The sequence below is a fragment of the Papaver somniferum genome, chromosome 6 (genome assembly GCF_003573695.1).
Source record: "Papaver somniferum cultivar HN1 chromosome 6, ASM357369v1, whole genome shotgun sequence".
Lineage (NCBI taxonomy): Eukaryota > Viridiplantae > Streptophyta > Magnoliopsida > Ranunculales > Papaveraceae > Papaver > Papaver somniferum.
The window spans coordinates 124,540,609-124,611,888 of NC_039363.1; the positions used below are offsets into that span (position 1 = coordinate 124,540,609).

Consider the following 71,280-nt stretch of genomic DNA (forward strand, 5'->3'; position numbering starts at 1 on the left):
TTCTAGATTTGTTGATGCTGTTTCTGGATCTTCTTCTTCACAGTAAGATTTCTCAATAACATCCTTCCCATCGTTTTTAATTGATATTTTTGTTTAGATCTGTCTTTGTTTTGTTGGTTTGATAATGTGTGTGTTGATGAAAGATCGATTTTGATACTGGATTGAGATTTTTCGTTTAAGTCAACTCAGGTTGGAAATGCTTTAGGTGATGAATCTAATTAATAACTTGTTCTAGGATTTGATTTTGATCCCATCTGCGATTTCTGTATATTTTTCATGGTTAAGTGGTTTCAGTTTTGTCCGATGTATGTTAGTTGAATTGTTTGGGAATAGATCTGATTTACTATGATGATAATGATACATGTTTATGGCTTATTTTTGTAGTCAGTATAGAACATTATAGAGTGTTTAGAGTATTAAGTCCCAATAAAAGAAATGTCACTCTACACTCTACAAAGGCTTAATTAAACGTCAAGACTCAATATTTAGTGTTAAGAGTGTCAACTATCAAGCTTAATATTTGATACAGTTTAGGATAGTGTAGAGTTTCCTTAGTATCCACAAAACTGGAGTTCTCAAAAACTATCTATTTCGTGGAGTATTTATGTAGGTTAACCATGGAGTTGGTTAGGAGATGTATTTTTTCTGAGAAAGACTTCATATTTCCGGATTGCCAATCTTACCAACAGATTAATGCTTTTGTCAAGATTGGCAAAGTGTTTACTTGGTTGGAGAGGCATCAGAAATTTTCCCTTTAAGTACAAATTTAATGTTTAGAACTTTTCAGGTTGTTGGTGTAAGCTAGGGTGTTAAGAGTCACAAGTAGGATCTGTCAGTGCATCTGTTTGGAACTTCCTTATGTGAGTTTGAATCATTTAGCCCATAGCTATCTTAAACAGCTTCAACTTCCGCTGGAATATATTCTTCCTCCGTTTACAAACTAACATTTTCATGAGCACAGTACAGGATACCACTAAGATTTATAACATAAGGATTAGTATAATAACTTAATTAGGGCAAGAATGGCGATATTAATAGTACTAGTAATGTTGTTTGGAATAGTGAAATTAGTGGCATTACAAGAATTACTGTATTAGCAGGAGTACTATCACCTTATTGCAGTACTAGTAGTGGTGTTTGAAACAAGTAATAAAGCATATCGCATGCATAAAAAAAATTCGCGACGCAAAGCTGAAATGGTGTGTAGTTATGTATCTATGCTATTAACTTCAAAATATTTTTTAAATAAAACATTGCTACATCTGTGCAAATTTTTAAACAAGAATTCTTAACTCGCCGTTCTTTTTTATTTGCAGCGAATCTACCACTGCCAGTATTGTTGTGGATTAGGTTTGTTTGCATCTTGGGAAGTATGTTTCGTCATTGGAGGTAGAAAAACACACATATATCAAATTTTGTTCCACCTTACAGGCTAGAGGTGCAGCAAGCGAGTGAAAAACAAAGGAAGGAGCAGGTGGAATTTTTGATTTTCCTTTGGTTGTCATCTTTATAAGAGTCTTTTTTTTGTTGACACATATATCAAATTGTTCAAGGCTCTCTTGTTGTTCCTGTTGGAAATATAATCTCTTGTCTTTTTTGGGTACTGGAATTGTCACTTGCCTAAACTTGAGAAAGTCTTCTGTTGTCAACATTATGGTAAAATATTTTTGAGAATGTCTTTTGCTAGTCTCAGAGCTGGCCAAATGGAACATTTTTCTTTCATGGAACTATGATAGTAAGGTGGAGCAAGATTTTTATTTGAAACACTATGCATGGTATGTTTCTGTGGATCAAAGTGAGTTAGGAATGGTGGTGTTGATGTTTGTTTCAATGGGTTATGCATTTAAAAGAAAATGGAGCTAAAAGGATGCTGCAGTGGCAAGGCAAAGGAGATGGAAGTGCAAATGGGTTTGGTGTGCGTGTGACGTGCATTTAAAAGAAAATGGAGGTGTGAATAGTGATGCATAATAGGTTACGTATCTACAAAATTTGTTGCATAACTTGGTATGCATTCTCGAAATTGGTTGCACAACACGTTCTGCAGCTTTTTTTTCTTGCATAACCTGTTATGCAGTCCAGAAAACGGTTGCATAACACGTTATGCAGCTACTTTTTTCTTAGTATTGAAACCAACAAAAAATAAGGATGCATAACTTGTCATGCACCTACAATAATATCTACATAACATGTTATGCAGTCGTGAAAATGGATGCATAACATGCTATGCATCCGATAATATGACTGCATAATGCATTATGCATCTAGAAATTGTTGTACAAACTTTTATGCATCGAGAAAATGGATGCATAACCTGATATGTATCCGTAAATATGGATGCATACTGCATTATGCTTCAATTTTTTTATGTACGCACTAAAATGAACCAAAACAATGGTTACATAACTTGTTATAGATGCATAACTTTGTTATCCAAATGCATAATTTGTTATGCAGTGGAGAAAATTGTTGCATAATTCGTTATGCGTCTGCAGAATGTGTTATGCATCTTTTTTGGTGGCTGCATAATGGTTATGTATCAAGTTTTCGAAAAATTTTCCTAAATTGATGATCACCTCCGATTTTTTCGTGAAAAACAAAAATTTTATATTCTTGTTTGTACTCGTAGCGTAGCTCTCTTAAAAAGATTTCCAACGATATAAAATTTGTAAAATTCCAAGGCGCGGATTTTTAGATATGTTATATCCAAATTGTGTTGCCAATTATACCTCTGATGCATAATCCATCATGCGGATGCATAATCCGTCATGCAGACATTTTTAATAATTTCATATAATTATGGGTGTCACGGTACCTAAAATTAATTGTGGACCTGACAATGAGAATATTATTTTTTTTGGGCTTGCGCCTAATTTTCCCAACTGAAATAGGTGTTGCCAGAAGAACCACAACTGCAGATTTATCAGTGTTATTATCAGTGTTAACTAGTCTTCATCCATGCGCCAGCCAAACAATTTTTAATACGAAAGTATACAAATTTCCATTGGCAGCTTCATTCTTTACTTTGTAATTTTCCAAATACCTTTTTTTCAGGCCTGGGTAGCTAATAATCGGGCTTAGTTCCTATAACCCATATTATATGACTTGACCATGATAAGTAGAACCTGGTTAGAGAATACAGAGTAACTGTTTTCTGTTTTCTGTTTAACCTTCTGCATCCCAATTCCCATGCACCGGTAATTAATGTTTTTGATAGCAGAATTATCTTCAAAGATGAAAAACCAGCAACGGTCGTACATTGCAGGAATGTAGCATTTGGATGGAGTAAGGCAAGATTTTAAGACACCAACAGTCCCCCATGTGGGAATTTCTCAACATAGCACAGAGAGGAGTGAGAGAGAGATTGAAACACACAATAAAAATCGGAACTACATTGATAAAACTTTTCTTCTGCATTTTTCAATTAACAAAAACGTCTTTAAATAGACTTTACATCTAACATAAACACTGACCCAATCACTAATCCACTAACCATAAATTCCTAATTATAGCTATTACTCTCCACTTCACACGGGGTCCGTATCTTCTGTGCCAAAGGCTGTGAGCCATCTGTGAGCCATCTGTGCCAAGCCAATAAGGCGTTGACACCTGTCCTTATTAATCTGTAACAACAAATCCGTTGTACTTTCCTTGTTCAACTCTTCTCCGTTAGGAAACAAGATCAAATTTGGGAGAAAGAAGATAAATAAATTTATATCTAATCACCCTGATATATAGAAAATCTAGAAAATATTTGAGGATACATATATACTACATGTCTAATTTTATCTAATATGGACTTCGTTCATACTAATTCTTAGCAAATATTAAAAAAAAACATAACTATGAGAAAACATAAACAACACTTACAATATTAAAATTCTAATCACCAACTCTTTGAGCTTCATGGAGCCTGATCGGAGGTACGATTTATATGAATGCTAATCATATAGTGTAATTCATCCGATTAGAAAATATATATTGTATATTAAATCTTATACAGTACTAATTTATGGTTTTATTTATGATGTTGTAGAACTCATGCCCTGAAAATAAATTTAGAGACAAATCGAAGATTGGACTTTGGAAACTGCAATAGGCGATCAAATTGTAGTAAAGAAATAAAATAAGATATCGTAAAAACAAAAAAGAGAAAAAAAAAAAAATTTGATATCAAAAACGATACCTCTCTCCTCTCTCCAAAAAAATTCTCTCCTCCTTTCTGGTAATGGAGTAATTTTCTTAGGATAAGTTTGGGGACTCTTTAGGATCATGAGCTAGGGGAGATGGTATTGGGGATCAAATAACTTAGATGTTTGGGTAATAATATGAATCAAATCATGGTTTTTTAACCTTTTTTTTTTTTTTAAGATTTTGCTTTCTTTTTGGAGTTTTCTTTCTGTTCCTCGATCTATCTTCCTTCTTCTCTTTGGATCTGTAGAACCAGGTACTTCTTTCTCCTTTTGTATTGGCTTCTCTATAATTCTTCTGTTGGGTTGGATTATGTCTCTGCTCATGTTTCTTTTCCTATTTCTAGATCTATTTTTCTTCTAATTTTTCTGTTGAATCTGAATCTGATTCTCTTTTCTCCTGTTGTATTGAATTCTCTGTGTTTCTTCTGTTTGGTTGGATTATTATCGTCTCTCTTAAATTTCTTTTCTTCCATCTAGAACTTTTTTCTTCTAATATTTCTCTCTTCTTTGGTTGCTCTGTTTATCGGTTTAGATGTTGTTAGATCTATCTTTCTGTAACGAGTTGTGGTTTGATTTTATACTCTCTTCTTATTTTAGGTCTTGCTCTCTTTTTCTACTAATTTTTGCTGGTCTGATTTATTTCATATACTTCTCTTGGTCTTCTCCTGGAATGAGTCTAAAACAATCAACAACCACTCAAAACGGCTGAAGGAAAAATTTAATTATCTTTTCTAAAACTCTCGAATGAAAAACATTCTTCTCCGTCTTCTATGGGAGTTTCTTATATTCTAAAAATGAGTTTCAGTATGGTTTTAGATTGGAACATCATGATTGTTCTTCCTGTTTCCAGATCTACAAAACGCTCATCTTCTGGCTCTTTTTTTTCTAATTTTTGCTTTTGCTTTTGATCATTCAATTATGATTTCCTTTCTGAAATCCTTTTGTTTTTTAACAGGAAAAATGAGAAGAAAAAAAATCATGGATTTAGGTTTTCATTAATTAAATCTTGGTTTCTCTTGAAATTTAAAAAGTATTTTTAAGAATTAAATCTTTAATATGCCGGAGTGTTTTGAGGGTTTCTTAAAATTTGTTTCTCTATCTCTTCGTTCTTTCTAATTAAGGGTGTTTTTCTTTCCTTCTTAAATGGTCTTGTTTAAATTTTGGTGATATCAGGGATGGAGACTGTTTTATCTTAGCTAGTCTTCTTTATCATAAAAGGTCTTGAATCAAAAAGCTTTGTAATATCTTGTTAGGAATTGATCTAATTTTGTTGTCTTGTTTTTTCTTTAAGTATCCGGTTTTGTTGGCCTATTCATACATGTCTGTCTTCGTCTTAATATTTTTGGAATCAATCTTGTTAACTATTTCTTGATTTAATCGTATGTTTTCATTTAGTTTCTTTATGCTGGTGAGTTCTCTTTTATTTTTTCTCTATAAATCATCTTTGTGGCTTTTGAAAAATAAATAAATAAAAAATTGTTCCCCCGGACCCTGACCATAACTCCGCTGATCCTTAAACAACCCCCAGGCAAGTCATTCTTCAACTCATTATTGCTTCTATCCTTTAATCCCTTCTTACGCTCCTCATCTCTTTTCACATTAAAATCAGTTTTCCTCAAGTATCATGGCAGCTTTGTGAATCATTTTTTAGCTTAAGGGTCTAGATCTGGATTATCTGCAAGAAACAAGTGTCCAAGTCTTCAGTTGGTTTGGTTTGGCTATAAAGGGGACTTTTCTTTCACTCTTCTCTTTGATTTATTTATTTTTCACTTGTTAAACTATAGCCCTCTAATTAGTTAAGACATGATTAGTTAAGACCGATTAGCTAAGACCGATTATCTAAGACCGTATTAGTTTAGACCGGACAGTTAACTAAGCCCTTTAAGTTGCTCCCATCTTGTACAGTTTAGTCTCCCTTTTAGTTATAGATTTTTATTTAGGTTTATTTTTCCTGTTGGTGTTAGTCTTATTTATTAGCTATTTCTATTTCAGCTTGTCCTTTTTAACATGTATTGTATTTATGTAATGATAGTGTGTAATTTAACATACTTTTGTGTTTCTTCTTGGATTAGGAAATTGAAGACTCCTGTGAAACAACATGATGCTGAAATCAATATTGGCTATGTTCTATATGGTTGTATATTTTCGAAAGTGCAACTTTCACCATTTAAATCTTCGATTGCGGAAAAGACTAAACCATCGCCCTCAATCATAAAGAAGAGAACTCTTTCCTGTATAAGATGTCGTGACACTTTTATCAGACTTGCTCGTGGTAGAAGGGCTCAGGAATCCATATTGATAGTTTTATCGTAGCTAAGATCCCATTCTTCAAAACTTGATTGTGGATCAACACGTGCTGCCAGTATTAGAAGACTACTCATTGGGTACCGATGGAGAACAAATGCTTCCTAGTTTAATGAAGAATTATAAATGTTCGTGTTATCTTTGCAACTTTAGTTTTAGGATCTTCTTTAGGACCTACCGCGTTGTGCTCTTTTCCTTGGTCAAGGTTTTATCCCTTTGGTTACGGGTTTTCCTTGTCAAAATTTTTAACGAGGCAACAAATGCGTGTCCAACACCTTGCGGCGGTTTTATCTTTTACTTACTTTTATTTGTCATTTATTTTTCATCTAATATCTATAATCACTTTGTTATAACTACGGTTGTTAACGCCTTAAATTAGTCCTTTTCAATGAAATACCAATTCACAAAAACAACAAAAAAAAAAGTTTTGATCCTGTTTCCCAAAGGAAAAGAGTGAGTTGAATTAGGAAAACTACAACGGATTTGTTGTTCCAAATAAATAAGGACAGGTATCGCCGTCTTATTGGGTTGTCACCGATGGCTCACGGAGCCTGAAGATACGGACCCCATCACACGTTTAATATTCCAAAATACTAGGAACAACCTGCCCCATTTTCGCACGTCATAATTATAAGACGTTAGACATTCCTAATTTTGTTAAAGACCAAATCAATACCAAAATATATTTTAACAAAATTAACATAATCCTATATATTTTGAATTATTTCCAACACCTCACTTTGCAATCCACTCCCTAAACCTTGAGCTTATTTTGTATACAGAGTAAAATCAAGCAAGACATTTTCAAAATATTTTATAAAAAATTGAGATAGAGTCTCAAAAGAAACGAGTCTTATTAGGATCTCCACAAACTCTCTCCTTTTCAAGTATACCATGTGCCATACTTTTACTCCACTTCAAATTGCTGTAGCAGCTTTGCCCTACTACACTTTTAACCCTTTTACTTTTGATTCAAAACTAAACAGAAAACCACATATTAAGAAGATAATAATAAAGTTGAACCAACTAATTAAGTAAAAGATACATTCATAGACATATATATATATATATATGTATATATATATATATGTATATGATAAAGCAGGGAAAGCTAAAGCTAAACTTGTCTACATATCCATATCTTAATCAATGTTCTTCTCTTGTCTTTCACTTCAAATGTAGGATCACTACTAGCACTAGATCTGCTGCATGTATAAAGGACTTGCTTTCCTTTTTATTTTTACTTCATTATATTAATTATCACCCTTCTTTTCTTGATTCCAAATCTCCATCGACAACCCTCCTTTGTCAGCAGTGGCAACAAGTTAACTTTGATTCGGGGGTCCCAACCGTCCCATATTGTGAACACTCACTACAGTGTTGTCTGCAAGGTTTCTCTAGGATATTCATTCCTTTATTCTGCATGCAGCCTTAGTTGATTACTCAATTCACATTCATGGTCTAGTCATGAAAGCAACATTCAGTATCTATAGGCCAGGGTGAGTCGTTAAGTCAATCAGTCAGTGTGTGGGGAAAAAAAGTGGTGAAGAATCTCTTTGCAGTTTACCTTCCCAGACCCGTATTTTGTTCATCTTTTCTTCGCACCAGTGCAATTGCTCTTCACTTATTTCTGTCGTTCTTAAAACCCTCGACACCACTTTCAGATCTATTAGGCTCATCAATATCTCCATCTCTTCTTCTTCTTTCAACTTTCTTTTCCTAATGCATTTTCCAGCTCGCCGCAAGTCTTCAATCCTCATTTTCTTCTGTAAATGTATGCAATAAAATTGTTAATTAAGAGGCTCAAGTAAAAATGTCGCCCTATATATGAAGCAGGGTTCGTTTTTAATCTGCCAGCACAAGTAAAACCTCCCCAACTGTTAATATTGCGGCAGATTAGCAAAATGCAGTTTTAGTAAATAGTAGTGCAGCAGTTTTCCAGTTTTCCGGATTGTACACGTAAAGAAATGTCAGCTAAAAATAATAAAAGAAAATAAAACTAAGTACTTACCCTTTTGTTTGATTTTCTCATTAAATGAAGATAAGTTGGATCAACTGTTTGTTTAGTGTTTCTTTTGAAAAATGCTTTAAAGATATCACATGGTTTTTCTTTATCCTCCTTTAAGAATTTCATGAAAGTTCGAATGGCGTCTTCCATTACTCTTGAAAACTTAATTGATGACACTGTCATATTGATAAAACCTGCCTTCTTATTATTATCTTCTTCTGATTCTGCGAGATAATAACAAACCAAAAGATTTACCATATTAATGATAAGTAAAATAAAACATGATGCAAATACTTATGAATATGGCGACACGAAACGAATATTCACCTCGAAATTCAGGTACTTGAAGTAGTTTTGGTGCTGAATTCCTGATTCGAGCATAAATTTCAGGCCGTCGACCATGTTCGTATGGTTCATTCTCAATAAATCGTTGTAATAAAACTTGAAATTGCTGAAATTGTTGCGCAATCTGACCAGGACAACCGGGATCATTTTCGCTACTATATGTTGCTTTAAGACGTTGGTAATTTTTGTAATTCCAATTGAGAGCTTCCCATGTCAAACAGATTTGAGCTACATAGGCTGTCTCTAATTCTTGATACGGGTTACGTCGTCCGAACTGGTGGTATTTCGGTTTGTTCTTTGTTGTTAATTTATGCACAATTCTCTGCGAGATTGATCTTGGACATGCTTCTATTGCTCGGAGAGATTCTGAAGACATTTCGTGCACAAATCTTTAAAGAGTGACAATGAAATTTCACACATGAATATAATGAAAATACTCAAAATGCATACCTGTTTCACTTAGTTTTTGTGCACTAATCCGGTCCAAGAACAACATTTCCTCATCATATTTTCTGAAAACTGTATAAGACTCCCATGTTGGGCAACTTCTCCGAGATGAGGTTGAAAAAGGATCATCTCCTGTTCCCGAGACTCTATAATTGACAGAGCTTCTCCATTCCGAAGAGCTTTTGGACGTCGATCCTTCCGTAACTGAATCTCCAAACATGTCATTCTTTTTTGAAAATGAGTCTTCGAACATATCATCCTCGACAACATTTTTCTGAATTTTCTTGGGTTGTAAAACAAAAAACTTCCCGTCTTCCAACATTTTGGTCTCCATGGTATTCTTCACGTCCTTAGATTCTTTACCATCTCGTTCTTCTGTTTAATGAAATTTAAGCAGTTAATACTTTTTAATCTTTAACTAATAAATCAACTACTTTTTCAAGTTCGTCACATATGATACGTACCTTCTGAAGAAGTGTCATCATTAGGTACCGGCCCACTATTATTGAGATCGATTTGTACCGGAGTGATGTAACCATTTTCACTAGGATCAGTACTGATGAACACCATTGTCGTTGTTGCAGAATTAGCATCACTATCTTTTAGTAATGATAGCTCTTCGTCTTGGTGAAGAACATCCACTGCTACATCTAGTTCACTAGCTTGATCATCGGATTCTTCAGGTGGAGAAAAATAGTCTGGAGAATGTTCTTCTTCCATGATAATAATTTCCTCTTGATCATCATCACTTGTTGGGTCTTCATTATGATATGACGTAGAGTCCTCGGCGGCGACGTCTTCTTCAGTATCTTCTTTAACGGTATAATCATGAATATGATGTTCTTCAACTGCATCAGCGCCATTTTCTTTCAAAATTATTTCCTCCTGGCAGCCGATACCTTCGTAAAAAACAACTTGTTCTTTCTTGGGACTCTGGAAAGGTATAAATAAAAGGGATTCTCCACCATGCATGATATCAGCCACCAAATGATCCTCTTTCTGCTCCATGAGCAGATCAAAACTGAAGAATCCGTGACCATCTTCTCTTTTTTGGCCGGCATAATGATGATCATGTTCTTCTTCATGACGAAATGCATGATATTCAGTATCATCATCATTACATGTAGATTTTATTGGGATTACATGGTCATATATTGAGAAGAAGAAGTTAGCTAGAAGAGTGGAGGAGACATTGAAGAAGGAGAAGAGAAGATGGAAGGAGATAGGGGAATTGAAGAACAACAAAATTAAGGTTTCTTTTGAATCACCTTTCATGATAATTGTTGCTTATTGGAAATGAGCTAATCTCATCATACTCCACCCAAACAAAGCCTCACTTCCATACAAAAAGCAAAAATTAGATACCTAGACTACCCTGCTAGTTTACGACAAATTAATTTAATGTCATATATGTACTTGTTAGATATACGCCCCAACTGCCGTTTATCTTACCTGCCTTTCCCCAGCTTAATCAGCACTTTGTCATCTTTCAAAGGACTATCGATTTCCTGTGGATTTCCCAGATTACATTACTGTGTAAGTTCGAGTAGTAAATACTTCAGCAATGTATATATTTCTGCAGCCAATAAGACAAGAATCATATTACTGGGGCTTGAATGGGATTGGTTTTTAGAGGCTTAATATGATAGTTATAACCAAGATGTGGATGGGACCGAATCTATGTAAAAGTTCAAAAATATCCTCAATAAATTTAATTTATTATCTTTTTACCCTTTTATTAACTAATTATTATCTTTTTGTTTTGTTTTGTTTTATTTTATTCTTCTTCTTTTCTTGTTCTCTCTTTCTTTTCTTCTTCTTCTCTTCTTCGTTTGAGGCGATTAATCGTCGATTCAAAATAATTTCATCGTCAATTAAATTCATCGTATAAAACCATAGTGAAGACAAGGGAAAAGGAAGGATCGTCGAAACAACCTCTTCCTGAACCAGATAAATCAAGTTCTGAAAGTGAAGATGAAACTGAAAATCAAGAATTAGTGAATGAAGGAGATGAACCAGCCGCCGAGACTCCTGATATGACTGCAATAAGGTATGAATTGAAATACCCACTGTTTATTTAAGCGTTTTGATGATTATTCAGTTGGTTTCGAAAATTTTAGGTCTGAAAAAACAGTTTCTGAAACTGCTTACGGCTGGGAGTTCTTGTTTTCCCAACCGTAAATACCTGTTGCTATTGGTATCACTAAGAACTCCCATCCGTAACATAGGCGACGCTGACGGAAATTGAGAAATCCTAACCGCAAAAATTTGTTTACGGCTAGGTTATTCCTAGCCGTATCTTCTTCTGTGTTTGAAATTTAATTCAACAGTAGCATTTACGTCTAGGTTATTCTTATCCGTAATTTTATTTCCTGGCCGATATGTGTGTAACGTCTTGGTCGATTGGCCAAAGTCCCGTTCGTAATTGTCACGGCTAGGTTATTCCTAGCTGTATCATCTATTATGTTGAAGATTAATCCAGCGGGACTACTTATGGATAGGATTATCCTATCCGTAATTTGAGAAACCAAGCCGCATATTTTATTTTTTAGCCGTTATTGTTGTTACGTCTTGGTCGATTACTAAAAATCCCATCTGAAAACTTTGTTACGTCTGGGACTCTCAATTTTTCGTAGCCGTTTTTTGTGTCACGGCTGGGTTATGTCTAGATTTCCCAACCGTATTTACGTATTTTCTTTTGTTTTTTGGTCTTCGTTGTATTGATATGCAATCAACTTTTGAACAAAGGAAATGAAAAGAGGAAGAAAATATCGCAAAAAGTAACACCTTGTAATGTCCCGACTCCGCAACCTCGTCAAACAAAACCATTAGGTCCAAATGCAAGGAATGCCGTTTGTGGAGGAATGGAAGGTGGGGGATTGGAAGGTGGAGTTGACACTGATGTACGAATGAAAGGTGGAGTTGTTACTGATGGAGAAAATGAAGGTGGTCCTACTGATGGAGGAATGGAGGGTGGAGTTGCCACTTCTAGAGGAAATGAAGGTGGTGCCACTGATGGAGGAATGGAAGGTGGAGTTGCCACTGATGGAGGAAATGAAGGTGGAGGAAGTGCAAATATGGTTGTTGAACAACCAAACTTGGCCGAAACAAGCGCTGCTGATAAGGGTAAAGGTATGATAGAGGAGGAGGAGAAGAAGAAGTATCCACCAAAAGACCCAGCAAGACAAATCATTAGTGCTATGCAGTTTTTACCTCTCAAGAAGAATGGGATACCTTGGGGTGAGCCAAATGATCGATCCGTTTTGTTTGGTTACCGGTCATCATGGGCTACTAGGGTTTGTGTCACAAAGGTAATAAATTGAATTTAATGTATATTATTTTAATTTTATTTTGGATTGTTAATTGTAACAACCAAAAGTTTATTTTCTTTGTAGTTTCTCGATAAAGCGGTCCCTAAACTGAAGCACCAACAAGGAAAGTTTTGGTCGTTGGATAGGGAGTATCCAGATGTGGTAGCCTTTTATGTAAAGGTGAATATTATTTGCTTGGTTCCAAAGTATCTTAGCTTAAACCTAAAGCAACCTAGGTTTTGAAGTCTATATAAGGGGAACTCTTGGCAACTGAGATTTTTGAATCCTGGCCTACTTTTTGGTGTGTCCTAGTTGTATCTAGAGTCGTTCTCTCCGGAAACCCTTTTAGGGTTTAGCGACTACAAAGACTTCATTAGGATTCATGAAGCCAGGTCCAGTTATCTTTACCTTGATAACTCGAGTATACAAATGATTGTTTGAAGAGCCTTGATCCAATGATCAAGATAGATAGTAATCATCAAAGTTCTCTTCGTCTTAGACTTTCTTGATTCCGCAATTTTTAAACTTGTGAGGTAAATAATAATCTAGGATGCACTTCGGTTTGCATAAGTCTGGATTTTTAGGATGGCCATACTTTTGTCAAGTTGCTATCGATTTTCATCACCTGGATCTTTTGTTTGATTTGATCATCCTTTTAGATCGTAAATCAAGAAATCAATCAACTATGATTTTTGAATCCTGACACTACTTTTTGGTATGTCCTAGTTGTATCTACAGTAATCCTCTCCATAAAACTTTCTAGGGTTTAGCGACTACAAAGACTTCATTCGGATTGATGAAGCCAGGTCCAGTTATCTTTTATCTTGATAACTCGAGTATCCTGATCTTGATTGTTTGTAGATCCTTGCTCCAAAAATCAAGATAGATTGTAATCATCAAAGTTCTCTTTGTCTCAGACTTTGTTGATTCCGCAAGTTTTATACTTGTGAAGTGAATAATAATCTAGGCTTCACTTCGGGTTGCATAAGTCTGTATTTTGAGGATGGCCATACTTTTGTCAAATTGTTATCGATTTCCATTACCTGGATCTTTCGTTTGATCTGATCATCCATTTAGATCGTAAATCAAGAAATCAATCAACTAGGATTTTTGAATCCTGACACTACTTTTTGGTGTGTCCTAGTTGTATCTAGGTAATAAATTGACTTTAATGTATTTATTTTGGATTGTTAATTGTAACAACCAAAAGTTTATATTCTTTGTAGTTTCTCGATAAAGCGGTCCCTGAACTGAAGCACCAACAAGGAAAGTTTTGGTCATTTGATAGGGACTACCGGGATGTGGTAGCCTTTCATCTAAAGGTGAATATTTTTTGCTTGGTTCCAAAGTATCTTAGCTTAAACCTAAAGCAACCTAGGCTTTCAAGTGTATATAAGGGGAACTCTTGGCAACTGGAATTTTTGAATCCTGGCCTACTTTTTGGTGTGTCCTAGTTGTATCTTGAGTCATCCTCTCCGGAAACCCTTTTAGGGTTTAGAAACTACAAAGACTTCATTAGGATTCGTGAAGTCAGGTCCACTTATCTTTATCTTGATAACTCGAGTATCCAGATGTTGTTTGTAGAGCCTTTATCCAACGATCAAGATAGATAGTAATCATCAAAGTTCTCTTCATCTCAGACTTTGTTGATTCCGCAATTTTATACTTCTGAGGTGAACAATAATCTAGGTTGCACTTCGGTTTGCATAAGTCTGGATTTTGAGAATGGCCAAACTTTTGTCAAGTTGCGATTTCCATCACCTGGATCTTTCGTTTGATTTGATAATCAGTTTATATCGTTGTTGTGGGGTGATTTCGGTTTGGGGTTCTACCCGTCTTAGCTATACCAAATGACATTATACCAAGAATAGTAAGAGAGAGAGAGAGAGAGTTGCCTTTCCATTGTACCTTGTCCTTCTTTACATAGACTTTCCAAAATCCCCTTCATTTTATGACATCGTGCCATGTGTCTTAAACCTCTTTGATTACTTCTAATGCCACTTCCTTAATATAACCTCTTTCTTATTCACTAATTCCTTTCTTATCCTTCCTTTTAATGGACACTTTCTTGTTGGACTTGGGCTTAGTCCCCAAGTCCCTATGTTTCCTACTTGACATAACCACCCCTCCGGAGGCACCCCAAACCTGTTAAGGAGTATTATTTTTCATATATCAACATTAGTCCCCTGACTATTGGGTCAATTGTTAAATGACCCGGTAGTCAAATCATTATGCATTCTCAATCACCACGTGTCGCGGAAGGCGGGGCGGTTACCATATCATTTATGGTGACACTTCCCCTATATAAAGGTATAGTTCCTTCTATCCCATCATCCGTTTTCAAGCCCCCTTTTTTCCATTTTTGCCTCTTTCCGTCGGATATTTTTCTTAGATGGCTCATTCCCTTCATGGGTACATTTTAACCTTAGCGCCTATCCCTGCGCTGGTCTCAATGTTCAAGGAGGTGGAATTGGGACGCCTGTTGTTAGTGAAGGCCGAAGTTGAGACGCTTCATGAGTACATGCTAGAAAATAGGGACTCCATGCGTCCCCAATTCGCGGAACGTCATGAAGTGCATCAAGCAGCTCAAAGGGACGGAAACATAACTTCTGCCATTCAGCACGCTTTAGATGGCGCTGTCACAGCTCGGTATGCTGCTAATTCACTTCTCATGGAGTATTCATTAATGACAGCAACTATAGATCATGCCATCGTTAATTGTCGTTCATATGCCTCTAATCAGGCAACCCCGCGGATTCACGGGTACGCTTTATCTCTAGCGGCTGTCTCGACGCTCGTAAACTTGCCCTATCCCAGAGATGAACTCGTGCGTTTACTAACGTTAAGAGCAGAGGTGGAGGTACTATGGACTCTCAAGAGGACTCTCTTAAACAAAGCACGTAGGGAGTGTGATGAACATGAAGGCACTCTTGCGCTCGCTCGTAGTGCAAGAGGTAAGGGTAAAGTCATGCGAGATATCCGTAGGTTGATAAGTGAGGCCAACTGGGAATTGTCTCAAGTCGTCATTTTGTGTAATGAGGGGCGTCTGATGGCGGAATCCGTGGATACGGACATTTCCCGTTGTCACGAGTTGATAGTCGTCTAATGTTGCGTGTCGTTTTGGGGCGGATTATCTTGTTGGTTACTAGAAAGTTTATCATTGTTGTTACGCTTGCTGATTTTTCTATTTGTGCACTTGTTTTGGGACTCTGCCTCATGCGAATGTTCTTTTGATGTTAGTATTATTTATTGCTTATTGCTAGGATTTTCTTCCCTGTTGCTACTTTACCTACCCCTTTTTGTATCGTGGATTTTTCCATGCTGATCTTTAGTTCCTGAGTCCCCAGGGCTCGTTTCGATCTTTCCTTCTCTCCGAGAGCTTCCTGGGGAGCATCGTCTACCGCACTTCGTTGTTAACGTGAATCGACGCGTGTCACAACATGTAAAGGAGAGATGCGAATAGTGGGTGCATCGTGAATTACGACCTTTTCTTTTATATACAATTCTTCTTCTTAGTCTGATCACTAGTTTCTTTTTTTTAACTTCTTTTTCCCCTTCTCTTGGTCAACATATCGCCTTCATGGATAATTCTCTTCATGGATATGTGTTATCCCTGGCGCCCTTTCCTATGTTGGTCTCGCACCAATTCACAAAGGTAATAAATTGACTTTAATGTATGTTATTTTAATTTTATTTTGGATTGTTAATTGTAACAACCAAAATTTTATATTCTTTGTAGTTTTTCGATAAAGCGGTCCCTAAACTGAAGCACCAACAAGGAAAGTTTTGGTTATTTGATAGGGAGTATCGGGATGTGGTAGCCTTTCATCTAAAGGTGAATATTGTTTGCTTGGTTCCAAAGTAACTTAGCTTAAAACTAAAGCAACCTAGGCTTTCAAGTGTATATAAGGGGAACTCTAGGCAACTGGGATTTTTAAATCCTGACCTACTTTTTGGTGTGTCCTAGTTGTATCTAGAGTCGTCCTCTGCGGAAACCCTTTTAGGGTTTAGCGACTACAAAGACTTTATTAGGATTCGTGAAGCCAGGTCCAGTTATCTTTATCTTGATAACTCGAGTATCCAGATGATTGTTTGTAGAGACTTGCTCCAACGATCAAGATAGATAGTAATCATCAAAGTTCTCTTCGTCTCAGACTTTCTTGATTCCGCAATTTTTATACTTGTGAAGTAAATAATAATCTAGCCTGCACTTCGGTTTGCATAAGTCTGGATTTTTAGGATGGCCTTTGTCAAGTTGCTATCCATTTTCATCACCTGGATCTTTCGTTTGATCTGATCATCCTTTTAGATCATAAATCAAGAAATCAATCAACTGTGATTTTTGAATCCTGACACTACTTTTTGGTGTGTCCTAGTTGTATCTACAGTCATCCTCTCCATAAACCCTTTTAGGGTTTAGCGACTACAAATACTTCATTGGGATTCGTGAAGCCAGGTCCAATTATCTTTTATCTTGATAACTCGAATATCCTGATCTTGATTGTTTTTAGAGCCTTGCTCCAACAATCATGATAGATCGTAATCATCAAAGTTCTCTTCGTCTCAGACTTTGTTGATTCTGCAAGTTTTATACTTGTGAGGTGAATAATAATCTAGGCTTCACTTCGGGTTGCATAAGTCTGTATTTTGAGGATGGCCAGACTTTTGTCAAATTGCTATCGATTTCCATTACCTGGATCTTTCGTTTGATCTGATCATCCATTTAGATCGTAAATCAAGAAATCAATTTCCCAATTGAACTCCTTGTCTATGGCGCTGATGATATCCTCCCAGCTGAGATCAAGATTCCCTCTGCAAGAATCGCCGCGGCCAGTGGAGTGCAATGGGATGAAGCCGAAGTATCTAAGTCGAGGATTGCTGAGTTAGACATGCTTAAATAGAGAAGTACCAAGGTAGAAAAATATGTGTAAACCTACAAACAGAGAATTTCCAAGGCATACAACAAAATGGTAAGACCTCGAACATTTCAAGTAGGAGATTTGGTTTTGAAAACAGCAAAACATATCCAACAAGACATGTCCGCCCCCAAGTTCTCTCCTAAATGGGAAGGGCATTACGTAGTTATCAAGGAAGTATCTAGAAGATATTACAAAATCTTAGCTTTGAATGGAGGAGTCGAAGGAAACATCATCAATGGCAAGTGGCTCAAGGCGTATTATGCTTGAACGATCCTCAAAGTATTAAATTTCTAAATGTAATTTCCGTTTTCTCCAAAAGAGTATACAGTATGCTCATCCATTCAAAATTCAAAGTATTTTATGAATCTCACAAGAATCTTTCAATCATCTACTTTATTCAAAACAAAATCTCAAACCTACGTAAAAAAAATTCTCTTTCAAATGCTCACTCAGAGCAAACCATCCAACAGAGGATAATCTCTATAAAAAACCCTGTCAAGCTTCTTCCGAAAATTTTTGGTTTTCATTTTCAAGGCCTGGACCGCCTTCTCAATTCTTGCTGACTCCAAGGCAAGTGTCTTCTCCTCCTCCAATATGGCAGTGGTCGCATAAATCGCATCAGACCGCCTTATGAATTTTGATCATCTCGAGCCTATGACGAAGCCAGCCTATGTTGAACTGCAGGGTTTCACAGTTTGAAATCATATCATCCCATTTGTGTAGTTCATGATTCTTGACATCTCGCAGATGCATCCGGTTCATCTCTTCAATGATCGGTAACAACCCTGCAACTGTAGTCAAGAGGGTTGGTAGAAAGCCTTTCCATACTTCGGTCGTAGAAATATGCATGTACGTTCTCCAAATTTTGGTATACAGGGGCGCGTGACACTTAGGAATGACGAATCCACCGACCACTTCATTATTCGGGCAATTGTTGATCATGGGAGCCTCAAACGGGAGCCCAGTTGTTGGATACTCAGGAGCATGAACCCTAACCCAGTCTCCACAGAATCAGTAGAGTTTTCGTCAACGCGGTTACTGTTATCATCAACCACAACCACGGATTTCCCGTTCTTCCTTTTTCTAGCATCGACAACAACACGAACATCAACCTGCGATGAAACAAAGGAGTATTTAATTTTATTGATCATTGAGCATGGTAAAACTTCAGTCGAGAAGTTATGGAATTACTTACAGATGCTCCGGCATCAACATGAGCCGACCTGTACCGGGCAGGAGCTTTAACGGTCCGTTTGGGTCTCAAGCTACAAAAAGAATGCTGATTCTTCTGATTATCTTGCGACAGATTGTTTTCTTTTAATCAATCATACTGATTGAACAAATATAAAAGAAAATGTGTAACTCACCGAGATGGATACTTCCACAGCATGTTCGGCACGAGATTCACTTCTGGAAGAAACGCTGCTTCTGGACATGGTGATGAGAGGTAGGATGGTGATCAAAAAATCTTCTGATAATACACAAAGGCGGAAGATGGTCGACTATTTAAATAAAACCCTAAGCATTTCAAGTCAAAACGTGGATGCTTATCCCATAACGGTAACCGAGTCTGTTGCGGTTTCTACTGAAACCCTAAATCTCGAGTCAGATGTATGACGGATGGGAGAAGCGTAGCAATATTGGGGACTGACAGTTCGGGCGTAATCAACATTACGATTATGGATTAATTGTCTGGAAGGCCAAGTGTAATTGCACTCCGTGGGCAATTATCGTCTACGTGGATATTGGTCCATCGACTGGAGGTATGAGGAAGATTTGGAAAAGAGATACAACAAGGGATTATGGTTCAAAGAATAATCTCTAAAGAAACATCTCTACAACCAAGCTTCTCAAATAACCGGAAAGTATCTACTTCAACGTAAAATAAATAATCACAGAGAGATTCATGAGCAAGATTAATCGTCAGATTCGTCGGAGTTATCAGGCTTGTAAGAATTATCAGATTCATCATCATCGTCTTTCGCGGAATCCTCTTTGAGTTCTTCATCTGAATCATTATTAGGACTATTGACGAAATCTGGATGAATATCAGGATCGTTGTACATCATCTCCCAGTAATCTTCTTCTTTACGCTCAGCTTCAAGGTCAGCTTTGACCAGTTTCTCGATCTCCCTGGTACGCCGGTCTCGCTTAATCTTGCGATCCCGCGGCACCCGCACGGGTTCATCTTTCGAAGCATTAGAGTCATAGGGTACGCCGTCAGGTCGAGATAGAAGTTTCTCCTCAGCTACTAGCACTCTGTGCCGGACTCGGTCCCTTTTTCGTTGATGATCATCCAACCTGTCATCCTTGGCTTATCTCTTCATGAACTCATCATAAGTGACTCTCCGGTCATTAAGAGGCGTGCTAGGCTTTGTTCCCTCAACATGATTCGTCTTAGCTCGCGATTTGACTACGGAAGCTTTGGAAACTTCTCCAGAGGAGATGGAAGAGTAATAATAATCGTAATCACTGCTGCTGCTGAAAGTCGCCATCGTCTGAAACCAAATCAGAAGCACGAGATTACAACTATACTAATATCGATTTCATAACAAAAAATGGTAATCCTCAACTCTTACCTATTTACGATTTCACGAACTTAGTGATAACACCGTAAAACTCTGAAAAATTGCTCGTTTCTTTAAACCTGCAAAGACGAGCAAAAAGTTAAAGAGTCAACACTGACTTTTCACGAAACCATGAATGATTCATGTAACTTCCCATGTGAACGTTCGCTGATTTTTACGTGTGCATACACCATAAAATCACCAAACTCATATATACACTACGAATTCACAAATTCGTAAAATATTGTTTTACTTTCAACAATTTTTCATAAATCAATATTTGATTTCCAAAACAAAACATGAACAGATCACGTAATTTAAAAAAAAAAATCGTGAGTTAATAACTCACGTAAATTATATAAAAAAAAAGAAAAAAAAACTTTTTTGCTTGTATGAGCATTCGCCTATGAAGCGAAGGTTTTTTCTATTTTTGTAAAGGCATACATATTTCAAACAAAGTTTGGAAGTTTCACCAACAAAGTTTCATCATGAGCTACATGTCTTTTCAGAATTCCTTTAACTCTAAAGATCATTATTTATTGTTTTTTACTACGAATGAACCTATGTTCCTGAAAGTATTTGTAAAAGTTCATGCTTTGAAAATAAATTTGGGTTTTCATGAAGCCTCATAAACAAAATTTTCTCTACTGCAACTAGACCACGTCTATTCAATAATATATGTATCTCTTTCATATTAAGGATTTTTTCTCGTTTCTTAAACAATTGAACGAACGTGCATACGTATTTCAAAAACAAACAAATTTCATAAAACCTACACATACATGTACACATGAAATTTTTGTTTTATGAACAACTCATGAAAACACCAAACACACAGCAAAAAAAAAATCCGGACTTACCTGGTCGGCGACGGCCGGAATTTGGTCGACGGTGGCTGGTGACGGTCGGCGGCGACTGATTTCAGGAGGAAATCCTCTTTCCCTGCTGATACTCGCGAGAGAATGGTGAAGGGAGTGAAGTGCTTGGTCGACCGAAAAATAAAAGAATTTTAGGGCTTCCTCCCTTTTATATCAATTTTATTTCCAAAACCTAATAAAACATGGGTTTCCTTTTTTGGGCTTGGGTCCATAAATCCTAAATCGACCAAAACTGGACTTTTGACCGACCAAATCAGCGATGATTCATCTCTCCGGAATCACACTCTATCACATTTTCAGGGTCCTCACCCGAACATTTACTCGTACATGATACCATTGGAGTAAATTGAGGATTATGAGAATACCTTTGTGCAACTGAGCTCAACACTGATCTCGGCGGATGAAAATCACCATTTACACGACTGTCCCCCACTAAGCAGGGGACTTAATGTAGATGGTGGATTTTCAACAAAGGTAAAAACCGTAAAATCATGATACATGTTTCTGACACGGCTTTCAGGCATGTGACGATTCATATTTTACGAAGCCATGATGATTATGCATTTCGGAAGTCCTCCACTAGCTGAGCGTTTGATACCTCGCATTTCATCATGCCCTCTATGTAGAATAACATAATTGGGCGGTTCTCCGTAAGATTGAGAGCAATAACGCCTTCAGGACGTCGGTGACACTCAATGTTCCCTGACTACATGAGAGACACACCCCTCTACATAGAAGAACGATTGGGCGGTTCTCCATAAGGTTGAGAGCAATAACGTCTTCAGGACGTCGGTGACACTCATTGTTCCTTGACTATGTAGAGATACCGTGTATAGACCCAAGCGGTTCTCCGTAAGATTGAGAGCAATAACGTCTTCGGGACTTCGGCAAACATCCGTTGTTTCCTGACTATGCACCTCAGAATGGGATGACGCTTTAACTAGATAATATCCCTTCTGCAATAGATTAATTCTACCGTGACATTCACCACTGGGTTCCTAGATTATAATCTATCTTATCTTATTGCTCCTATTCCATGGTCAAACTCACGACTGGTTCTGTGAAATGGTAATAGATAAATGTATTGCTCCGATTTCATGATCGAATCCACGACTTGGTCTCATGAAATGGTAATAGATATTACTCTTATTTCATGGTCGAATCCACGCTGATCTCATGAAATTGTAATATCACCACCTATCTTATTACTCCGATTCTGTGGTCGAATCAACGATCCCATGGAATGGTAATATCTATTTTATTATTCTGAATTCATGATTGAATCCATGGATGATCCTATGAATTGATAATAATAAACTACTCACTTTTACTGCTCAATTTCATGAATCATTCTCCACTGAATTCCATAAATTAGTAATATATACTTAACTCGGGCATCTGGACTACCACTGAGTAAGCCCCATAAAATGGTGCAAGTGTACTCAACCATGATGCACGAACGAGCACCCAAATGCGCGAACGAGCATCCAAAATATGGAAAAATGAGGAATCCCGCACAAAACATGAGAGAGAAAATAATAACATCTAGACTACCACAGGCCGGCCGGCCATGCCTTAGCCGTGGCCGATCCCATGCTTCCTCAATTATTTTTCCTTATTTTTGTTTTTTTCATAAACTCATGGAGACTCCTCCATTCTAACAACTTTCCTTGTTTGAGCAAAACTCATGGTTTCTCCATATTTTCATGCTTTCTCCATATTTTCGTGGTTTTATGAAAAATAATAAATACAAAATTGGAAAAGGTGTTGCGGGACCGGGAAACTTAGTCGGCTGGCCATACCCTAGCTGTGGCCGGTCCCACACCTTGCAATCCCTAATCTTTCATAAATTGTTATTTCTCTCATCTCATGAAACTTCCCTGTTTCAGCAAAAATCGTGGTTTCTCCATATTTTCTCAAATATTGCGCAAACCACGAAAAGGCCCAAAGTCAACATGGTCACATGACTGACTAGGATACTCACGAAAATATATTAAAATATTATTATTTTAATATTCACAAAATATTGATCAAACGATCATACTTGCTCATTCGAGCAAAATCGAGAATTTCAGTCAAAGATCGAACTCTTCTGAAAATCCAAGATATTGCTCAAACGCACATCAAAAAATGCCGAAACTCTCAGGACTGAGGCACGGGCATTATGGTGACACGATCATGCTCCCTTGACCGACCAAGGGCGTCTCTTGCAATGAGCCGGTCCCACACGTTTTCACACTTTTGACCTAATTTGCGCAATCGCTCATATTGGGTCCAAACTCTTCACGACTAACTCGGGGTTTGTGCAAACGCCCATCAGTTGTACCACGACTACCAAGGGCCGGTCTCACGCCATCTTGGTCGATCCCTCACCTTTTCATAATTAGGTTTTATCACCTAATGATCAATCGAGCACTATTGACGAAACCGGCATTCAATCGTCATTCTTTCACCAACTGGTCGACCCAAGACCCTTATGCACGCTCACTCTAGTAATTGGGCATCACATGGACGTCCATAATTCCATGTGGTTGGTCCTCTCTCACTCAGTGACCTATTTTCAGCAATTCATCAATTAATGAACAATTGATCAAAAATTAGGGTTTCGAACAAACGCTCAACAAATCATCATTCTGAGTTCAAAACACTAATAAATTTATGTTGATCCATCAATCAACATATGGATTAATTATATAATATTCGGTAGTCTTCCAATATTTTAATTAATACTTTATTGGGTCACGCAATTGAGCAATACTTGCTCAATTGCTCGAATGTTGATCCAACTATCAATATTCAGTAATTCGCAATACTTGCTCAATTGCTCGAATATTGATCTATCAGTATTCAGCAATTTGTCGAATTGAGCAATACTTGCTCAATTTCCCAACTATCAATATTCAGTAATTCGCAATACTTGCTCAAATGCTCGAATATTGATCCAGCTATCAATATTCAATAATTCGTCAAATTGAGCAACTTGCTCAGTCGCTCAAATAATGATCAGTAACTCATCACTGAATTTACAATATTGCTAGTACGTGCAATGTCAATATCATTCAAACCAATCTTAACAGACATGTTCAATCCATGAATCGATGAACATTCATCACTCATGCTCGATTCAACAAAACCTAGACTCACTGTCTAATTAATCAACAACTGACTAATTAATACGCGTCTGTCATGCAGACTCCACGATTCGTGAGACATCAATCACGTCACATGGGGGATATCAATTAGGGTTTTGGTCCGGCGGTCTACGGCACGTGGATTCATCCACGACGAGAAACGTGAGTAAGTCGTCAATGGTTTAAGGAGTTAGCAAAGTAGTGGGTAGACGGTTAACCAAGTCTCCGCACGACCTGGAACTGGTTTCACCACGATCTTCCATTTTCCCACTCTTTCACTCAAGAAACCGTCATACTTACAGGGATCAGTGTGTTCATCATTCTGGCAATATAAATAAGTCCAAATCGAGGACAACCGAAAATTATCATCATTCGTCGACAACTCGATTAAAAACTTGTTCACAGAACTCAATTTCAGCAGTTCACCAATTTGCAGAAACCTTCAACACATCCACAATCCTTGATCATCATTGATCCCACACAATTCTCAGTTTCCCTCCTACATATCAACCCATATCCCTCTTTGTAACCGAATTGACTCTAGAACGGACATTGTCTTGGTTTAGGCGGAGTCCTACAGATTGATCTCTCGAATCTAAGCACTCCCTTTGCAATGCATCTGTGTGAGGTTCAGCAGTTTGCTCGGTTGAGGAATCTCGATCGTACGCTCGACTCTTCACTTTTCTAAAAAACCAGCAAACCGTTTTTCCCCATCCACACCTCTCTAAGAACCCTTTTAGGGTTTAGCGACTACAAAGACTTCACTGGGATTCGTGAAGCCAGGTCCAGTTATCTTTAATCTTGATAACTCGAGTATTCTGATCTTGATTATTTGTAAAGCCTTGCTCCAGCGATCAAGATAGATAGTAATCATCAAAGTTCTCTTCGTCTCTTAATTTGTTGATTCCGCAAGTTTTATACTTGTGAGGTGAATAATAAGTATGGATTTTGAGGATGGCCAGACTTTTGTCAAGTTTCTATCGATTTCCATCACCTGGATCTTTCTTTTGATCTGATCATCCATTTAGATCATAAATCAAGAAATCAATCAACTGGGATTTTTGAATCCTGACACTAATTTTTGGTGTGTCCTAGTTGTATCTAGAGTCGTCCTCTCCAGAAACCCTTTTAGGGTTTAGTGACTTCAAAGACTTAATTGGGATTCGTGAAGCCAGGGCCAGTTATCTTTTATCTTGATAACTCGAGTATCCTGATCTTGATTATTTGTAGAGCCTTGATATATAGTAATCATCAAATTTCTCTTCGTCTCATACTTTGTTGATTCCGCAAGTTTTATACTTGTGAGGTGAATAATAATTTAGGCTGCACTTCGGGTTGCATAATTCTGGATTTTGAGGATGGCTAGACTTTTGTCAAGTTGCTATCAATTTCCATCACCTGGATCGTTTATTTGATCTAATCATCCATTTAGATCGTAAATCAAGAAATCAATCAACTGGGATTTTCGAATCCTGATACTAGTTTTTGGTGTGTCCCAGTTGTATCTAGAGTCGTCCTCTCCAGAAAAAATTTTAGGGTTTAGCGACTACAAAGACTTTATTGGGATTAGTGAAGCCAGGTCCAGTTATCTTTTATCCTGATAACTCGAGTATCCTGATCTTGATTGTTGTAGAGCCTTGATCCAACAATCAAGATAGATAGTAATCATCAAATTTCTCTTCGTCTCAGACTTTGTTGATTCCGAAAGTTTAATACTTGTGAGGTGAATAATAATCTAGGCTGCACTTCGGGTTGCATAAGTCTGGATTTTGAGGATGGCCAGACTTTTGTCAAGTTGTTATGGATTTCCATCACCTGGATCTTTCGTTTGATCTGATCATTCGTTTATGTCGTAAATCAAGAAATCAATCATCGGGTTAATGTGTGGGAGGCATATTTGGTTTAAAGTCTTCAATTGAGTTGAAGCAACTGTTAGTTAGTGTGAGATCGTTTAAGGGAATCATTGCGCAGAGTCCTGCTGGGATTCAAGAGACGTAAGGAGCGCGACTGTACCTGAATCAGTGGGAGACTGAATTCGGGCTCAACTACATTACAGACCGAAGTTAATTGGTAGTAGGCTAGTGTCTATAGCGGCTTAATACAGTTTGGTGTTCAATCTGGACAAGGTCCCGGGGTTTTTCTGCATTTGCGGTTTCCTCGTTAACAAAATTTCTGGTGTCTGTGTTATTTATTTTTCTGCATTATATTGTTTATCTTTATAATTGAAATATCACAGGTTGTGTTGATCAACCACAGTAGATAGGTATGACCTTGTTTTTTGGATAAGACTTGATTGATCCTTGGATATTGGTCTTTATTACCGTCCAAGAACTCTCTTTGTAGTTAGGTTCAAGGATTCAGTTCTGTAAACGTTCTAACAACAAGAGAGATACAGATACAACTCTAGAAACTTTCTTTGATTGAGTTTTTACTCTCGGATTTTTTTTGAGTTAGTCCATACAGATTGTGAAAGACGAGGATACCCAAATATACCTAAAACTAAAAAAATTCCACCCATAAGTCCTTTCTCTAAAAGTGATTGTCTATAGACTGAGTCGAGATAATACAACAAATCGGTTCACACTTCGTGTGATCGTCTATGGATACAATATCGAGACAATACAACAACGAAGTATGTTTATTTGATAAAAGGTTCGGAATTAACCAAACACAATAGGATTACTTATCAAGTAAATAGGAATTAACGTTTGTGTAATTTACTTTAAATTATAATAACAACAATTATAATTGCGGAAAATAAAAGTAAATGACACAGCAATATTTTGTTAACGAGGAAACCGCAAATGCAGAAAAACCTCGGGACCTTGTCCAGAATTGAATACTCTTAAGATTAAGCCGCTATACAAAATCAAACCAACTTCGTATAGTTGAGACCAAGCAACTAAACCTATAGTTCACCTAGCTCCGTCTGTATTCCCACACCTCTGACCTTTAATAAGTCACGTACTTGGAACAATTCCTTTGGTTCGTATTCCAAACATTAAAAGAACAACAAATGTGTTTGGTATCAACTTTTTTCAACCAAGTGATATGAGTTCGACAAAGGCTCTTCTGTTTATCTCAATAAACTCCTTCGTCAGGTTCTTAGATATATCTTATTATCAACTACCGAAGTAATTGTTAATATTTTGCAATCAATACTTTTAATCACAAAGAATTGTATTGATGCCGATCTACACAACTAATCAATCTAATCTACCACAAGGATAAACCAATTATAGTTGGATCCTCTTTTACCGAAACAAGTATTGTGCACACCAAAGATTATGAATCCCAAATCAGAAATCTTCAAAGTCTTCTTTGTCTTCAAATCTTCTTAGATCTTCAATAAACACCTGCACAAAATCAACTTGAATCTCTTGTGATCAATCACGCACAAAACGGAGTCTGTTAACAATGGATTATCACAAGACGTTTTTAGATCTACAAACATTCTAAAGATATCCGTCGAAACTTCGATCTAGTTTGAATGAATCTTATATCAGAAGAGAAGATTCTCAAGCATAAAAAAACTAGGTGCAATCAAAGTTCAACCACCGTTAGTCAATCGAATCAATCGAAAACAAAAGATAAACCGCAATTATCTAGTTTCCCACCAGTGTTACTAATAGAGCTTCTCAATCCCAAAGAAGACTTTAAACTGAGCGGCCGTAAGAGATTTCGCCTAATTAGGTTACTCTCCTCTACGAATAGGCGGCTTCACCAATGGAAGCACAACTGAGATTGTTCTTGTTGTACGAGAATTAGTTTGCTCGAAATGCAAACTTTGATATTTATAGACCAAAGAAGTTTGCACACCAAGGAATTTCCAAAACCGAAAATATTCTCAAGATATGCAATATATTCCAGATTCGGTTTCCATAATTCCTGGAAATGCTTTGTCCAAAATAATGACCGAAAAATATCTTGGAAAATCTCCAAACTAGCAAATGCACATTACTAATTTTTATTTTCCAAAAATAAAATTAAAAACCTTAAATAAAAGATTCTCAATTTATTTTATTTGATCCGGGATTTTCTTCCTTTAGATATTAAGGAATAACTTTGAACAATTAAAGATTAGCGTTACTGCACATGTTCAAAGTATGTCGACATCTTTACTTTATAAGTCCTCCTTCATACTTACAATCTTGAAACCAATTTGTCACACTTCCAAACAAGTTTAAAATTGGTTCATCTGACTTTCAAGAACTATGTGATTGATCAAGAACACTCAATCACAAATCATCGGTTTCACGGTTCTACCAAAAAAAGTTTCGATTCTACCTCCATGTGAGTACTTTGCATAGTCACACTAGCTTCCAAAATTCGGTTGACTAGGTACTAGGATCGGTTCCCCACATATATATGGTATCTAATTTTTACTTGATGCACATGTCCATAGGATCGGTTCCCCTTTGCCTAAAAACGTGTTGCACATGTCCATAGGATCGGTTCCCCTTTCTGCTAAAAACTTGTTTCACCTCATACAAGGATCGATTATCCTTTGTGATAGGTTTCACCTCTTACTAGGATCGGTTCCCCTTTACCCAGAGTCGGTCATACCAATAACACTAAATCGATCATACCATCTCAGGTGATTACTTAAGATCGGTTTCACTAATAAAAGTCATACCAATACAAAAGTCAGGCCTTTGTGAATAGTTTTACCAAGAACATAAACAAGTCATGAGTGCTTATACTAATCACACATATTGGTAGTTCAAAATATATGCAATGAATAATAATACCAATAATGCCTGGCGATTTCTCTTTCGAATCACAAAAAAAGTTCATGAATTTACTTCCTTAAAACAAATATAAAACATTATTTCCTAGGATGAAATCTTCACCTTATACCCATACATAATCACAGTAGCATTCAAACGGTTATGTCGATGTCCTATCTACAAAGTTTAATGGTTAAGCAATAAACCTCGCATTGTATTCCTTAATATTATGTCTAACTAGAGTATAATCATTCATGTTTCGCAGTTTTGTTTTCAGTATGCACGACTTGAAAGATATGTTAGGGAATGAAACAGTTCATGTAAAATATCACTAACCTCAAGTGGAAGGATGATGTTGTCGTTGTAGCTCCTTACTTCTTCACTTCTTCAAGTCTTCACAATACTTGTAATGTCTCATATCCTAATACTTTTAAGCTAACCTATACGAAGTTGACTCTAGTACTTAATCAAGCGACTCTTTAAATGAATTTTGATTCACTAAAATATGACAACCAAACTTGACATACCAACGCTTGGTGGGTTCAACCGAGCTATGCTCTAACAGATTGCTTACAAAAAATTTGGTGGTGTATTTTGGTATCCCCAGTGTTTCAGTTATGATTTTAACTTCTAAGCTCAATTCGTCGTCATCAAAGACTTCTTGATATATCGAAAGGGATGTTATTAAAACCAACTTTGTAATGGGATCTATTAAGTATGTAACGGGTTTTACTGTGGTCTAATTAATGAAAGTATTACAACTTTTCAATCGTATTATGTATTCATGTTGAAACTCAAAATTTCTCAACTTACATATTCATTTACGAATGGGAAAATTGCCTTCTAGACATGTTAACCCAGCCGTAATACATAATCATCTGATTCTGGGAAAAATAACGACCAGAAGTTCTTCACTTCCTATCCGTTATTCATATTCATGGCTGAGAGTTTCTCAGTTTCCAACCTTTTTCGTTTTTTACGGCTGGCTCGACACATTATCCCAGCAGTAACTGGTAAAAACTCATATTTTGCACTTATCTTTAACGGATTTGAATCGATAAAATTGCTATTGGAAGTTGATTACAAGGTTTCCCCGAGTATCGTGACGAAGGGTTTCATCATTTTTCTTCAAAGTTTTTCAGAAAAACTTCACCAACATCATCCTTTTCCCTCTTCAAAATCCAAAAAAATCAAGTTTTTATTTGCAAAAGATTAACCATTTGATAGTCTAATACATTCACTAATAGTGATTAGTTAGCTTAATCATTTTAATTAGCACTAATCAAATTGAAGGTAAATTAGGTATTACAAAAAATATCAGGATAAAGGGGTATGCGGATTACTATTTCATGACGCTATACAGCCCCAAAAAAACCCAGCCATTTAAAGCCCCGATAATAGGATTCTAAGACAAAAGCCTAAACAAAAACACGACCTACAAATGAGAATTACTAACCTTAGTTTTATTTTTTATTTATTTCTTTATGGGGTTAATATATTAATAAATAATCAGGTTATTTGGTTTTTAGTACTTAAGTTTTGTCCAATTAGTTTTTGGTACTTAGGTTTTTTCCAATATTAGCCTTTGATCTAACATTTGTCCAACATAGTGTTTAGTATTTGAAATTCACATTCACACATGCGTTGACTAAGTGATTGACGTTTATAAATTGCGTTCAATTAAATGTGGAATTGCTAATACATTTTTATCTTTAGTAACAATGACCGACCATGTCCTTAACCTATCATACATGTCGGTGATCCACTTTAGATCTCACTCATGTAAAAGATTAACGACTAAGATTGTGAAACTTGTTTCTTTTATTCGTTTATCACACTTAAAATTTACTGAACGAACCATCTACATCTCCTTCTACAAAAGAATCAAAACCATTACCGAGAGAAGCTTACGTTTAGTGGCAGCTTGTTTGTGTATCAAAAAATAGAAAAACCCAAAATCTCAAAACTATCTTCATCTATTTTTTCTTCTTATTTAAATTCCATATCGACATCATCCTGATTTCAGAAAGCGTTTCCGTTGTCTGTTTTTCCTCTCTTCTCTGATTAAAAATCGATTAAATCATCAATAAATGCCATAATCAATTGAATTTGGATTCCTATTTATCGCCGGAACTTATTAATCGTCTTTTTTTTTATACCTAGGTTTTGATTTCATACTAATTTTATGTGATCTAATTTTGGGAATTTTGATTCGGTTAACTCCTGGAGAAATTTCAGGTTTGATTTCAGCTTAATTTGAGCTCTCGTTCGTATTTGATTTGTGGGTTTGAAGAAATTTTAAGGTTTTTCCTTTGTTCGATTTTGGTTTGGGAGATGAAATCAGAGTTATTTGGCTGAAGTATTACAGTACCCATGGTTGAAATTTTGGTAGTATTTTCTGGGTTTGTAATATGTTCCTTGATGGTGCCAGTTCAAAAGTTTCAAAAATTATTTGTGGTCTAAGGTGAATTAACAATCAGAGATGGGTTGTGATTTTAAGATGAGCTTTGGGTTTCTAATTCTGTAGCTAAGATCTAATTAAATTTTATTTAATTTTTTAATAATTACTAAAGATAAGTCAATGTATTAAACGGTCAACGAGTGTCGACGTTAATTCCAAGTACCAAACTCAAAGTGGTACAAATGTTAGACCAAGTGCTAATGTTAGACAAATCCTAAGTACCAGAACCCAAATAATCCTAAATAATTAATATAGTACAATACATTAACAATCCCATTTTTATCTAAAATGTTAGATAGAATCATGCTCGACTTTTAAATTCATTGGTGCATGTGGGTTAACATGTATCGTTGATGTTTATTCCTTGCTTCTTCTGCCATAGAATTTGCTCTTGTATTATGATTTTTTCTTATGAAGCTAACTTGACTTGTGGAAGATTTTCTAGAGTAGAGTTAATTTCTTCGAGAGTATTTTCCGCTAGCCAAGATATGTCTGCTCCTCTGTTGTTGATTATATCCGCTAGAGTTATGCATTTTGTAACTAGAATAACACTAGATAAAATGTTTTCTTCTAACTATTTACTTTCCTTCAGTAAAGTTTTTGTTTCTGCATGAAAATCCAAAGAAGCACAATCTGATCCCCGCTGAAATATGCATAAATTCCACTTAATCTACTGAGTAGAGTATGAAAGCATATCCCATAGTAAATCTTCTTTCTTGAAAGAGGCATCGATAAATAATATTCAATCTGATTGAATAGAGGCCCATAATGGTTTAAATTATTTTCTTCTTTTGATGATTTATACCAGGTAATTTGTCCTTTGTATGGTTCAATTAAAGATACTTCTTTATTTGATCAATCAGGTTTGTTGGGTCCAGATTTTTTTTTAAGTGACCTAACATCTATGTTTCCGTATGAACTAAAGAATAGTTGTAATTTTTTCCGCAAATTGCGAGAACCTTGGGTCAGTTATCCATTTTTCTATCCATGCATGTGCTTATCGAATCTGTTACTATTTTGGGAATTAACCGCGTCTATAAAGCACCCAAACCATATGGATCTGGAAAAACGGTAAGACCTGAAAAGGTATTATTCTATTTTTTTGGTCTTGTAAGTTGCACATTGGACAATCTAAAGAAATCTCTGAAATATGAGTTGCAAGCTTGCTGGCAGTAGGGAGCACTTTCTGAAGCAAACAATCTAATCCTTGGAATTACTTGTAAGTTCCATAAATTTTTCCAAGGGAATTCCTTATTGTCTTCATCTTCAAAATTTTGGTTGATTAGAAAATTATAGATATTTTTTTTGACGAAAAAACTCCCAATGGGTGATGTTTCCATTTAACTTTATCCGAGTCTTTCCAATTATGCGATAATGCTAGAATTTTCTCTTTAGTTTCTGCTAAGAAGAGTTCATCTAGTTTCATATTGTCCCGATTTCCTACAAGAGTTATTCGTTCTTGTAAATTCCAAGGCAGTGATTTATCTTTATCTATCGGTTTGTGAATTATGTCTGCATTGGATGTTCAATTGTGTTCCGATATCTTTGTAGAATATCTATTTTTCACTTGCCAAATAAAACTACCCTTGGTAACGTCTACACCTTTCTTAATACTTGTTCATATCCAGGAAAGGTTGTAAGATCTAAAATATTCCAACGGGTGAGAATTGGGAAAATATTTTGCTTTAAGAAGTTTGGTCCGTAGTTGGTCTAGTTCTGAGATTGATCGGCCGGCCAGCTTTGTTAAGACAGCTATATAAAAATGGTGTGGGTTTTAATTCCCAAACTTCGTTGTGATCTAGGTTTACAGATTTTGATCCCCGTTTTTATATAACCTCCTTTTCGTTTTGAACCGTCTTTATTTCGCATATACAACATACAACATTTTGTTCAATAGAAGCATGGGGAGACGTCTAATTTGGCCAGTGGGAATAACTCTCTCCACTTTCCAATTAGGTGTTAAAACTTACTTTTATTTGATTTTTACACAGACTACTAGCCTACTATATATCAGACTTTAGACTGGAATGTAGTGTAGTTGAGACTAAATTCACTCTCCAAGTAATTTAGCTACAGTCGTGCTCCTTACTATTTTGAACCTCGTAAGGCTCTACGTAATTGATTCCCCTGGCTGACATCCTTTACAGCCTAAGAGTTTCTTCATCCAAACTGAACTCTTTTGAAACCAATCTGGCTCTAACACATAAGCCTATTTGATTTCTCTTTAGATCGCTAGATCAAGGGTTGTAAATATGTTTTCAATAGAAAAAGCTAGCAAACCTCACAAATCCGGAACACTTACACTCAGTTCGATGAGAATCCTGGATTATTAACCACCTCTCAACAACAACCTTAAAACTAATCACTTAAGAATAGTTTTTTCAGATATCTATCTTGAGGAATCACAAAGTCTGAAAAGAATAGAACTTTGCGATTTATATTTATCTCTTTTCTGAAAAAAGATTACTAAAACCTCGATAACAGAATGAACAAGATCAAGATACACGAACTATCAAGATAAAGATAATCGGACATGGCTTCATGAATCCCTAAGTGGAGTTTTTAAGTCGTAACCTAATTATATTTCTCAAAGGAAACCTAGGTTCATAGAGGACGACTCTAACAAATATCTAGGACACATAAAGTGTCAGGGATTGAATTTCCTGGTTTTTTGAGTCTCTTTATTTATAGATTTTCAAGACTGAGGGTTGCTTGAAATTCAAGCTAAGATAACTTGATATTCAAGCAAATACTTCCTATGTTTGGATGAAACTCTTGTAAGGAGACCATGTAAGCATGTGTTAAATTTGTCTTGAAATAATGTAGAAGAATATACACCAAGGTATGGGTACCGGGACCGTATATAATGATAGTTCTCAGCAAATATACCAAAACCTAATAAATAACTGCCATGAAACTGATACAAAGTAATTTGAAGAAGTATACGAAAAATGCATCGATGGAAATATCAAAGAAAGGAGATTTAAGAAAATCCTGAACGAAAGAACACAAGAGAAAAGATTAATCACACAGTCCCTTTACTATCGCCTATGTCGCCTCTCTACCCTTATTGCCTCTTTCACCTCCCCTATAATAATAATAAGATAACATCGGAGCATTTTAACCCCTCTATACTCTCCTATAGTAATAAGATAATATCAGAGCATTTTAACCCCTCTGTAAATATATGGACGAGGGTCGAGGGGTTTTCATTTTTAGATACCTATTTTGAGGCATACTCAAATTTTTTGAGACATACAAGGTAATAATAAAATAGATTCATTATGTGGTAAAATCAATAACCCCATATCCGTCATATTTTTATCACGACAATAGTGCCCTTATTCCATTAATATTAATGATAATAATTAGAATTTAATATTAATAATTAGTAGTTGATGTTAATCATTAGTGGTTAATGTCAATGATTATAATTATATAGTCTTAGTTTCAATTTTTTTTTTTTTTTGAGAAATAGTTAGGTTAGGGTTTGTTAAATAGAAGAATAAGAAATTAGGCTTTTGAGATTTGATGAACTAATAGATAATTAAGGTTTGTTAATACATAGGTAAACTTCTAAACTAGGTTTAAAGTCCTTTTTATAAGTTGAATTTGTCAAAAAATTGAATTTTTACAACCTAGATTTACTGAAAGATGAACGGTTCGGCTGGTAACTTGTCAGTCGAACCTTTGTTATCCAAAAATATACCTAAGTTCGGCTGAAAATTTATCAGCCTAACCTCTGAGTTATCATCCGAACCTAGGTATATTTTAAAAAAACATAGGTTCGGCTGACAAGTTATCAGTCGAACTTCACTCTGTAACTGACGAATTTAGGTTCGGCTGATTCGAATAAAAAACTGATCATCCGAACTAAGTGTATGTTTTGACAAAGTGAAGTTCATCTCTCATTTTCATGTTTAATTATAAGCCAAACTGTTCTTCTGAAACATAAAAAAAAAAAAACAAAAAAAAACAAAGATATCGGACCCAACATAAGGATCCGTAGCTAAATCTCTTTGTGCAACGCTTCAAATGACTCATTTATACTTGTTGTTTTAATCAATGATCAAAAATTTATGAATCAACAATTAATCACCGACGAAAAGTAAAATCCAAACGGTTTCATTAATGATTAAATTAGGTTAGGAATGAAAATGATTTTGAATTTTGGTTAGTTTAGGTTTATGTTTTAATTTTGGAGGAAGGGTATGTAAGTAAATAATAAAATAATTAAGGGTAACTTAGTAATCTACCCACTACTACGACACCCCTTATAAACCCACCCTAGATAGGAAAATAGTTTTGTATGCCTCAAAACAGGTTTCCATTTTTACTTCATAGTGACTGACCTAATTAAAATTTAAAGAATGCTTCCCAAATGATATTGGGTCCAAGTACCAAGCCCAGATATTGATAAGCTACCCAAACCCGGAAATAATTCGGAAACCCATTATCAGGGTGAAACCCCTGTTGCTGCTTCTTCTCTAGGTAAGCCAGAATCCCAAACTCCGACAGTGAAAAAAACATGGAAGGTTGCGCTGGTCTCCATGGACGAGCTACGATCCAATACCTAAAGAAAACAGCACTGGCTTCTAGAATCTGTACTTCTCTATACTTCCCTGAACAGGCTGGTGCTTCCTACGCCACTGCCGCCGTGAAAAGCGAGGAAGAAGAAGAAGAAAAGAGCTGTAGTGGCAGAAGTAATAATAATAAGAAAAAGAATGGTGGGAAATGGTTAACTTTGCCTCCTTTTACTTCAAATGCCAATGATGCAGCTTCAGTATCCAAAGAATTTTCAATATTTAATAGAAGAAGAATAGGGGAAGAAGCATCTGTATCTGACCCTAAATCAACTATGACTGCTTTAAAATGGGTTACTCGTTGTTGCCCACAAATCCCAAGAACTCTTATTCAAAAGCTCTTTCGGCTCAGACAGGTCTGTATAACCCTTTTAATTTTTGATTAATGCTCCCCAAATAAAGATATCAAATTCTTAACCTGGTGTGTGGTTTTGATAGGTTCGAAGAAAATCTGTGGACTCAACAAGTGCTGACAATTTGGGAGCTCAGGATCAAGAATCTCGGCTTAGAAGGGTAACCCTCTCATTTATCACAATGTATGACAATGGTTTAATTCTAAATAGCATGGTCAAGGAAATTTGGCTAGTAGTACTGTTGTACATCCCATTTATCTTATGACTGTGATATGTAGGTTGCAGCCAAAGATGCGATGAATTGGGGAGATACAATCCATCTTCCTGTCAGTGTTCATTCACCTGCTGAAAGAATAAATAGCAGAGATGGTCATCGGTTCACTCCAGACAAGCAAGAATGTAGAATTGATGACAAAGAACGATCCTACATTCGCAGCCTCGAGTTATTCAAGGTTCAAACTTTCACTCTTTATTTGGTTGCTAGTAGGACATGTAACATGTTATAATTGTTTGAGCATTTGAGTTTTGACATATGTGTTGTTCTTATATATATTCAGGATCCATCTATAATTGTTATTAACAAACCTCCAGGCCTGCCTGTTCAGGTAATATGACAGTACCCGATTGCTCGGCATACTTTCTTTCTGGTTTCTCTTTGGCTAGTGTCTCATGAATGGTGCTGGTCCTGGAACAGGGTGGCATTGGCATCAAGCAAAGTTTAGATGCGCTTGCTTCAACTTACTTGAGATATGACTACTCTGAACCCCCTCGACTGGTGAGTTCTCTCAAACCGACTAAAAGGGTTTCATCATCTTTAATGAAATTACGGCTGCATTGTCACGCGAGGAAAGGGAAATTGATAATGTGGCTGCTGCTGCACTTGTGTTCTTTTCCTGATTAGTTACTGTATACCATCTTCTTCAGTTGATGAACAAAGCTACAAGGTTGGCTTGGCACTTTTTGATGCTGATTCTTTTAGGATTGATGATATTTTATCAGGTACACCGATTGGATAGAGATAGTAGTGGTGTTCTAGTGTTGGGAAGGACACAAACAAGTGCTACCATCCTGCATTCTATCTTCCGTGAAAAAACCTTTGAAGCATCAGCTGATGTGAGTAAAATCTTCTCCGTTTCACATGTCTGTGCATATGGTTGTCGAAGCTCAAAACTACCAAGTGAGATATTCCAATATAGTCTTTGGGACACCATTACAGTGTAGTTCAAGCTGATTTTTTCGTCCTTTGTTAAGGCTACAGACAACAACAAAAGAATCTTGCAAAGGAAATACTGGGCACTTGTGATTGGAACTCCAAGACGTGCAAGTGGACTAATTTCTGCTCCACTGGGAAAGGTTAGTTTGATCTTGAGTTCTCGGCAAATACTTTTATCTGCTTAATATCATTAAAAATTTAACCCATATTTCACACATAGTAGTGTACTGTTCGTCTTTTGAAGAGTAGAACTCATCTAGTAACCTCTTTTCTCACATTTATAAATTGTTTTCATGTTTTTCGAATACTACAATCATGATATTGCATAGTCTTCCATTTCTCTTTCGTCTTTTCTATATTCATACCAATTTCTAATGTCACACTTTTCGCTCCTTCAAGTTGGTCCACGAGTTCTGATGTAGACTGTGAAGTCCTAACCTTGAACAGCAGAAAGACCTCTAAAAGTACTGCAATTAAGTTAGAGATATTTAATCTTCAATTTACTGCTTGAGCAATTTAATTTTTCTGCCACCTGTTTATTTTGATTCTGAATGACCCCATACCGTTGATTTTCTTCAGGTGATTATGGATAACGGGAAATCTGAAAGAATAATCGTTGATGATAACCGCAACATGGCGTCTCAGCATGCTATCACTGAGTATCGCCTCGTTCAATCTCCAATTCAAGGTTAGTGAAGAACATGGTATTATCTGTACGTATCACATCTGTTCACTGAGTATCGCCTAGTTCAATCTCAGCATGCTATTTTCCTCCCCTTGCTTTAGCATTTTTGTTTTAGTTATTGGCAACAGAATTAATTTTAAACTTACAATCAGAAGTATTGTACTATTTTGATAACTGTATTCTGTTTCCTGTATATTCTGTAGGTCTAACATGGATAGAATTGTCCCCGCTCACCGGTAGAAAGCACCAGGTTTGGCTCTCTTTTGGACCTGAATGTTGGGATCATGAAATGCATTTCAATTTCTTAATCCTTTCATTCTACTTTTTGGTAATGCAGCTTCGCGTTCACTGTGCCGAGGTCTTGGGGACACCAATAGTTGGAGATTACAAGTACGGTTGGCAAGCTCACAAGAATTGGAAAGGTCTTCCTTGGACCAACCCAACGGAGAGATCTTCTGAGAAGCTTCCCAAGATGCCTTCGTTCGTTCTTGATTCAAAGAGGGGAAGCATCTCAGAGAAGGAACCTCATTTACACCTTCACTGCAGGCAGATGATTTTTCCGGATGTGCATATGGCTCTGCAACATGTTCACTCGGATTCTGATCTTGATCTGTCGAATCTGGAGAGCCTCGATTTTGTTGCTCCTTTGCCTGCACACATGCAAAGAAGCTGGGACATCTTGAACTCATAGGGCCAATACTGGGCTTGGGCTTGTAAGTATACTTATGAAATAAGAGTTTAGTGTAGATTCATTATTGCAAAAGTTTGCCGCAGAATTTCGAACTGAATATAGTATAAAATTATCATTTGAAAACATTGCATCCAGATTACGGTTCCCAGTTAAAAATAACACCCTCTAAGCCACGTGCTTGAAAATGTCATTCTGGGAACACCACAACAGGTATGTACCTTTTATGTCGATGGATTCTATTCTCAGAGGTTTTGGATTTACTGGTAAAAATATGAGAATTTAGGTTGCGTAAATTACCATCAGCCAGATATTTTTGACCCTGCCTTTAAACTGACAATGCGACCTGGCCATTATCAAAGAAACAAGATTATCTTTGGAAGATAAGTATTGTTTGACAACTTAAGTTACAACATTTTGAAGAAATAATCTCATATGAAAACATAAATCACCGTGTTTGGTGATGATTGGGCAGATGATAGCTTCTGGCAGGACAAATGTAGAATCTGTTGAAAAGTAGGATATTATTTTCATTGTTATTCTCCTGTCCAATCCAGATACGCTTTAGAAATAAGTTCCTGTTTTCTTTTCTTTTTTTGAGAAATGGTCTTTGCTTTCTTTATTTTCAGTTTGGCATGTGATAAGCATCTTAAGCTCTTGTCATTTTCTGTGGAGCATTTTTTTTAATGATAGAAATTTTCTATGTAGCATCACCAATTTTTTTTTTTTTAAGAATCAAAGATGAATAAACAAAATTCGTAGATTGGACACCGTGAGACTCTTAAGCAGTTGATTTTCTATACCCCTGTACCTCGTGACCAAGGAAAAAAAATGCCTTTCTAGAACAAGACTGAAAAACCTCAGGAAGAACCACTGTATACTTTCTACTCCTTAGCTCTGTAGCAAGATCTACCTTTTGCTCTTGGTCATCTTTCAACTGATCAAAGTAATTCTTAAAAATATGCTGTCATTGTTGCATACTGTCTGCAGAGCTTCTGTACTTAACCCTTTCACTATTTCCTTAACTTTTTTACACCCCTGTAAGCTGTAGCTCATTCTTGGTTGATTGGGGTTTGGTACTGACAACTAGCAAATGTATGTTTGATAAAAAGAACCGAATCTTCTTGGTTTGGTTGAGGTTTGGTACCTGACAACTACACACTTGTTTGCATAAAAATAGTGAGATATAGATTAGAGTAAACGATAAATAAGACTGGTTGTGTTTGGTTGAGAATATGTACAAACTTACCCATTTTGCTAATCAAGAAAAGAAACAAAAATTTATCAATTTTAAAGGATTTAGGCCATCCATTTGGATTGTGAAATAAGTGACCTTCAAGTAGACTCTTAACTTGTTGTGTTTGGTGCAACTTGATTTTCCACCTAAAATTTACAACAATACTGGATTCCAATTCCACTTCCGGTAGTGAAAAAAAAAAACACCTTTCCCTTTGCGTTATTGTCACAAGCAAAACCTGTGTAGACCGTAGTTGAGTATGTGTATCATAAGCTGTGAGTATCGAGTATCGAACCTTCGACATTTGCGCTTTATAAGTTCAGTAGACTTAAGTCTGGGCTCTGGTTAGTCCCATTGCTTGGTTCACAATGCATATACCGGTATATATACAGTTAGCTATGAAGTCAGCTCGGGGACATCCGATAAAATTGGAATGATGCAGAGAAGATTAGCATGGCTCCTGCTCAAGAAGATTAGCATGGCCCCTGCGCAAGGATGAAATGGTCCAAATTTTTTTGATTCTTTTTTCTGGTTTTTTTTTCCTTCGTTACTCACACTAGTCAACTGGCAAATTCCCAGCACTCACTTATGAACCACAAAATTTATAGAGAGGGTTTCTACACTAGTTTGCGAATTAGAAAACTTAAAACTACCCAAGACTTGTTTCCGCTAGAGGCATTTCTTTAAGATGATCCAGTAATAGACATCTATAGGTTTCTACCACTAATCCTAGATTCTTATCTTATGACGGCCAAACGGTAGATGATGTTGATGTGGTGCTTCTCACCTACAACGGTAGTAGGTAAGTGAAAATGATGTAGATGTGACGTCACCTCTAATTTCCAAGTCCTACTGCCAAAGTTAGGCATTTGTGGCCCCTATAAATTCCCTAGTCGAATCCAATATTCTTCTTTCATCGGACTATTCCTTCCATTATTTGCTAAACACCCCATCTCTCCACTCACTCTTTCTCTCTCAGGACTCAGCAAACTTTAAACTCCACAGAGTAATGGGAAGTGTAGGAAGCGAGAGAACAACTACAGGATGGGCAGCAACAGACCCATCAGGGATACTCTCTCCTTACACTTTTGCTCTTCGGGAAACAGGTCCAGAAGATGTATACATCAAGGTTACATACTGTGGAGTCTGCCACACTGATATTCACCAAGTCAAGAATGATCTTGGCATGTCCAACTACCCCATGGTCCCTGGGTACGTAACAAAAATTTAGTTACCATTATATACTTTTGCTGATTGTGGATTTTGCAAGTCTAAAACTTTTTATCAATTTTTGCAGGCATGAAACAGTTGGAGAAGTAATTGAGGTAGGCAGAGATGTAACAAAATTCAAAGCTGGTGATAGTGTTGGAGTTGGACTGATCATTGGAAGTTGCAGGGAATGCTCATCATGTACCTCAAACATTGAACAATACTGTAACAAGAAAATCTGGAATTACAATGATGTTTACACTGATGGTAAACCAACTCAAGGAGGTTTTGCTTCTACAATGGTTATTGATCAGAAGTAAGTTCACCACTTACAACATGAACCCCGAATGGAAAATCATTTTCAAATTTTAATGGGTTTGTTTTTGGTTTTCTGTTTTGAAGATTTGTAGTGAAGATACCAGAAGGACTAGCACCAGAACAAGCAGCACCACTCTTATGTGCAGGGTTGACAGTTTATAGTCCGTTAAGAAAATTTGATTTAACAACAAGTGGATTAAAAGCTGGGATTCTAGGACTTGGTGGTGTTGGACATATGGGTGTTAAAATTGCAAAAGCAATGGGCCATCATGTGACTGTAATAAGTTCATCTAACAAGAAACAAGAAGAAGCGATGGATCATCTTGGTGCTGATGATTACATCGTTAGCTCCGAGCCCGAACAAATGGGAAGAGCAGTTGATACTCTAGATTATATTATGGATACCATTCCTGTTGTTCATCCACTTGAACCTTACCTTCCTTTATTGAAAGTCGATGGTAGATTTATTATCATGGGTGTCATTGCTCAACCTCTACAATTTATCACTCCCATGATAATGCTCGGTACGTCGCATATCCCAGATTTTTTTATGCTCAACTTACCTTGTTCATTTGTTTGTTCTTAATTTTTGTCTTGGGGTTTTGTATAGGGAGGAAATCGATTACGGGGACGTTTATCGGGAGCGTGGAAGAATCGGCGGAAATGCTCGACTTCTGCAAAGAAAAAGGTGTAACCTCTTCTATTGAATTGGTGAAAATGGATTACATTAACAAAGCTATGGAAAGGTTGGAGAAGAATGATGTTAGATACAGGTTTGTCGTCGATGTGGCCGGCAGCAAAATCGATCTCTGAGAGCTGAAATCATTCCAAATCCTATGATAGCGCGTGGGGATTGAACTAGTGGAGGAAAAAATGGTGGGAAAAACTACATCATCTTTGTGTTTCAATATTATAATAAGAAAGATACTTTCTGTGAGATATATTTAAAAAAATCTGCTTCTTTCTTGTTTTATATTTTCTTCTTCCAATAATTGGATTGTTGGTAGTTTTTGTTTTGTGCAATTTTTATAGTGAAAATATGCTTCAGACTTGTGTGTAAATGTATGTCCTCAGTTTCATTCTTCTCTTAAGATACAAACAGGGTTCAACTCAACTGTTGAGTGCTAAAGTTCCTTATTACCTGCAAAATTATGTTCCTTGGGTTTTGAGTAGTAAGAGTGAAGCCTTGAAAAGTTTGTCTTTGTAAAAGTGAACACAAGAAAAGTTGACAAGCTTGCTTTGAAACGCAACAAAGTGTAGCTGACCCATCTCTTGGTGTTCCATCTTCCATCATTCACATCCAAACGTCATTTTAGACTCTACATTTCTGCCAGGCACTTTGGTGGTCCTGACTGATCCTATTACGGGAAGGAAACAAATGATTTCTTCAATGTGGTTGAGAAGTGTCGTTGCTGAAGTACTTTAGTTGGTAATCCGGTACTATCCCAACTTCGTCCCTACAAATTGTGGGGAATGGGCATGTTTCTAAAAAAATAAAAAAAATGTCAGATGTGGGATCGTTTTTCTCGAAGACCAGAACTTGAGTCTGGCGCCTTAGACCACTCGGCCAACCTGACTGTGTTGTCACAGTTCGACTTTATACAAACACAACTCCAGTCCCCCTAAACAGCCCTGCCTAGCTTCAGCCAATTGAGTAATTCAGCAAACAAGGGTTTTCATTTACATCAAAATTTAAGTGATGTGATATCGACTACGATTGCCCTGGTTGCCTGGTGCATATACTGTCTAAGTCTTCGCCATTCTCCTATATCATTGGTCATTATATCTGCTACCAAAGAGTGTTTGATTTTACTAAGGGCATTATGCAAATTACATTTAAAAGTTGAGCAATCACTAGTCATTACAAGGGAAAATCATTATTTCCCTCTGACACTGGCTATTTTATCGAAAGAGTTATATTGTAAAGAAAAAGAAGACAGGATCGGCAAAATTGACAGATTTGATGTAGAAAGTTTAAATTTTTACTCTAAATACAAACATCAATCGACCATTCATATAGCGTTCTCCATGTTACATGATGTTGGACTAAGAATCATTCTATTTCTCCATATGTTTTCCCCTCGAACTGTTGGCCTCGGTAAAATACATCTACTAGCTGAAATACATGCTCATCATGTATCTTGTTGGGTTGAAGCCACTCAGAATCACTGCAAAGGAAGTAAAGCAAATAAATACCTGCTACATGAGAAAAAGATAACAAAAAAACGAAATCAGAAGTTAGGTTTATACTTACTGAGGGGTGAAAGGATGATGACAATACCGATCGGGTACAAAAAGAATGTGGTTCTTTCTAAGAAGGGTAATACTGCAGCAAGTAATCCAAAAAAATCTAATCAGGAAATTAACATATGGAAGTAAATCAAGTAATCTAGAAATTCATTTCAAGGTTCTTTTTATAGTGCTTGAAGCTTGAATCTGAATTAAGTATGTGGCATAGGAGGGCGAATAATGGACCTGCCTGCTTGAATGCAAGCAAACCCAACACTTAATGCTTGAAGAAACTTTTCTAAGACAGTGTATGAGAAATCTATGTTCCTTCTCATCATATCCTAGAATCTTTTGTAAAGAAATTTCACTTACCATCATATCCTAGAAAGTTGAGATAGTGGTAGTAAGAGACCGCAACCATGAAAAGCAAGTTTGATAGCAGATCTGGAATGAAACCGTGTGCAATCAAGAGGGGTGATAAAAAGTAGTGAATCACTGGCATAACATAAAAAGGTATCAGTCACACAATTATTCTTGTTCATATACAACGAAAAATTTTAGTCGAATGGGAGTTCAAATGTAAAAGAGCAATTACCATATAGCAGAACGAACATTGGGAAGAAAGAGTTGCAATGAACATCAAATGCATAAAGCCTTCATGAAAAGAGAAAAGCAAGTTAGCAGAGACCAGGTTTCACGCTGAATTTAGTCAGATGGAGGAAATGGTAAAAGTAGGGTGGTAGGAGTATTTAATGGGTTTAATCCACAATTTCTAGTGAAATAGGAAAGGGTTAATGCACAGCAGGAACTACTACAAGATAAACAAGGTTGATACTATCCATCTGCTGAAACACATTCGCATTGGATGATCACAAGATTCTAAGACCAACTTCAAATACAGTTTCTACCAAATTTATCACATTAAAAATTGCTCATGCATCTTGAGGGCTTTGGTACATTTTTATGGTTTCAAAATTAAGTGAGGTCTGACATAGATATAGCTCAATACCAAGTTGGATGAAGTTGGAAACATGATGCTGATACAAATACAGGATCCTAGCATAGAAGCAATGATGGTCCAGAAGTCTACATTGGATAATGAGAAAAAGATGTATGCCACTGAACTAAAACAAAGCAGCAATATTCTGATACAGAACAAAGTAGAGTTTCATGATTTACCATTCCACTCGTTGTTCAACCACATGACTGTTAGGAGACTCTTCGCGAAGATATGAATTTGTAAGAAACCTGCACAGCCAATACAAATAGCATCAACAGAATTTTATAGAAAAATCGGTCCCCTTATCTGCTACAGTCATGGGACAAAATGTGCAAATTGAATCATAGTTCAAAACTCATATATATTCATTGGTGTTACAGCTTACCAGCAACATGTTGCCAGAACCGCTCCAGTTATTAAGAAATGAAAAATCAATACTGAAAGAACTGTGCTAATAGCATGTCCCACGCTATGGCTGAACCTGAAATAATGAAACAACAAGGTGGAACAAAATTAGCACCAGCAGAGTAACCATTCGGAGAAATAAAAATAAACGTAAGAAAAGGAAATGAAAAATGACAATTATCTATAGGAATGGGATCCACTAACAAAAGGTTTTGACAAAACTGGTTAACCGTAAGATCTTGTGTATTGGACAGTTTATACGTTTGATTAATGTGTGTGTGTTTTCTTTAGGTATGAACAGTATGCTCACTTGCTAAAATCTATTTCTTTGTAGTCATGTTCACTATTCAAAGCCATTGGTATAAACATATACAGTAACATAAAAATAGAGCTCTGGACTTGAGCAGTGTTCAGCCAAAGGCATCTAGCAACCATTATCCACACATTTTGAATCATTATATGTGTATCGTCTTAACATAGTAACAAAATTGTCTTTTCCATGTACATGGTTTAAAAAGGCGTTTGTGGGGCGCACTTTTGGGCGCCTTTTTGCGCTTCAGGTCCTAGGCGCTTCTAGAGCGCCACTTTACGAATTGGTTTAAATTAGAAAATAAAAAGCTTGCCTTTGAAGCCCAGTAGGGCCTGTTTCACGTTTTCTAACTAAATACTAATAAACCTAATTTATGGGGCATGAAAACATGATGACGATGACTGTCTACATGATGATATGAATGATGCAGACATTCGTGGCTAGTATATTTAAAAGCTTTTAGGTAGAATAGGCAGTATCAGTATGCCATATGCTTAGTTAGTTTAATTGTTCCTTTTATTATGTCTGAACTTCGTAGTTTTCTTTTATTAAGTTAGCAACTTCTTATTTATACATATTATTATATATTTAAAAAGCTCGCTTCCGCTTTACGCTTTCGCGGCGCTTTACGCTTTAGTATGACAGCGCTTCGCCCCACGCTTTCGCTTTTTAAAACCTTGTCCCTGTATTCAACTTGACTATTCGTAATTGCCAAACACATCCTAGAACTAATTTATTTTCTAATTGTGAACCATAGGATAAATAAGATCCAAGGGTTACTATGTTTTGTCAAAAGGGTTTGTTAAAACCTTTTGTCACTGGATCCCGACCCTTATCTATATACATCACCGCAGTCGTTGGCTTAATGTTACATAAAGAGCTTAAAACTAGCATAGCCTAAGGACTCTAAATTACGCTTCAGTAAACCTTTCATAGTTTTCCCTTAGGTTCTATCGGAAACACTGACATCTACAGATGAACATATCATTCACCAAATAATCAAATAAAACCATATGGATGACATACTTTCTTTTCAGGGACTTGGTGAGGCGTGAAGAAATAAATTACAATTTGAGTATACATTTAATAAATTGGATATTTCCATAACATGGTTGCTAGGCTTTTCATAAAGGGGAACTATGTTGATGCACATCAACTGTATAGTCTTTAATTCTTATTGTCTATTAACACAAGAAAAAGACAGCAAGTTCATGAGAGAGAACGTACGCAGCACAGTAAGCCGAAGTTGCAACAATCAAAAGGAGGCTGCAAATAACAATGAATGCTGGATCGTCTCGTGCCCATTGGTTCTTTGTTTCTGAGACCAAGTGATAAATCAAATGTCATGTACATATAGTGCACAGAGTTCTCTGATAAACTGATATAAAATATTACTGACAAGGTGTTGTGTTACAAGTTACAATCAGAAAACATGAAAAAACTTGTTGGAATGGTCTAGCAAAGCAAGAATGTGACACTTAAATTTTCTTAAGATTTAGCAGATTAAATATTAAAACGGGTTGAATATAGTTATTTCTACGACAAACTCCAATCTAGCAATATCTGTACTTAACAGATGCAACAACAAGGATAAACAACCCATTAGGTTAACAGTGGCTTGGATACTTACGTTTGTGATACTTAGTGTGCTGATATCTGTAATCGACCATTCAGTCCCCAACGTGCAAAGGCAAACAAAAACAATAAAAGACAAGAATCTCAGAGTAACATCTCGATATAAATGTTCTTCAATAACTTGTCAAGGTTTGTTCTTATCGACCATGAAGCCACTTCATTTACTTAAGAGTAATGTGGTTTCAACCCAATCATTACACTCTCAAAAGGTACTGGATGGCAATAGTAAGTGAAGTTAGAAAGAAGACAACTAACTTATTGTTGTGATATTGCAAGTATCCATAGTATGAGATGTCAAACAAATAATTTCAAAAAATAGCAGTGGTGAATAAAATGAGGGACTAACTGAGAAGAATGGATACATACACAACTTTTGGAGAAGTGCATAGATTCAGCATTTGCCAAAACGTATATTCAATATCCATTTGTCGCCACTACAAGGAAATACAAACAAAAAGAAATGTTGAGATAAAAATAATGTGAGAATTTCTAATGAGAAATCAGTATGATATCTCCAAAATTCATTAGAATTAACAGCTGAAACCATTTCGAGAACTACTAGACGACTACAAGTCTACCACAGTAAATTGTAAGACTCAAATTCAATCAAAATTTCACAACCATATCAACTCATCGAAATCATCAGTGTCTGTGCTTTCAGTTGATAATAATTAGATCTAATACGAAATCATCACAAAACCTACAAACCTCCAAATTCATTGTCACCCCCTCAATTTTGGAATTTTAAAGCTCTAACTAATTGCACTTGAACTACAACTAATAAATATCTATTACATGTTTTGTGACGAATTTTGTCCTAAATCATCAAAAAAATCTGCTATAGTTCTCTACAATGTGTAATTTAAAGTAGAAAAGAAAATCCATACAATTGATAGAATCCAAAATAGTGATAAAACTAAAATCTGCAAGATGGGATCCAAAAGAATTTACAGTGAGCGAAAATAAGCAAAAGAAGAAAACCTTGACAATTCTTCTCAGGTATTGAGGGAAGACTGGATTTGGGCGCACATTAGACGCGCGCCCTTTTGAGGTTGTGGGAAGCATTGTATCTGTTGATCTCTGCTTCTTCTCAGATTTTCAGAAACCTTCAAATTACACTTGCTCTTACTAAAGATCTACCAGCAGGTGTTTTTGTTGAATCGATGGATCACCTCCGATTTTGTTCTTTTGACATTTCCCTTCCTCTCTTTCTAAAGTCTAAACTTAAAGGGACTGAACTCGAGTTAACTTAAAACATAAAAACAAGGGCTCCTCAAATTCTAGAAGGACTTCCCACCTCAAGGTTTTTTTTTCTTTTTTTTTTTTAAGCAAAGGCCTTAAAAAAGGCTAATGGTCTTCCTCAACAAAAGGCCTAAGCCAAACAGGAGGGACGAATCAGTACATAGACGATTTGTTGTTTTTTTCCCATTTAGCTAGTTCATGAGCAACAAAATTACAAGTTCTCGGTTGGAAAGAGAAAATACAATCACCAAGAGATTAAGCAAAAAATTGAATGTCTTTAAAGATTGCATCAGTTCTAGGATTCCCATCAAAACAGCCAGCTGAGAATTGGGAAACCATGTCTTGAGCATCACTTTCCACTATGATATGTGTTAGCTTTGATTCCACAGCCTTCTTCAAAACAGCCCATATATCTCTAGCTTCAGCCTCTTCAGCAGATTCCACATCAAAGACAGTAGAAGCACAAAAAGAAGTTTTGCTGAAGAAATCTCTCATCACATAGCCTGCACCATTATCCTTAGTAATGTCATCATAAGCACCATCAGTGTTACATTAAATCCAGCCAAAAGTAGGGGGATCCACTGGTCACTAAAGGAAATGGTATGACTAGGTGGGTTTTGGATTCTTGTTTTAACAGTGAGGAGCATAGCGTTAGCTCTATGGATTGACAGCAACATGATTTTCCTGAAGGTTTACAAAGACTAAATTGTTTCTATTATTCCATAAAGACCAAAGGACAACAACAAACATGCAGTGTCTATCAGTAGGAATTCTAAAAATAGGGTCAATCAATCATCGGACTCGAAGAAAAAGAAGAAGTATTAGCACAGAAGGCACTGGGATTCCAAACATGGCTAGAAAAAAGGCACATAACAAGGGCATGCATAATAGATTCATGAGGATCAGAACATCTATTACAGGTAACAGAGTGCATATGCATTCTAGTTTGAAGAACAGTTTTAGCAGGTAGAACATTACTAGCAGCTTTCCAAGTAAAAAGTTGAATACGGTGAGGGACATTAATTTTCCAAATGCACTTCCAAAGTTTATTACTGGGGAAGGGTCCAGACCCTCTTAATCCCAAGTAAGCAGATTTTGAATAAAATCTTCCATTCTTTGAAAGCTCTCAAGCCCTCCTATCAGGAGTGCGTAACTGGCTTAATGGAATGGTGATGATTTTATGAACAGAAGCATCATCAAAGTGAGTATTTAGTTTGTCTAAATTCTAGGATCTAGTAGCATCATCAATGAAATAAGAAACTTTAACAGAAGGGTCAGGAGGGACCAAGGAATTAGGGGTGGCAGAACCTAAAGTAGGGATCCATTTATCACACAGGGATCAATAAATTTACCATACCCAACAATCCAAGAAATAAGGGGTTTAATCATCTTTTTAATGGTATGAAGGCATCTCCAAGTCCAGAAGCAATCAGCAGGACAAGCAGCATTAAGAAAGTCAGTCCTAGGAAAATAACGAGCTTTCAGCACAGTACCTAAAAGGCAGTCAGGGTTCTCTATGATTTTCCATGCATTTCTAGATAAAATAACCAAGTTGTTAAGTTTAGATTTCCTAAAACCAAGACCACCTTCAGACTTAGGGGAGCATAAAGTATCCCATCCTAGAAGGTGCAGTTTTTCTATCCTTAGGGTCAAGATTCTCTCCCTACCAGAATTGACAAAGGTGAGAATCCATCTTTTTGCAAAGGTACTTGGGAATAAGAAAAGTACGCATTTGGTATAGAGGAATGGTCTGACCAAAATGCTTAACCAAAGTACTTCTAGCAGCCTGAGATAACATTCTATGAAACCAAGAGGTAATCCTAGCATCTACAGCTTGGAAAATACCCATTTAGGTCTGGATCTTAGAGGCCTTAATAGCTATAGGGGTGCCAAGATACTTCTCCCCTAGATCTCTATTATGGATATCCAGAATATTAGACAAATGGTTCATAAAAGGTGCAGGCAACTTTTTACTAAACAAGATACCAGATTTATCAAAGTTGATTTCCTGTCCAGAAGCTAAACAATACTTTTGAATATAGTCTTTAATAGTTCTAAAATCTTTATCAGTATCTTTAGAAAACAAGAGGGAATCATCAGCAAACAAGAGGTGCGTCATGCAAAGGGCATTCTTACAAACTTTAATTCCTTCAACTAAGCCTTTACTGGTCAAATTATCAATATAAGCAGATAAAGCTTCAGAACGGATGATATAAAGATAGGGGGAGAGAGGATATCCCTGTCTCAGGCCTCTCTCAGGTTTGATAAGGCCAGTAGGATGACCATTCAATAAAACAGAATAAGAGACAATAGAAACACATTGATGAATCAGATTAACCCAGTGATCAGACGAACCCATTTTAAGTAAAACTTTACTAAGAAAAGAGCACTCTAACTTATCATAAGCTTTGGACATATCAATTTTGATATAAGCAATGCCCTTCTTCTTCTTATGATGGTTGACAACATAGACAGCCTCATTGGATAGTAAGACATTGTCAGATATACTTCTTTTTGAGACAAAGGCACTTTGATTCTGAGATATGATGTTATCCATCAGAGGTTTGAGCCTATTGGCCAAGGTTTTAGATAGGATTTTATAGATGAACTTACATAAGCCAATGGGCATATATTGGGAAACTAATTCAGCCAGAAGGACCTTAGGGATTAAAGAAATGTTGGTGGTATTGAAATTTTTTTCTAAATGACCAGTTCGAAAACAGGTTTGGGTCATGTCAATAACAGCTTCTCCAACAATATCCCGTTTTTCTGGTAGAACAAGACTGGGAAGCCATCAGGGCTAGGAGTTTTTTTATCACCCATTTGAAAGATATTATTTTTTATTTCCTCAGCAATGAGAGGGAGATTTAACAAAGAGTTATTCTCATGGGAGAATTTGACTGGTAAGTTTTCTAAAACTTCATTTTGAAATTGCTGAGGTTGGGAGGAGTACAGATTTCTAAAGTAATCCTCAAAATAAGTATCTATGCTCTTCCTATCAGTGAAAACAGTACTAAGAGAATTTTTAATCCAGCTAATGGCATTCCTTTTTCTCCTAAAGAGAGTGACTCTATGGAAATAGGGAGAATTTCTGTCTCCTTCCAGGAGCCAGATCTCCTAGATTTATCTTTCCAGTAAAGTTCCTCATGGTTATACATGTATTCTAGTCTAGCCCTTAATCTAGAAGTAGAGGAGGAATCAGAAGGATTGAGATTTTGGAGATCAACCAGCTCTTTTCTTGTAGTTTTGATGTTGGTTTGAAGGTTAACAAAAGAAATCTTGTTCTAATCCCTAAGGCCTTTTTTTTGTGTTAAGCATCTTAGCATTAAATTTATAAGCAGGGGAACCAATAACAATAACAGACCAAGCATTAGCTATAATTACCTGCAAGTAGGGTCCTCCATCCACATGGCCATGAATAGGAAAGCTTTAGGCATAAAATTAACTTCAAAATTAAAACCAATATGCATGGGGCAATGATCAGAGGAGTCCCAAGGAAGCTTATTAACACATAATTTAGGACATAACAACTCAGCAAAAGGATTAATGAAACCCTATCAAGTCTTTCAAGAATGAGATCAGTTTCTTGTTGCATATTAGACTAAGTAAACCTACAACCAGAGAAACTAGGATCATGTAAGTCAAACAAATTACATAAATTCCTAAGATTAAAAAAATCAGTGTCATCAACCTCTAGACCACCATTTTTATCCTCACGGCCTAGGAGAGCATTAAACTCACCTACAAAGAAAGATGGTTCATCTACTGGTATAGGTGGTATAAGGCATTGGTTTTCCCAGAAGGCTTGTCTTAAGGCACTATTAGGTTTTCCATATATGAAATAAATCTGACAAGTTTTGGAATGTATGATATCCTTAGTAGTGACATAGATGCCCCTATTATACTAGTGGAAGCAATAGTAAGATCGATTTCCTTCTTCCAAGACAGCACAAGACTACCATTCTTTCCAATACATGGCACATTAGCAGTACAAGGGAAGCCTATATTCCTCAGTTTTCTAGCAGCAAAATCATTTTGCATTTTGTTTAAGACAAGAAAACAATGTCAGGGTTAACATTCCTAAGGAGGCTGCTAAGTTCCTTATTAGCTTTTTTTTTTTCCAACACCAAGCACATTCCAGCATACAATGTTCGCATTATTGACAGGAAAAGAGGAAGGAGCAACAATAGATGAAGGAAAGACAATAGGGGTGGAAAAAAGAAGGAACCTGATTAGCAGAGTCATGGTTTCCATTAGATTGAGAATTTTTATTTCCATCAGAAGAGATAGTTCCTTGGGTAGCATCCAGGTTCAGATCAGCAGCCTCATGAGAGGAATTGTTGCGGAAACCATTACCATTTGAAGCAGCATCAGTAGGTACATTGAAGTTTCCAAAATCATCAGGAAGGGGATGGGTATTGAAGGTACATTGAGACAAGTTGAAAGTGGAGATGTCACTCAATTTTGTGATGGGAGGGCAAAGAGTAGAATAATATGGTTCAGAGCTATCAATTTTGGGAGAGTTGGTAGTAGAATCAACCGGGAGAGAAAAGGCTGAGATCAAAACGGGGATTTAGATTAGAAAGACCATCATGTTCAGCTGCTAAAGATAAAACTTGTTCTTTTGATATAACAGATTTCTGAGTAGGAGTTGTCGTCGTCTTGGATCTTCTAGTTGAGTTACTGGACGGATCGGTTCTATGTTGCTTGACTCAGGGATATGATTCAGGGCAGTAAAAACCTCAGCTTGACTAGTGACAATCTGTAAAATAAGTGGTAAGCCATTGACCAAAGGACTGAGTTTCTTGATTTGATTTGTTTCTACTTCATGAATCTTGAGAGTAGTAAATCTGCTACCAAATGGGCCCATATTAATCATGCAATTGAGAGATTCCTTGTTGGTAGCACTTGAAGTTTGGGCAACAGCTGCAACCTTTCCTTTCCCCACATAATCAGTGGATACCAACATTTGAATTTGCGTATCTGGTGCTACCTCAAGTTGAGTCGATAGGGAATCAACAGTTGAGATGTTTGGAGCAATTATAGAAAGCTTCTGTGCTTGAGTAGATGGCATCATGAGTTTAGAAACTGGTGGGTAAATATATTTTGATGTAGACGATCTAGCTTCCTTAATAATCTTTTTTTTGCCATCCAATTGTGACAGACATCATCTCTATGATCAATAACACGATAAGAATGACAAAAGTTCCTTGGGGACTTTGAAGTACCTGCATTCAATGAGAAGGGGTTCCTCTCTTCCTCTAGTAAGGAGGGGAATACCAGTTGGGAGAGCTCGATTGATGGGGATTCTCACAAAGATTTTAACATTCTTCTTGATAGGATGATTACCATATGGATCTTTGGCATCAAAAAGTTCTCCAAGTTTGAGTGTGAGCTGCTTCAAATCTTCAAATTCAACACATTCTTTAGGAACATTGCATAAGATAAGCCACATCATTTATTCCTCAAAAGAAACTTGAAAGTTTGCAAGCTAACCAGTAGGTAGAACCACTCGTAGAACTATAAGGAATCCACAAGCGAACCAAGGGCTTTGTTTATTGACCCTGATGAAATCACTTTCGGCTAAGAATCTGATAAGAACTTTGTTTCTCAATTCATTGAAGTTGGTAACAATATGAGTTTGAGTTAAAGGCCACTGAGAGCAGATGTAGTATCTGATAGAAGAACTGGGCACTAAAGTCTCAATGCGTACTTAATCCACCATACACCATTTCCAATTAGTATCATTCTCAGATAGAACGATTGTTTTATCGATGTGCACTGGTTCATATAGGGAAGCAGGAAGATTTTTGAGTAAATTAAGCTTCCCAGCCATTTGAGAAGAGAGTTTTTGAATAGAGGCAGCATAATGGGTATCACTTGAAGAATTTGAATCCTCCATATAAATAATAAAACAGATGGTGATCCTAAGGGTCAAGTGGGTGTCTGCAATTTTAGAATTAGATGTAGGGATAATATATATTTTTATTTGGATTTGATAATGCCAAGATACAATGGGGATCAGAGGAGAATGAAGACAGGTCAGGGAGATATCCAGAGATAAGTAAGTATAAGCCTGTCTAGAAGACTGAACCTTAAAAACGGAAAGTCTGATAGGTAGATTATAGTTTTTGTTGGTAAAGTGAGAATGAAATTGTGAAATATTCAGGTTGGGTATGTGTTGGTAAGGTTCAACAACAGTGGTGTTGGGCAATGTATCAGTGGTATCTGCAGAATCCTTGATAGTTGTGCCATGCTGATAATTCATTGACGTAATCAAATCCAACTAGTAGGATAATAAGATGTCTGTAATAATGGTAGAGGCACAAAAATTATGATAATTATAAGACACGTGCAGGGGATGTTTTGCTTCGTAAGATATAAGGTACACTTTTAACTTATTATTTACTTTTGAGTTGTGTAGCAGAATTCGAGTGCTTCCAAATATAATAATGGTAGATGGGGTGTAATGAGGGGTGGTATGGAATAGTGATGAGTGAACTAAAGAGATATTTGTAAACTCAGGATTTGATTTAGTATAATATTGATTATTTTGGGGTATAGGGTTTTGAGCATTGATTAGGTAATTCATATATCTACTCGACGTGCCCCAAGAGCCAATGGTGCCTCCTAACAGGTGCTGCAATATTTGAACCTGCATAAAATCATATAACAATATTAATACCCAAGAAAAAAATGCTAGGTTTGGTGGCTTACCAATTTCACTCATAATGGTGGAACCATAGAGGATAGAATTGGGTAGAACATTAGGTTTGGTGTGTTGGGGCGGTAAGGTCGAAGAGATGCAACTAAGCCAGAACTGAAAGGTTAGAGAAAATTAATTGTGTGGGATAATTTTCAAAGCGTTATGATAGTTCTGAGTACCGTGTATGGGGTATTGAACCGGCGTGGATGGTCTAGAGACATGACTCTTAACCAAACGCCATAAATGGCTATCAATGGTACTAAATAGGAGTCTATAAAATGGGTTATCAGATGATCGAAAAGATTATACCCTGGAAAAGGCAAATATTAAGAGAAAGGAAACATTTTTAGAGAATAGCCGATATCGGTAATCAGAACCTTCCTGACAACTCGCAAAGTCCTCTTCCCGTCGTTCTACCACCATCATCAGCAAAATACGATCAAGCCAAAGGTCTTTCCTTGTCATTACAAGATCAGGAATTAGAGAAGTTGAGGAATGATCTAGAGGAAATAAACCGTCGTGCATTAGCGAGAATTCGTCAGACACGAGAAAGTAAAGAAAATGTTGCACAAGAGTTGGTTCATCAGAGACTAGAAAAAAAAAGAAGATTGATGCTTTATTTGAGGTCTGGAAGGTGAAGTAATTTGAAAAGTTTGATCGGAAAGATGAGGAAAGAGCAGCAAGAGAAGATAAGATGAAAGGTTTTGGGAGTGCCACTGAGAGTGATTCAGATGAGTCTGAGAATAGGTTTAAATACCCAGTGGAATAGATGAACACCAGTGATGAGGATTCTGGTATTGTAGATGAATGGAAGAGAATGGATGCTAATCATGATAGGAAACTTCATAGAAGATTCGATGATGAGATAGCCAATCCAAAGATCTTTTCTACAACCATGCGTAAAGAAGAACCAAGTGATGATTAAGAGATTTTATAGGATGGGAATGATGAGAGTGAAGGAAGTGATAGTGAGGGGAGTTCATCATCAGATGACAGTCAGGTATGTCCTGCATCATCAAGCAGTGATTATAGTGAGCAGTATGCATAGGAGAAGAATTGTAGCTACGATGAAGAGGACTTTTAGAAGTCTCTTCTGGAGTACTGAAAGCAGCCAAATCTTCATATTTTGGATAAAGTTCGGAGATGATTAACATGTTTTTGATGAATTGGATTTTTTGGTACTTGCTCTTCTCCTTTTTTTTTTCTTGCTGCAGATGATGAAAATGGTGGACTTCTTTTACTTCCTTTTCTCCAGGAGGACGACTTTGTTATAAGGTTTTTTTGTGTTTTGTTATTGGTATGTAAATGTGTTAACTATGGTGAATGTAATGTGCCTTTGGGTAGTAGTTACGGGAATGTTTTGTGTGACTTGAGGGATGAGAGCCCCAAGAACTTCAGTATTTTGTAAGAAATTTTGGTGAATGTTTATGCTATTTTGAGCTTCTTCAGTAGTGATTGCAGTAATGTTAGGGCTTTGGGTTTGGATCAGTAAGAGAATTTTGAGGGTGGGGAGTAATGGTAGTCTCCTTGTTGGTTTCAGTAGTGTTGTAAGTAGTCTTATGTTTGCAGTTTTTGAATATAATCTTGATGAGGTGATTTAGATAACCGATAATAGAGAAAAGTATGAACTTGAATTGAGTATAGCAGGAATTGCTTAAAGGATTTAGTAGTTGCATTGGAACTTTCACAAACCAAATTCAGGGAGGAACTACTTACGTCATGCTTACTGAGCAGACCCTCAATTCTCAAGTTTGATTATTAATTAAAATATCCAACTAAAATGATGTACGGTAGTCCTAAAGGATTGAGATTATATCGTCTAGGCAGTTGGTTAGGGGACATTTAAATGTGTACGCCTCCTTTGAATTTAAAATATTCATATGCTATCCTTTCATCTAATTATAAATCTATATATTAATTAAAAAAAAAAATCTAAAGAGATTTATGTTAGGAATGGAAGAACCATTTTTTTTGGTGTGTTTTTTTTTGTGCTTGAAATAGGTTAAATTTTCTCGAATAAGTTCGAAAATCCAGCATTATGTTAATTTTTTCACGTTTTACTGCTAAAAAAAATAACTCCCTTATAACTGGGTTGAAGAATTTTTACGGTTGAGTATTTGCTTTCCGACCTAGTCATAGATCTTGCTTGCAGCTAGGAAAAAAACTCCCGACTGAAACTGGGTTGAAGAATCTTAGTATAAGTTTTTCTTACTGATTTGGCCAGAAAAAGTTCTTGCGAACGGCTTTTTTGGCTCAATCATAATCGTAGGTCGGTTATACAGCTAAAACTATCAAGAAAAAAAAAACTAAGTACAAATTATTTTTCCCTAATCCAACAACTAATACTTAAGTGAGGACATTTTAGCCCTTATCAAAGGTATTAGGATAAAGGTACAATCTTATTAGAATTTGAGGATCTTTAAAATTTGTTTCTTTAAGAAAAAACCAACATATAATGATCATGACGAAGACGTACAAAGTACACCATCATCTTTTCGATATCAACCCATAAGTCATATACCGTGCTTGATCTAATATAGACAGAGACTGTCAAGAAGATAACAACCACAAGGTATACACTTGGTATATAGTTACTAGTGCAAATCTGAAGCTAAAACTATAGGGATCAACCTAATTGTTTGGAATTAACATATAATGTATTTACTTTTAATTATAACTAAAACAATAATTATAATTGCGGAAAATAAAAGTAAAGACACGATAAGATTTTGTTAATGAGGAAACCACCAATGCAGAAAAGCTCCGGGACCTAGACCAGTTTTGAATACTCCCAGAATTAAGACTATATACAAAGACACTACCAACTTCATATAGTTGAGACCAAGTAAAATACATCTAGTTACCTAGGTTCCTCAGTATCCCGGCGCCTACAACCAATCTGGCCAACGCACGTGAATCCTAAGATAGATTCAACTATCTTAAGTTGCTTCAGCTTCTCTAAATACTTTAAGCACTCAACCCTTTTGATCGTCTTCCAAACAGTAAAGTATTAACTTGTTTGTTAACCACTCTCCTATCTCAAATTAATCAGACATATGTTGTTTACCGTGACAAAGGATTTTCTATTTAAAATCCAAACTCCTTTGTCCGGTTTAGATCTTCCAAGATCCGGATTAACAAGTTAACCAGATCAAGTCAAACAAAACTACCAGATTCAGATACTGAAGAGTACCACCAAATGATAACATGTTGATCTAAATACGACTACCAATAACAAGTCTTCAAAAGATAAACTATATTTAGTCGGATCTCAGCCGATCAAGTTTGTGAATGAAGCAAATCACAAAGATACAAGACCAAGAAAAATATTCTTGTCTTCAAATATTCAATAGTCTTTTGCACCTACACAATAACAAAATTGATTCCAACTTATGATTGATCAGCACAGAACGAAGTCTGTTTACAATGGATAATCACAAGTCAACGTCAGATCTAACAACAGATCTGAACCACCGCTAATCTCTTAATTTAGTTTGAGTGACCTTATGTCAGAAAAGAAGGCTCTCAAGAATAATCAAACTAGGTGCAATCAATAGTTAAAAATCGTTAGTCAATCAAATCAATAATCGAAAACTAAAATAACAATGCAATTCCAATTTCCCACCAATGGTACTAGTAGACGCTTCTTGATCCCATGTGAGTCTTTAAACTAGTGGACGTAAGAGATTTAGCCTAATCAGGTTACTCTCATCTCCAAGATAGTTAGCCGGGTACAACAGTGACTATGAAACGAAGTGTCTTCCTCAAGGTAAGTTTGTAAGAAAAACAAACTTCACTATTTATATACCAAGGTAGTTTGGATACCAAGGAATTTCCATAACCTAAAATATTCTCAAGGTATGCAATAAATCACCTAAATTTCAACTAATATCCAACTGTATAACCTAAATCTCTCTTGGACAACTCAATATTATCTAGCACTCAACTAATATATATTTCGAGAGATATGTTTTGCTTGCTGGTAAAACAAAAACATATTCATTCGAAAATCTTAAAAAGATTCTCAACTATTTCGGTTTGGGATCTCACCTTGAGTGTCAAAAAATATCTTTAAACAATTAATAAATAAGTTTTCAGCACATGATCAAATTACTCATTATGCCGACATCTTGAACTTTCCTTCAATAGTCTCCCTGTTTTAGGTCTGTTTTTTGTTGTACTTTTTTTTTGTTTTTGGTGTTTAATAAATTAGTTTCTTTTGGTTTTCATGTTTCCTATTATTATTGAGGACGCGGGGACTAATGTCAATTTGATGGACTCAGAGATTTTTGTAGACACCTTGTCCTGTCTTACATATGTATAGTGCGTGGGAATTTAGAATCAGACAGTTCATTAATATTTGGCTTGATAAAAAAGATACATAATGAAACTTCATCTCTAACTGAGCTTGGCTTAGTCGGAAACACAAGCATTACACTTGTTGCTGAAATAATCAATTCACATAAGTATTTTTGACGATTTTTTTTAATATCAAACACTTCTCTTACTTGGAAATAAACTTTTTTTTTATCGATTACTTGGAAAGAAACTTAAATCGAGATAATCTAAGTTAGACCCTGCAACCATTCAGATAAACACTTTATGGAAAATATACAATAAATTCTTGTTATGAAAAGATTAAATTCGGATGTGAATACTGTTAGAGCGCTGCTCGGTCGAACTCGCAAGCGTTGCTATCTCAAGATTGTTTGTCAAGTTTATTTGCCAAAACTATAAGTCTTGATTTCTAGTCTACTTATAGCTAAGTCTCGGAATAGGATAGAAAGTGTAGTTGAGCTCTAGACTCCACGGCGTTCATCATGCAAAGACGAAGAAATACTCAAGGAACTGGTGGATCTTCATCGACAAAAAGGTATGTGGAGACTTGAACTTATCTATCACTCAAAAGTCTATCTACTCTATCTCATATCTTAAGACAAAAGTCGTAGTGCTATATAGACTTCGATTATACGCATTTGCTGTTTCGAGCCGAGTTCATCTCGCTTATCTATTTCTTGAAATATGTGTTGGTAAGCTTTCGCTTTGGCCAAGTTCATATTTACAAGTGACGAAAGTAATGTTGATTATTTCAATATCTTGAAAATCGCTTTGATGAAAAATAGTGTGTGAATAACCTCTATTTAACATCCTCTAAGAATGTTTAAATGATTGAAATGAGAGTTTAGAATATATAACCTTGAGTGGATATAAACATTGTATGTGAACTCATACTTGTGTAAGTCCAAAATCCTTGAACTAAAGTATGCGTACTTTACTGGTTCAGGATATCCGAAAGCTGAGTCTGCGTACCCATACGCATACTGCCGGAAGTTCATATCCCGTGAATTTCTGCTGGAGTTTGTGAACTGAAAACAAACTCAATCCGGGTACTTAAGTATGCGTACCGGTATGCATACTTGAGTGGGTTATTTTCCAAAAACGGTTTATTCGTGAACTAAGACATATATAAACTAAGGAATGAAATCTTTGCAAACCGTGGCTATAATCTTCATGAATCGATTCGAGTGAATCAAAATCGTTTTTGCTTCGATTATGTCTTATATACTTCTATGAGATCTAAGCAATTGAACAACTCTCTAACTAGTTCTTTTGAGTCATTTGAACTAGTTATGGTGAAGATGAATAAAGTTGATATGAAAGTGCTCATATGGCTAACCATTGGTTAATTACTGTTGAACCAACTAGGTGTACACGTTTAGGTACCGTTACAAAAACCTAAATGAACGTGCATCTCATTTATGTATAACAAGCTAAGTTCGATCTAACGGTTGAAAGATATTAGCTTGAATCTAATTAGGTTTTCATCTAACGGTGAATATTGAATACTTTGTTAACAAGGTAACTTAGATTGCAAACCCTGATTTGGAGACTATATAAAGGAGAACTCTCGCAACTGGGAAACCTAATCCCCATACCTCATGTGTGATACTAGTTGTATAAGATAGAGTCGATTCTCCTTTAACCTTAGGTTTCTAACGAGACCCTGTATGTTAACGACTTGAAGACTTCATTGGGATTGTGAAGACAGACCCAACTATTTTCTCTGTAGTTGCATGATCTGATATTGCTGTTTCTATCGTAATTGAGTGCAATCGTAAGATTGACTTGAGATTAATTTCTCTGATAGGCAAGATATAAAAGTAGTCACAAAAATCTTCGTCTCATCGTTTGTGATTCCACAATATCTTGTTTCGCTAGTCGATTAAGATTATTGTGAGGTGATTGATATTTCTAGGCTGTTCTTTGGGAATAGAAGTTCGGTATATCAATTGGTTCCTGTTCACCTTGATTTATCAAAAGACGGAACAAAACTCGTAGGTATTTCTGTGGGAGACAGATTTATCTATTCCTGTAGACTTTTCTGTATGATACAGATTTGTTTATTAAAGTCTTCGACTTTGTGTCGTAGCAACTCTTAGTTGTGGGTGAGATCAGCTAAGGGAATCAAGTGCGTAGTATCCTGCTGGGATCAGAGATGTAAGGAGCGCGACTGTACCTTGGATCAGTGTGAGATTGATTGGAGTTCAACTACAGTCTAAACCGAAGTTAGTTTGTAGTAGGCTAGTGTCTGTAGCGGCTTAATACAATGTGGTGTTCAATCTGGACTAGGTCCCGAGGTTTTTCTGCATTTGCGGTTTCCTCGTTAACAAAACTTCTGGTGTCTGTGTTATTTCTTTTCGCCCCCGACTACGATGTGGATGGGCCTCATAGTGAGAGTATGCGTCCCCTCGTCTCTTCTTGACACGTCCGGGTTTCAACGAGATTCCCTTTTTCAAACAGTTTTCGTAAAGAAAATATTAACCACTTATAAAAAAAACTGGTGGGGGAATTTTGGGGTGCGGAAAAGTCGTTGGGTGATGATACCAGCGACCTGAGTTCGAAACTCGTCAGCATTTGGATGGGGGAATTTTTCTCTTTTTTTTCCTAGCTAACTGGACTTGTAGATAGTAGATCTCTTTGAGGTTTAAACTTTAATATAACCTTCACTTTTCCTAGATAAGGAGACCTCTTTATTCTCTAGTTTTTTGTCGTCATATTTTTTCTTCTCTCCTAAAAAATCCGTGAAGGAAAGTTATATGCGATCTTAATAAATCCGGCTAAAACCTAATCGAATGTTGAAGAAGTTGAAGAAGATAACTCTTGATGAATCTCCTAACAGGAAACAAAATAAAGCTCAACCCTCGAAGTAAGTAATCTTTACGACGCTTACGATTGATTTTGTTTTCTGATTTCTAATCAAGTGATGTTGAAAGAAATGAAAAGGGGTGACTAATATTGAAGTTAATTGGAGGATTATCTCTTATCATAGCTAAGAAGAGGGTTTGTTGTTACCTAATAATTAGAATTTTTGTTTCTTTCAGAAATTGGAATCTTTGATTTTTATGTTTATAAGAAATTTGTGATATTGCATGAATGAATTTCAACCTCAAATTCCCAACACCCTGATTGCAAACTCAAAGAAAGATGAGCTACAGAGAAGCAGAGGAGGAGAAAATGGAATGAAAACCCCCGTAGAAGATAATTCAGGTAAGGGGTGGCCTAAAAACCCCTCCTTCCATTATAGGTAGAAGTTGCATCTTTCTCATTAATTTTGAGTTTCTGTTGATTAAAGAAAAAAGAAGTATTGATTTTTAAGTGATTTGAGTGGAATTTGATGGAACAATTTGTGATAATCTGTGTGTTTTTAGTGAATAAAGCATTTGAGAAAGTAGCAATTTATGGGATTCAACCAAATTTGATTTTGTATTTGATAAATGAGTACCATTACAGTAGTGCTACTGTGGTAACTATTTTGTCCATGTGGTCACAACTTCATCAAATTTCTTGGCTATTTTTGTTGCTTTTCTTTCTGATTCATACTTGGGAAGATTTAGAGTTACTGCTGGGTTCCATTGCTAGCTTTTTTGTATGTTCTAAACTTTATGAATTTTTGCGGATACTCTCGTGAAAGAATGGCGGCAAAATGCCAAGTATATACGCTGTTAATCTCTTTGATATATTAGTTATATCCCTTTGGGTTAATATCATGTATATCATTTGATTCAGATCATCCATATGTGAAAATGAAGCTCAGCCTCGTTCACATTTGTTTTCCAAAATGTAGAGCCGGTTTGGTCAACTGTAAATAACTATAAAAGTTATGGTACTTTGTATGCATATGCATAATTACTCTAATATTCCATGATAAAGCTTTTGATCATTAATTGTTTTTTTTTGTACAGAGAACTTATCCATTCAACTTGGTGCACGTAATGCGCAATTTGAATCGGGACTGGATCAAGAGGATAGTGTAAGAAACATTCTTTATCTTCAAACTAAGCATAGATCCCCCAAAGTAGGAAAGATCCCAAGACCAGCACATTTTGGCCTTCTTAGATCCCCAAAACCAGCATGTTTACTTTTAAACTTAAATATGTTCTTTTTATATAAGGTTTCTATACACATCTTCCTATTTGTCATACTGTTTGCTTAACTAACCAGCGCGAGATGAATTTCACAACTGCAGAAGATATTGATCTTTGCAGGGCTTACCTTGTAGGATTAGAAGACACTACAATGGAAGAGAGCGCAACAGCATTCTGGGATCGTGTTCTTCACTATTTTGTCAACTCAAATGGTAATTATCAAGGAAGAACTCCAGAATGTCTATCAGAAAGGTTCGGGGGCATACGTGATTGTTGTCTTGAATATGGATCAAGAAGCTGCAATTCTTGCATATGCTGCATCTGTAGGGCGCGAATTCAAATTCATGGAGGCTTATGAAATTATCAAAGGAGATGTTTTAAGTTTGTATTAAACTTGCATTAAGCATTATGGAACTAATAAAGTTTTCTTTTGATTATGATTATGAGAAACAAGATTTGTTTGTTTTATTGCATTGAAAACAGTAATTCTTTTCATTGGGAACAAAATTTGTTGTTTTTAGTGTAAAAAAAACCAATTTCTAGTAGAATAAGACAAAAAAACACAATTTTTAAAGAAATAAAATAATTCTTTATTAAACCTTAACATGTATACGGGTATACAAGTTAACAAAAGCCTTAAGGAAAAAAAACCAAACCAACCAATGGTAGGTTTGTGAGAGTTACAGAAGCTACAGTAATAAAAGCAGTAAGACAAATAGGAAGATGTGTATATACCGTGAAGCAAAGTTATCCTAAGACTTAATCGATATGTACACATATCGAAGTCTGCAAAGGCTGTCCAAATGCTAAGAACTAACAAAGTTATGAAGAGTGATATCGATAAGCTAAAAAATAAACAACTTCCCGAATTAACATCTAAATATAGAAGAAAAAAAAAACATTGAACACTGCCGCTTCTGGCCAACTCAAATGCTGAAGCTACTTCCACCAGCTTCTGGCTTCGGTCAAACCAAAGCGTAAATGTGCCTATACAGTTCCTTGTTGCACCTGAACAAACGGATGTTAAAAGAAAGGAGATAGAAAATACCCTGGTTTTTTTCTTAGAGGATGATGCTGATTTTTTACCATTCTTTTTAGCGAAGCTTCGATCAAGTGCGCTCTTGTACCCTGTATTTTGTTCCCCTCATACTTTTTTCTTTATAGGTGGATCTTGGATGGTGATCAGTTCCCCTTCGATATTTCTCCTTCCATTATTTTTAACCTTTCCTTGTTGTTCATGATTTTCAGAGTCATCAACTTGTGCTGCTGTTTCAAGGCTTATTCTGTAGGCATTTAGTTCTTCTGCACAAGAAGCAAGATAACGCTTGACGATGGAGCTAGACCCTTCATCTACAGAACCATTCATTTCCACGGTAAGAGCAATATGAGCTAAATCACTATATCGGACGCTTGAAGATTCATTGCAGTCAGAAAGTATTGGAGCCCCTGAACTGTCTGTTATGAAACCATCTTTGGCATGCGTAGACCACCTTTTTAGAAAATACTGCGACGGAATTTCCAAAATTCTTCTTGAAAGAAGAACTCTCAGAGCATACTCTCACTATGCGAAACCCGGACATGTCAAGAAGAGACGAGGGGCCGCATACCCTCACTATGCGGCCCATCCACATCGTAGCCGGGGCGTTTCTTTTCCGCATTATATTTTGGTATATAGTTGAAATATCACAGGTTGTGCGTTGTATCGATCAATTTGTAAATCCAAACTTTGGTTGTTGATTGAAGTTGATTGATCCTTGAACATTGGTCTTTGGTACCGTTCAAGTTTAGCTCTCTTATATTCAATCGGGCTCGCAAATTATTATTTGTTTGATTGCGGATTGAATAGAGAGATTGAGATATAACTCTTTGATATACTTTTCTTAAGATTGAGTCTGACTGTCTAGTTGATTCTCTTGAAAGTATATTGGAGTTAGTCCATACTGATTGCTAAGTGAAATATTGGGTGAGGTTGTTGTACCCCCACTTTTTCAATTGGTATCAGAGCAGGTAAACACGTTTAAGACCTCATAAGTCTGTGTTTGTAGCAATCTGATTATTATGGACGAGTCTATCTCTAATAACGTACTAGGTCAGAAATTACCGGAAGATTTTCAAATATTGAATTCACCTGAGAGAATTGACACATCTAAGTTAATATCTAAATATTTTCTGAATGTAGAAACAGTTGATTGGGAAACACGCCTAGAAGAACAGTTAGATTAACTTTTTGATGAAGGTGATTCAGATATTGATAGAGATGTAGATGAGGAAGTCTCAGAATATGTTAAGTTTTTGGATTCATTAAAAATGAAGAAGATTACAACTTCTCATGTCACACCTCTTCTGACTCCTCTCTGTCGAGAAAACAAAAAATTGAAAAGTATTTACGGAGGTCTTTAAGGTTGGAATCACTCTTGCGAATTGATCCTCAAAGATACCGAGGAAAACCTGTGTAGAAAGTCACTTGAATGTGATAGTGTTTATCAAAAATACTTCTTGTTAGAAGAGAAACTTGCATAAATCTAAAGCAAGGAATAATTCCCAGCAAGCAAGTTTTGATGACAGAGAAGGCGCGTATCTCGCTCGAGAAAAACGCCTTGAGGATGATTTAGCTGCTGCTCTTGATAAAATCAAGATGTTGGAAGATGACTTGAAAAAGTTCAATACTAGTTCAAGAAAATTAACCACTATGCTAGGAGAAAGTAAAAATCATCGTGATACACGAGGATTAGGCTATAAGGGAATAAATGCTCCAAGTACTAGCAAAGAGGTAAAATTTGTCAAGGCCAGTGATTCTTCTCAAGAAAAGGTTTCCACTGATGAAAAAAGTGAAATACCTTCACCGGCGGTTAAGGTTCAAAAGACCAAAGAATATCAACCTCCAAAGTCAGCACACATGGATCGAGGTAAGAACATTCCTTATGTTTGCCACTATTGCGGAAAATAAAGGTCACCTGGAAAGGAGATGTCGTTTCCGTATAAGGAATGGGAAACTTCATGATGTTCTTGTTTGGGCATCAAAAGAAGTTGTGAAACCAAGATCATATGTTAAGACTAATCCCCTTATCGTTACAGGTTGTAACAGTCCAACCTTTAGGCAAAGTAATCAGTGTTGTGATAGACCTAGATTTGCCTATAAATGTCATACAAATCCTTTTCACAATCGTAATGGTTATCAAAAGGATAACTTCGTAAAGACGAAGACAAGATCCGATGCTCCCAATTAGAAAAAGACTAACTTGCAAAAGAATAGTCAATCCAATTCTCTTCCGAGAATTATAGAAGAGAGTAATGGGAAAAAGGTTCTGATTGTTCCTAAACGCACTCAGAAGTGGATACCAAAGAAAGTCAATGATGTTTTGAGTGTGAAAAGGAATGATCTCCCAGAAAATTCCATGACTATGGAAAAGGCAGTATCCATGATGTTGGAACTTAAAAAGTTCTTTGGAAAGATGGATTTAGATGTGAAAGGTTCTAAAAGCGATCTCTTTCATGATAATCCAAAAGTCACTTGTTGTTAGAGCATTGCTCGGTCAACCTCGCATGCATTGCTATCTCAAGCATGTTTGTCAATGTTAGTGATCAAAACTATAAGTATTGATTTCTAGTCTATTATAGCTAAGTCTCGGACTAGGATAGAAAGTGTAGTTGAGCTCAAGGACTTCATGGCAATTTATCATACAAGAAGAAGAACTACTCAAGGAACCGGTGGAACTTCTCGACCAAAAGGTATGTGAAGACTTGAACTTATCTGTCACTCAAAAGTCTATCTACTCTATCTCCTACTCTTTGAGACAAGAAGTAGTATGCTATATATATATAGACTGGATTATACACATTTGGTATTTCGATCCGAGTATACCTCGCCTATCTATATCTCAAAATATGTGTTGATAAGCGTTTCGCTTCGATCAAGTTTATATTTACCTAGTGACGAAATTCATGATATGTTTCAATCACTTTGAAAATTGCTTTGACGAGAAATGGTTTGTGAATAACAACTATATAACGTCCTCTAAGAATGTTTCAATGATTGAAATGAGAGTTTAGATCACATAACCAATGGTGGACATAAACATTGTGGTGGAAACACATTTATGTATACGTCATATACCTTGAACCAAAGTTTGCGAACTTTGTTGATCAAGAGAAATCGGATAATGGCGTGAGCCAAGTCCGCGAACTACCGAACTTTTCATCTCGAGAAATTCTGCTGGAGTTGACAAACTAGACTAGTCCGCGAACCCAGTCCGCGAACCGGCGGAAGGTCTTTGCCGAGATTTTCTGCTGGAGTTTGTAAACTCTACCGGTTGCTTAAGTTCGCGAACCTAGTCTGCGAACTTGAGAAAGATTATATATCTGAAGATGATTTCTGAACTTAAACTTATAAAGACTAAACTGTGGCTATAAAGTTCATGAACCAATTCGAGTGAATCAAATCATCTTTGCTTCAATTGTGTCTTGTGTAGTACATGAGATTTCCTTGCAATTGAACAACTCTCTAACTAATTCATTTGAGTCATTTGAACTAGTTATGGTGAAGATGAACATGGTTGATATGAAATGCTCATATGGCTAACCTTTTGGTTTACTATTATTGAACCAACAAGTGCATACATTTGGGTACGGTTAACAAACCCATAAACGTGCATTGTCAAGTGTGTGTAACAAGCTATGTTTTTTATCTAACGGTTGAGAAATATTAGCTTGAATCTAAATCAGGTTTTCATCTAACGGTGAATATTGAATGCTTTGTTACTAAGCTAACATTGATTGCAAACCCCGATTTGAAAGACTATATAAAGGAGACATCTAGTATTGTGCAAAACTAATCCCCACACCTTACGTGTGATACTAGTTTGCGTACTAGAGTCGATTCTCCTTTAACCTTTGTTTTTCTTTTCTCAAACCAGGTTAACGACTTAAAGACTTCATTGGGATTGTGAATCCAGACCGATACTACTTTTATCATAGTTGTGTGATATGATCTTGAATCTTCTATCGTACGAGTACAATCAGATTGATTGGCTTGAGATATCTCCGATAGGCAAGATGTAAAAAGTAATCACAAACGTCTTCGTTTCATCGTTTGTGATTCCACAACATCTTGTTTCGCTACCATACGATTAAGATTGTTGTGAGGTGATTGATTAATCTAGGTTGTTCTTCGGGAATATAAGACCGGATTATCAATTGGTTCATGTTCATCTTGATTATTATCAAAAGACGGAACAAAACCTTTAGGGTTTATCTGTGGGAGACAGATTGATCCTTTGATAGACTTGTTTGTGTGAGACAGATTTGTTTATTGTCAAAGCCTGCGATTTTGGATCGTAGCAACTCTTAGTTGTGGGTGAGATCGTCTAAGGGAATCAAGTACGCAGTATCCTGCTGGGATCAGAGGCGCAGGAGCATAATTGTACCTTGGATCAGTGGGAGATTGATTGGGGTTCAACTACAGTCCAGTCCGAAGTTAGCTTGGAGTAGGCTAGTGTCTGTAGCAGCTTAATACAGTGTGTGTTCAATCTGGACTAGATCCCGGGGTTTTTATGCATTTGCGGTTTCCTCGTTAACAAAATTTCTGGTGTCTGTGTTATTTCAATTTCCGCATTATATTGTTTTGTCTTTATAATTGAAATAATACAGGTTGTGCGTTAGAAGATGCAAGATCAGATCACAGAACTACGATAAAAGTAGTATCGGTCTGGCTTCACAATCCCAATGAAGTCTTTAAGTCGTTTAACCCGGTTTGAGAAAAGAAAACCAGAGGGTTAAAGGAGAATCGACTCTAGTATGCAAACTAGTATCATACGTAAGGTGTGGGGATTGGTTTTGCACAATACTAGATGTCTCATATATATAGTCTTTCAAATCAGAGTTTTCCTTGGTTACAAAGCAAACAGTATCCACCGTTAGATGAAAACCTGATTTAGGTTCAAGCTAATATTTCTCAACCGTTTGATCGAAAACTTAGCTTGTTATACACACTTGAACTACACGCCTCTAGGTTTGTTAACCGTACCCAAACGTGTGTATTGTTGGTTCAATAATAGTCAACCAAAAGGTTATCCATATGAGCATTTGATATCAACTATGTTCTTCTTCACCATAAATAGTTCGAATGACTCATATGAACTAGTTAAGAGAGTTGTTCAATTGCAAGGAAATCTCATGTAATACACAAGACATAATTGAAGCATAAATGATTTGATTCACTTGAGTAGGTTCATGTACTTTTATAGCCACGGTTTGCAAATTGCATTCCTTAGTCTTTATAAGTTTAAGTTCAGAAATCATCTTTAGATATATAACCTTTCTCAAGTTCGCAGACTAGGTTCGCGGACTTAAGCAACTGGTAAAGTTTAAAAACTCCAGCAGAAAATCTCGTCAAAGACTTTCCGCCGGTTCGCGGACGCAGCTAGTTCGTCAACTCCAGCAGAATTTCTCGGGATAAGAAGTTCGGCAGTTCGTGGACTGAGTTCGCGGACTTGGCTCATGCCATTCTCCGGTTTCTCTTGATCAACAAAGTTCGCAAACTTTGGCTCAAGGAATAGGAATTATACATAAATGTGTTTCCACAACAATGTTTATGTCCACCATTGGTTATGTAATCTAAACTCTCATTTCAATAATTGAAACATTCTTAGAGGTCGTTATGTAGTTGTTACACCATTTCTTGTCAAAGCAATTTTCAAAGTGATTGAAACATATCATGACTTTTGTCACTAGGTAAAGATAAACTTGATCGAAGCGAAAAGCTTACCAACACATATTTCGAGATATAGATAGGCGAGGTATACTCGGCTCGAAATACCAAATGTGTATAATCCAGTCTATATATATATCATACGACTTCTTGTCTCAAAGAGTAGGAGATATAGTAGATAGACTTTTGAGTGACAAATAAGTTCAAGTCTTCACATACCTTTTTGTCGAGAAGTTACACCGGTTCCTTGAGTAGTTCTTATTCTTGTATGATAAATCTCCATGAAGTCCTTGAGCTCAACTACACTTTTCTATCCTAGTCCGAGACTTAGCTATAATAGACTAGAAATCAAGACTTATAGTTTTGATCACTAACATTGACAAACATGCTTGAGATAGAAACGCATGCGAGGTCGACCGAGCAATGCTCTAACAATCTCCCCCTTTGTCAATTTTAGTGACAAAACTATCAATACATATTGAATACAAAAAAGATAAGAAACTTTTGTGGCTCCTATTCCATAGTCTAATCTTCAACATTCCTCGAAATCTTCGTCACTTCCAAGTACTCCAATGATCCCAAAGGTTGTAAGTTTAGTATCACCTTTGTTGAAGATCCGTATCTATAACAATGAGAAAGCATCGGTCTCGATCATTGTTATACAGTGTCATAGCATTATTACACAGTGTCAAAGTCCAATTGTATCACAACTTCAACAATAATACTATGGTGATATGTATCACTCCCCTTTAGTCAATACTCCATCTCACATGGAAACCACTCCCCCTTACACAATGATCCGAAAACCATATGTATTTGTAGTGTGAACTACATATTAATTCTCCCCCTTTTTGTCAATAAAATTGGCAAAGGTACAAGAACGGGATCATAATGAAATTTCCGCAAGAGACATTTCATGACCAAAAGTAGAATACATACCAACTTAATTTAGATGAAATCATATAGCCGAAGCTAATAGCATTCATCAAGGAGTTTAAAGATACAAGATAACCCCTCTAATATTCCACAGCCGCACTCCCCACA

The 71,280-nt window shown here is 36.4% G+C and overlaps 5 protein-coding genes, 1 long non-coding RNA gene and 1 pseudogene across 13 annotated transcripts; 5 read left to right on the forward strand and 2 right to left on the reverse strand.

Moving 5' to 3' along the window:
• The first annotated feature begins 3,233 nt into the window (after window positions 1-3,233).
• LOC113289161 lies at window positions 3,234-6,846 on the forward strand. Its single transcript, XR_003330878.1, has 3 exons — window positions 3,234-3,920; window positions 4,034-4,444; window positions 6,263-6,846. It is a non-coding gene; the product is annotated as an uncharacterized LOC113289161 (long non-coding RNA).
• Window positions 6,847-7,736: 890 nt separating this feature from the next.
• On the reverse strand, window positions 7,737-10,678 carry LOC113289162. The gene is made up of 5 exons (XM_026538351.1): window positions 9,759-10,678; window positions 9,298-9,669; window positions 8,830-9,213; window positions 8,506-8,726; window positions 7,737-8,260 (listed from the first exon to the last, which is right to left on the reverse strand). Exons 1-5 carry the CDS (start codon window positions 10,567-10,569, stop codon window positions 8,015-8,017), a joined length of 2,034 nt encoding a protein of 677 aa, XP_026394136.1. The 5' UTR covers window positions 10,570-10,678; the 3' UTR covers window positions 7,737-8,014.
• Window positions 10,679-35,793: 25,115 nt separating this feature from the next.
• LOC113286132 (RNA pseudouridine synthase 4, mitochondrial-like) lies at window positions 35,794-39,160 on the forward strand. Its single transcript, XM_026534835.1, has 10 exons — window positions 35,794-36,230; window positions 36,313-36,387; window positions 36,506-36,679; window positions 36,785-36,832; window positions 36,922-37,002; window positions 37,227-37,340; window positions 37,479-37,580; window positions 38,020-38,128; window positions 38,329-38,375; window positions 38,463-39,160. Exons 1-10 carry the CDS (start codon window positions 35,820-35,822, stop codon window positions 38,814-38,816), a joined length of 1,515 nt encoding a protein of 504 aa, XP_026390620.1. The 5' UTR covers window positions 35,794-35,819; the 3' UTR covers window positions 38,817-39,160.
• A 1,293-nt stretch (window positions 39,161-40,453) lies between these two features.
• Window positions 40,454-40,580, forward strand: LOC113291989 (annotated as a pseudogene).
• Window positions 40,581-40,954: 374 nt separating this feature from the next.
• LOC113289163 (probable cinnamyl alcohol dehydrogenase 1) lies at window positions 40,955-42,691 on the forward strand. The gene is made up of 4 exons (XM_026538352.1): window positions 40,955-41,262; window positions 41,348-41,575; window positions 41,662-42,101; window positions 42,188-42,691. Exons 1-4 carry the CDS (start codon window positions 41,060-41,062, stop codon window positions 42,388-42,390), a joined length of 1,074 nt encoding a protein of 357 aa, XP_026394137.1. The 5' UTR covers window positions 40,955-41,059; the 3' UTR covers window positions 42,391-42,691.
• Window positions 42,692-43,364: 673 nt separating this feature from the next.
• On the reverse strand, window positions 43,365-48,407 carry LOC113289164 (protein unc-50 homolog). Its single transcript, XM_026538353.1, has 10 exons — window positions 48,138-48,407; window positions 47,523-47,590; window positions 47,152-47,177; window positions 46,749-46,839; window positions 45,192-45,287; window positions 44,986-45,054; window positions 44,402-44,460; window positions 44,179-44,301; window positions 43,832-43,903; window positions 43,365-43,745 (listed from the first exon to the last, which is right to left on the reverse strand). Exons 1-10 carry the CDS (start codon window positions 48,219-48,221, stop codon window positions 43,690-43,692), a joined length of 744 nt encoding a protein of 247 aa, XP_026394138.1. The 5' UTR covers window positions 48,222-48,407; the 3' UTR covers window positions 43,365-43,689.
• A 13,693-nt stretch (window positions 48,408-62,100) lies between these two features.
• LOC113289166 lies at window positions 62,101-64,025 on the forward strand. Of its 8 annotated transcripts, none has more exons than XR_003330880.1 (4): window positions 62,101-62,311; window positions 62,487-62,689; window positions 63,348-63,415; window positions 63,632-64,025. XR_003330880.1 is itself a non-coding variant. In XM_026538356.1 (4 exons), exons 1-4 carry the CDS (start codon window positions 62,238-62,240, stop codon window positions 63,662-63,664), a joined length of 291 nt encoding a protein of 96 aa, XP_026394141.1. In that variant the 5' UTR covers window positions 62,101-62,237; the 3' UTR covers window positions 63,665-64,025. The 8 variants fall into 8 exon arrangements, 5 of the variants coding, with proteins under 5 accessions (XP_026394141.1, XP_026394144.1, XP_026394139.1 ...); XR_003330879.1 differs by having other exon boundaries at window positions 63,651-64,025; XR_003330881.1 differs by having other exon boundaries at window positions 63,665-64,025.
• The last annotated feature ends 7,255 nt before the right edge of the window (window positions 64,026-71,280 follow it).

Excerpts from the sequence above, each read along its gene's own strand:
- LOC113289162 (XM_026538351.1), bottom strand. The coding sequence starts at position 10,569 with ATGAAAGGTGATTCAAAAGAAACCTTAATTTTGTTGTTCTTCAATTCC. Across the intron at positions 9,670-9,758 it reads TGATGACACTTCTTCAGAAG|AAGAACGAGATGGTAAAGAA; the intron begins GTACGTATCATA and ends TTCATTAAACAG. Across the intron at positions 9,214-9,297 it reads ACAAAAACTAAGTGAAACAG|AATCTCTCCGAGCAATAGAA; the intron begins GTATGCATTTTG and ends AAATGTCTTCAG.
- LOC113289164 (XM_026538353.1), bottom strand. The coding sequence starts at position 48,221 with ATGCTTCCCACAACCTCAAAAGGGCGCGCGTCTAATGTGCGCCCAAAT. Across the intron at positions 46,840-47,151 it reads GCACACTAAGTATCACAAAC|AAACAAAGAACCAATGGGCA; the intron begins GTAAGTATCCAA and ends ACTTGGTCTCAG. Across the intron at positions 45,055-45,191 it reads GTTCTGGCAACATGTTGCTG|GTTTCTTACAAATTCATATC; the intron begins GTAAGCTGTAAC and ends TTGGCTGTGCAG.
- LOC113289166 (XM_026538354.1), top strand. The coding sequence starts at position 62,238 with ATGTTGAAGAAGTTGAAGAAGATAACTCTTGATGAATCTCCTAACAGG. Across the intron at positions 62,653-63,347 it reads CCCCGTAGAAGATAATTCAG|AGAACTTATCCATTCAACTT; the intron begins GTAAGGGGTGGC and ends TTTTTTGTACAG. Across the intron at positions 63,416-63,650 it reads GACTGGATCAAGAGGATAGT|GGCTTACCTTGTAGGATTAG; the intron begins GTAAGAAACATT and ends TGATCTTTGCAG.
- LOC113289163 (XM_026538352.1), top strand. The coding sequence starts at position 41,060 with ATGGGAAGTGTAGGAAGCGAGAGAACAACTACAGGATGGGCAGCAACA. Across the intron at positions 41,263-41,347 it reads AACTACCCCATGGTCCCTGG|GCATGAAACAGTTGGAGAAG; the intron begins GTACGTAACAAA and ends CAATTTTTGCAG. Across the intron at positions 41,576-41,661 it reads ACAATGGTTATTGATCAGAA|ATTTGTAGTGAAGATACCAG; the intron begins GTAAGTTCACCA and ends TCTGTTTTGAAG.
- LOC113286132 (XM_026534835.1), top strand. The coding sequence starts at position 35,820 with ATGGAAGGTTGCGCTGGTCTCCATGGACGAGCTACGATCCAATACCTA. Across the intron at positions 36,680-36,784 it reads GCAGCCTCGAGTTATTCAAG|GATCCATCTATAATTGTTAT; the intron begins GTTCAAACTTTC and ends ATATATATTCAG. Across the intron at positions 37,341-37,478 it reads CCTTTGAAGCATCAGCTGAT|GCTACAGACAACAACAAAAG; the intron begins GTGAGTAAAATC and ends TCCTTTGTTAAG.